The following is a 72,089-nucleotide window of genomic DNA, read 5'->3' on the forward strand; positions in this document are numbered from 1 at the left end:
CGCTCACATGATTAGGAAAAAGTGGTAGGGGGGACTATTTATTTAAATGAGAAACAGGCCTCTTGCCGTGCTCTATAATTTACACACATTCTTTGAAGATTTGTATTTATCCCAGCTGTGAATGGAGGTCCCAGTGATTTGTTTTTCCATATCATTTTATTCACTAAACAATAAAAAAGCTTTAAATCGGGAGCATCTCCTTTGACCCCCTGTTGTCCCACTTAATATTAACTCAGTACCACTGTGAGAAAATGGCAGTTTTATATAGATGCTGATTATTAAAATGCTGCCATCTCACCTAAAAAAAATAAAGAGTTTAACATAGCCAAAGTGCTGCATAATCCATTCAAAGACCATAAGGATTGAAGGAGGCAAAAATATCATATTATTAATCATGAAGAATTGGTCTTTTGTGGTACTCACTTGGCATTTCAAAAGGAAGAGAGGTGAAGGTTCTTTCAACTCCAGTTTTGTGAAATATTTTCTCATAGAAATCTTGCTCCATCTTTGTCTTACTTTCCAGAAATTACTGAAGACATAAATTTTTAAATTTCTTTACTTAGTCAGAAATGTCTAAAAAGCATTGCAGGATGTTTTGTTGTTGCATCTTTATCTTGATTTTATCTTATTCTCTTTATTTCATTATTAGCATTAGTGATTTGAATAGTATATGTTATTCATTTATTTCTATTTTATATTTCATTCCAGTTGTTTTAATTTTGATCTTGTTCTTTGGCTGCTTTTATTGTCAATTGTTCCTATAAATTGCTGTGTATAATTCATGACAAACTTTTTTTAAATGGTTATTATAACAAGTATCTTAACTTCCTGGAACATTTTTTTTTTTTTAAAGAAAATCATTATTACCCTTTACAAATATCATGTAGATACATGCATCCTGCAGTCCTATGATATATTTTTTTCCAAGTTGGCCTCCTCCTAATATATTAGACTTCAACTTTCAAAAGCTATGCTAGTTAGCAATCATGGGAGTTGAAATCCAATATATCTAGAGGCTTCAGATTTGGAAAGCCCATCTATAAAAAAATAAATATCTGATAATCAACTGGAGGAGATCTATACAATTAGCTAAGCTTTATTGATTGATCATATTTTATATGTTGTTGAATAAGAACAGTTTCAATTTCCTCAATCAATATTACCATCAGTAAATTATGATTTTAAGGATTGATAGAAAAGAAAATATAGAATTTTGGAACTTTTTATAATAGATATATCAGTCTTCTCTGTCGAGGCCTTCTTTTGCCTTTTGCCCTGTTGAAAGAGTTTGTGAATCTGTTTGGGGAAGTGTTATCATTGTATCACCACCATAAAACTCTCAAGTTATAACCAGGACTACTGCAAATATTATGTCTTCATCATTAGATGTTCTTGTCTTTTTTTTTTTTTATTTTATTGACTTATTCCAGTTGACTATCCTTTTCATTTTGGCTTTCAATTTGGTTACAAACTCATTTTTTTTTCTCTTCAGAGTCTCTTCTTGCTTCATTTCCCTTTGAGATGGCCACTTCCCATGACAACAGAAGTAATAGCTTTGAACTCCTGCTGTTAATATAATCAAATGCTTTCAAACTAGTTTATAACAAAATTGTGTCTTGCCAACCGGGAAGATTCTAAGTAAATTTGAAAATTAATTAGCTCTTTCTAAAACAAACTCCATATATGAAATGCCATATATTTGTAATCAAGGATTTGACTGGCTAGTACAATTGAATATGTGATTTTTCCTGGATCTTATATTGTGTTCCATTAGCCATTGCAGAAATCCCAAAGTCTTTCTGGGGTAGAGTTGGAGACTTATTCTAGAATTATGAGTATCCCCCACTTATCAACCTAGAACAATTATCAAAATCTATTCAGTACCAACACTTTGAATTGAGCCAGAAAACAGACTGGTTAGTGCTGGAATCATGCAATTGTTTCATGCAACCAATTAGTAACTCAGATACTATACTGTTGGTTTACTGATATTTCTGAGTTGTTTTAAAAGGAAGTCTCATTTACAATGTGTTGTAATGATCCATCCAGAGTACAACATGTTACATGGTGTTGGTATTTTTTTTAGCAATTTTGAGCTGAGGCAAGTTGTTTTGTTTTTGTTTTTTAAAAAGGAAAGACAAAATGTCCTCCACCAAAGGAGAGAAACACAGAAACAGAGAGACAGAAACAGAAAGCAAAATTGCACATATGAAATTAAAGTGTGCAGATGGCCTCTGACCCCTTTCTATCTCACCTCACAATAGCCCATTACTGTATCTTGATTGAAGGAAGCAGGCCACTGGCCGGCTTCATGATTTCACCCTCCTTCTAAGATCTGGACCAACCTATACTGGCATTTATGTACATGGCAAGCATATAATGATATCAAGAAACATAAATCCATGTTGATTGAAAATAGTAGGACATCTTTTAGATAATGGAAAATCTTATGGTGAGATTTAAGAGCTTTCTATCAAAAACTAAGTCTGATGGTATCTAAACAAATACTAAAAGCTTTGATGTCAGGATACCAGTATCTCTTGGGTGTGAAGATAGCAGAAATAAATGTCAAAGCATTCAAGGCCTTAAATAAGAATTCATCCAAAAAATATCTGAACTATTGCTGATCTAGTTGCAGTAGGATTTTCTTCCTTGAATATTCTCTTTTTCAAACAATAGAAGGTATTATTATATAGATATTTTATGGCTTACAGTAGGAATATATATTAACCTTTGTAATATGCCTGAATCTCTCTTTTGTATATTTCCTATCGGTGCTGGCTTGCCATCAATTTTTTTTAAAGATAAAAGGATGAATTATTGCTGCAGGGAGACTCTGTTACTCTTCGCCCAAAACAACTTCAGACATCAGCAGGCAACTAGTTTGTAGTCGGTAAAATCACAATCACTAATATCTAATAAATGCCAACAATGCTTTGGCATTTAGATGTGATACAAGAATTCTATGCTCTTGGGAGGACCAAGTGTAATGTAATACTCATGCGAATCATGCTAAAAGCATCCTCAGTCACAGAAGCCTATTAAGTGGCTTTGGGTCAGTCTCTGTTTAGTGTTTCATGAAGAAATGTTGCATGGATAAATTTGTAAGAGGAAATATTTCTATCACCAAGAACTCCTAGAGGAAAGACAAGCTATAACTCCATAACAACATCACTTGCTATCATTGGTATTTAATAGGCTATGAAGAGGACAATCCTGTTTTCCTAACCATTAAACTTTGCATCATACTAGAATCAAACATTAGCCTGGTAAGCAATGGCTGGATTTTGGAGTGACTTACAATTCTGCATTTCTTGTTCTTTAAAACTTTTATCTAAAAAAGAAATCCCCAAAACATATCAAATCTGCATGGTAAAGATGGCCTGTTCCTGTTTACACAAAAGGGAAATGTAATGAGGTGATTGAAGCAGGATTGTCTCATTTCTTCCCTTTTTTTCTTTTTTTTCAAATTCATTTGAGATCCCTGAAAACCAGGGGTGAAATCCAGCAGGTTCTGACAGGTTCTGGAGAATCGGTAGCGGAAATTTTGAGTAGTTAGGAGAACTGGCAAATACCACCTCTGGCTGGCCCCAGAGTGGGGTGGGAATGGAGATTTTGCAATATCCTTCCGCCAGGAGTGAGGAGGGAATGGGGATTTTGCAGTATCCTTCCCCTGGAGTGTGGTGGGAATGGAGATTTTGCAATATCCTTCTCCAGGAGTGGGAAGGGAATAGGGATTTTGCAGTATCCTTCCCCTGGAGTGTGGTGGGAATGGAGACTTTGCAGTATCCTTCCCCTGCCACACCCACCAAGCCATGCCCATAGAACCGGTAGTAAAAAAAAATGGATTTCAACACTGCTGAAAACCATTGAAATAGCTAGTTATAATGGGCTCCAGACTGTTCTATAGTTTATCCTTGTTTTGAATATTGTTCTTCTCCTACATTTTCTAATAAGTTGCTAGACATAGTTTTTTATCAAGATCTTCCCAGATGATGGGTGGGAGGGAGGAATGAGTGTAAGACAGTGCTGTGGAGTTTTCAGCTGTGAGTTGCACATAGATTTCCATGTCTGGTATCTTTCCAGCACAACTGAATGGCATAAGCAAAAGCATAGTTGATTACACAGTTTCCGTCTTTTCTTTACCGATGTCCCATGGCAATAGAAAAACAGTAGTATAAAAGAAAACAACTGTAAGATTTTAAATAGCCCCAAGATGCTACAGTTATGTATCTAAGGGAACAACTCTATATAAAACAACGTGGAATCTTCGCTTTTGATTGCGGCTTCATGTAACTCAAGAGAGCAGAATACTAGAAAATACTTCAGGAACTGTTCCTCATGGTTTTTTCTTTTCTAAAAAAACACAGAGTGCCAACAGTGAATTCATTTCATAAGATCAAGGACATAAAAGGAACACTGTGTCATTTTTACTGGGTATGTGTATAGTAAGACATGTAGAATAAGACCTGCACTTAAAAAAGGATAGTTTCATTTAGAGGAAATTCATAATTGGTAGACTTCATAAGGATTTGTGCGCACTTACTCTTTGCTGTCTCTAAGTAACAAGAGCATCTTTGGCATCAGCTGTAAAAGCCATTCTTCAACCCCTTTAGGGCTTTTCATTTCATTTTTGACATTTCCAGCTGTCTGGAGAAAAATAACACTTTTGAATCAAGTCTTAGGAAATTGCCAGGCTTGGTGATTCTGAGCTTGTATGTTGTTAGATCTTGTATGTTGAAAAAGTGAGTCAATTTTTTTCTGATGTTCATAAGCCTTCTGAGAATGGATAGGTAGACAGACACAGATAGATGGATGCCCAAATAACTCACTTCATGAAAGTAGAAAAAAGAATGATATAGCAGAATTTTAAAAGTATATTTTCTATAACATCAACCATCTTTTTCCAAGAATTAAATATATTAGTGACTACATAAACCACACAACTGATAGTAAACCTATATCAAATATCTTCACTGTTGTAGTCTACATGACATTGAAATGCATTTCTGACTATTCTACCAGTAGGTAAATATAAATAAAACAGATTGAAACTCCAAACTATACGTAGCTTCATATTTTCTTTATATTAATTTTTCATTTATCTGACCAAAAAAGAACAAAAACATGCAATTTAAATCATGAATAAAATTGGTATCAAGGTTATCTTAATAACTGAAGCATTTACATTTAGTAGCATTGATTTAATCATTGCATTATAATGGTTGCTTGAAAAATGTAAGAATTTTAAGAGAATCATTGCTAAAACCAGAACCATGTGATACTAAATCCAGGGGATTTATTTTTTAAACTTTTACGAATCTTGATCTGTTCATGAGGAGCATACAATCTAGTCCTGTGACTGCAATATTATATTAATTGAAATAATGGCTGCTAGATATTGTAGGAAAAGAGAAATGGTGAAAAGATAAGAGAAACAGTGGTGGCACAGTGGTTAGAATGCAATATTGTAGGCTAGCTCTGCATTCCATTTCCAGGAGTTTAATCCTGACAGGCTCAAGGTTGACTCCGCCTTCTATCCATCCGAGGTCAGTAAAATAAGACACAGATTGTTGGGGGCAATATGCTGACTCTGTAAACTGCTTAGAGAGTGCCGTAAAACACTATGAAGCAGTATATAAGTCTAAGTGCTATTTGTCTATGGAGATTCTCGGTCACCCAGGTCATGGAGTGTCTCAAAAGTGCTTTTTCAAAAGTCAACTGGACTTTGTTTTTCCTTGAAGATGTTTTGCTTCTCATCCAAGAAGCGAATCTGAAGAAGGTTCTTGGATGAGAAGTGAAACATCTTCAAAGAAAAACAAAGTCCAGTTGAAAAAGCACCTTTGGGTCTAAGTGCTATTGCTATTGCTAACAGTGTGATTCTGAAGTAGATTGTTTTTAAAAATGCAATTTATCTTTTAACACTCCTTCTTAACACTGCTAAATTGAGATGAGAAAAACAGCTTGAGTTTTAGTGCTTAAAGGCATCCAGACAGAAATTGTGAACTTCATTTCACTGAATGGTGCAGTGGAACAGAAGTATTGCAGAAAGCTATTGTCATGTTGAAGAGAGACAGGTATAAGGTTCTACAGCATACACTTATTTACTTGCTTGCTTGCTGTTTAGATATCGGGATAGTCTAATTTTAACAGGAGAACTGCAGCCTACACCTACTTTTCCTTGTACTTGATATAAATGCATTCTTGAGGATCACATGTAAGATGGTAATAAAAGCTTGTCAAAAATAAGAAAAGAAGTCACATGGTGACTTGTGAGCTTAATATTCAAAAGTTGGAGAAAGTCTGAGTTTATTAAAATTGGTAAACATTGAATTTTTTTCTCTTTCACTGTTAATTGAGATCTGTAGATGTATGCCATGTATGCCTGCCTTCCCCACGTGTTCTTAGATTTTATTGGTTGAGTTTAATTTATTTGTTTTAATACAAATTATGTTTTAATTTATTTATGTTTAATGTATTAATATTTATTTATGTTTTAATATCACTATAAGCCACCCAGAATTCCCTTATGATAAAATGAGTGGCCAATAAATGTTATAAATAAATAAATGTTATATATAAATAAATAGGGGGGGATCAGATTTGTCTGTTGCTGTTGGGGAGTTCCCTGCAATTGAAGTGGTATCAGAGGCTTCTACTTTTCTCCTGGTTTAGTCCCCTTTTAGTAACATTTTAGGGCTGCTGTTAAAAATAAATTGCATCAGCTACACCTTGTCTTATAGCATGTTCACGATTTGACCATATCCTGGAATTTGTCTCATTACTGCTGGCACTACTATACAGATATTATTATCTATTTTCTGCCATTTTCTCTATTTTGGTGTCCTGTTTTACTGGAGGTCTTGCAGAAATAGAGCCAAACTAAGTCGTTTTAGGCTTAAGGCTTCTTTTTAGACATGGACACTGTGAAAGGCAATTAGAATAAGGTGTATACATTATGTTATAACATTATGTAATACTGTATGGTATGTCTGTTTTTAAAGTCTTTTGCACACCGACTGAAGAAAGCTTCCCCTATTTAGTATTCTTGGATATATTGTACTATAATTTCTAGCTGTAGTATTAATTGTATTGATATAATGAATCTCAAGAGTTGTCATATCTCTGTCCACTCTGCCCAGTCCTTTCAAGTGTTGCTTAACCTACTCAAATACAACCCAAAATGCTGATGTCGTTACTGATCTAGGGCATTCCATGGAATCAAAGGGGACCTGGAACCTACTGGTATTTGATGAAACTCATCCATGTTGTTGTTGTTGTTGTTGTTGTTGTTACAAGATGAAAGAAACAAAACTTCCAACTCTAGTAGCAGTATTAAGCATATCCTCTTCAGGGAGCTCTTCATATTCAAATCAGTCACCTTTTTATTTGTGTGGCTTGCAAATTGGGGCAGTAAAAATAGCTAAGTAGATATTTTGAAATGGTTTTTGTAAAAGCTGCACAGATAGATAAAGAAATGCTGGAGAGAAATATTTTGCATGTACAGCAGGAATCGGAAGCATTCTTTTGTGAAGAAGAAATAAATATGTTTTGGTCGGCTGTAAAATGGAAGAAGCTTAAGGAATTGTGGCAGCAACCTCAGCTAGGGCTGGATCTGAGTTATCTATATGCATACTAACCTTAGCCCCCATGGGGCTAAGCAGTATTTTATGTAATTCAAAACAGCATAATTGAGTTGTTAGCTATATATTAGTAACACTTCAGGTGTTGTAATGGCACTGACTCTTTAGCCCTACATGACCTATTGACCACTCAGGACAGTAAAGTCTAAGTAGAGAGATAAGAATTTGCTCTGTGTCTCCTCTTTTCCTATCACTTGTTTTATATTTAAGAGGTAGCTAAACTGAGATCACTCCCTTCTGCTAAGCTAAGGCATGTGAATATAGTGAGCACATCTTTTTTTTTTAAACTCTTCTCTTAGTAAGAGTTGGTTGCTATAGATGAGACTTTTTCAATCCCTATAATGTATTTCCTGCAAATAAACATGTTCATAAAACCGTGTTTCACTAATGTTTATTCAGGTTATAGACCAGCTTTCAGGGACATTCATACACAGACAATGTTTCAGTCTCCAGCACCAAGAAGAGAAATACTTTTTTCAGCTCAAAATAACTTCTTTTCTTGCTTTTGAATGATTCAATTTTTTAATGTTGATTTGATATCCAGAATCTTCTGGATTGGGTGGTTATATTAAATGAAATAAATTAAATTGGCTTGTTGATTTCAAGGATACTACTAGTGCTTTAGTGCAAAATATAATATCTGGTTGAGGAGTGGGATGGAATGTTAGAGAAGACTTTTTTCCTATCTAGCACTCTGGCCATCACATTTTGCACCAGTTGTAATCCTGTTTAGAACACATTACAATTTTCTAGTTTTGTGGTAATCAAGGCATGAGTCACTGCCACCAAGACATCTTGGTAGGATGTAGCTGACACCTTAGATGGGCAAGACTACCCTACTTACAACCTCCACCTGTTGCTGAAGCAGGAGCTATGAATCCAGGAGAATATCTTCCACCCATATCACAGACCAGCCTTTACTAGGGGACCTTAACCCCAATTAACAATTACTGAAGCCAATTGTATGGCTGTGGCCATAAGCTGTGACACAACTGTGATTTTTTTTTCATTCATACAGTTAAGTCTATCTTTGTAGGATTTAATCTGAGTTTGTTTCTTTCCATCCAGTTCCTAACAGCTTCCGAATACTGGTTCAAGATGTCTAAAGCATCTCCAGGTCCAGCTGTGTCACAATGCACATCTGCTTGTTATCAGCATATTGATGTGATCTAACCTTAAGCTAATGGATAACTGTCCCAGGACTTTCTTGATATCAGGAGCAGAACAAACTCTGTGGTACCCCACATTGGAACAATCAAGAGCTTAAATGCTTTTTCTTCATAATACCAGATTGGGGTCTTTGCTATTATTTGTTGACATTGCTCTACTTGAAAGATTTCAGCAATTGGCTTCAAGTGATATATAGGATTATATTCTTAATGAAAGTCTGGCTAATAATAATAACTTGGTTCTGCCACTGATTTCCCTTCCCCATAAGTGCTAAGTACATGATTATTGGCTTTTCTCAAGTTTTCCAGTGTGATCAGGGGCATCCACTGAAAAATTTTCTGTTTGCCAGAATGATGAAAATGCAGCAAAGCAGTACTGCAATACAATACTCCATTACTTTGGACATGCATGTGACATAGTAACGTATGTAGGAAAGCAGTGGGGAAATACTACTGATGTTAGTCTGCTCCCCATTCCTCTACAGATGTTATTCCAACTGATTAAAATAATTGCAATTCCAAATAATTATTTCTAGAAGGACAAAAATCAAATCTAAGTATAACTGTGCCACTCATCCAATATGGGTGAATGATACCAGAAGATTAGGCGGTACACTCACAAATGTGCATTAGTGCAATGCTGGTTGAACTGTGTCTATGATAAGTATTTAAAATCATAAATTCTGTGAATAGCACGCCAGGTTTACTGACGTAAAATCGGAAGCACAAACATACCTGCATTTACAGAAGTTGATAGCTGTTCCACAAAGTTTCCTGGGTATTTATATATATATTTAGCGGTGTTACAGTCAATGTATCAATCTGTCAATCAGTTTATTATTATTATTATTATTAAATTTAGTAGCTGCCCATCTTATAGTTCAAGACGAGAGTGTATTACAGCCGGAGAGCCATGAAAATAGATTTATAAATCATGACCATAAAATGTATGGACAAAATATAATGCCAGACACAAATAATACTGTCTGAAAAAGATACAGTATCTAAACATATTGTAATGTTTTACTGTATAGATTTAAGTCAATCTACACATTTGAATTGATCCAGTTCTATCAATCTGTATATTTCTACAGATTCATTACAATATGGGGACTGGTGGAGGCATATGCTGTTTTGTGTATCATTTTGTAGATTTTATTATGTAAAATATTGTAATGACACTACTCTTGAATCTGGATGGAGATACTTTAATCAAGAGCAAAACAATTAGTATGCCATACTCAATAGTGTGCTGCACATGTTTTTATTCATGCTTGAGATTATTTTCTGAATTTCACCAAACAACTGTGAGCATGTTGTTGTATCATCCATTACTTCAATTAGGAATAGAGACATGGTTTATTCTGTAATTACCATATTAACATTTCTGCCTGAGATTATTTTGTTATTCACTATATGAGTATCCACAGTGGAACGTGGTCATTACATTTGACAAATTGTGCACAATTTTACTTCCTATTTCCATGCTCCGATATGTTGCATAGGAGCATACTGAGTTTTGTTTTCTTTATAAACTTATATAACATTATCTCAGTAGAGAGCAAAGAACATTTTAAAGATTGGCTTTATATGTCAAAGAACAAAGACATTGCTTAAAATTTATTTAGCTTCGTATTTTTATTGAGATCGGAAAAAGATGACATTCGAGGAAAAATATTAATAGAGTAGATACAGTATCTGTTCTTTGACAAAATACTGGGCACATCCATAAAAGATTTTTTTTTATTTCCAATAATGTAGATGTCATATAAAGTGTTAAGGAATTTCAGTTCTAGTTCTTGTTATCATCATCATCATCATCATTTTAGTCATTGTCTATCCACTGAAGGATAAAGGTCTCTTCCACATGTTTCCAATGGTTCTGAGCTTTTTTTTTTTTTTTTTTGCAAATTGGGCTTGCAATACTTGCTGATGTCATCAATCCATCTTGTTTTAGGTCTCTTTCGTGGATATGAATCACTAAAACTAAGCAATCCTATTATCTAATTAGAACAGATAACTCCTGAATAAGACATATATTAATGACAGTAGAATGCTCATTTATTTTTCTCTATACTTCCTTTCATGTGATCATGCAATCATAGCTGTTCATTAATTAGTGGTGTATTTAATATGTGAAATTGGTTTAGAGACATTTATAATGACATGAATAATCATTTCATTGAGATCCAGGCCTGTCCTGGATCACAGTAATATGCAAAACAAAACAAAAAAGGAAATAGAATTATCTTGAATGTATTGCAAGTTTATGACCCAATGAATCTATTCATTATTAATAAACATGCGTTGATGAAGATTGATCAACTTATCAAGAGTCAGACAATAGATCAAATAATCAATTAAAACAATACTATATCTGCAACTTTAACATTTGCATGCAGTAATAGTATGCAAATATGAGAGAAAAATTCCATTATCAGCCAACTGATTTTCATTAGCTTCATTTAATTATAAATCTTGACAACCATTAATTGGCTGTAGTAGTAAGTAGCAAAAATGGGCAGCAGCTGTGCTTGGATTTAAAATGTGAAAATTATGGCAACACTCAGAATTTGTGCTCCCAGCTATCTCTTTTCATTTTCATGATTGCAAAGCTGAGAGTCTACAGTCTGCAGAGGAGGTTCTTCTTTAATTACAATTTCCCAGGACAGATTATACATCTGGAATAGTTCAACCATTCTCCAGTTTTGTATTTAATATTGGCTAAAGTAGATGCTAACCTCTTTTTTGGGGGGGGGAAATGAAGTTTATGTATTCGTGCTTACATATGATTTTGCAATGCAAACTCCCCTCCTTACTTACTTGCATGCAGTATCATCACACTGGTATAAACTACCCTAAGGTAAATTGTGATGCTACAAAGAAAGTTTTGTCATTTGGGCATCACTGTGGCTAGCTGCAGATGTCCCTGTTGACACAGAAATAAGCCTAAAGTTGCCTCAAAGCAAGATGGGTCGCAAACAAATCTAAATTAAATAAATTAATTAATTAATTAAATAAATAAATAAATAAAGTTTATTTTATTATTTTTATAATAAAAGTTTTAATAAAAAATAAAAAGTAAGTAAGTAAGTAAGTAAGTAAGTAAGTAAGTAAGTAAGTAAGTAAGTAAATAAAGAATGAATGAATGAAGACGTAACATCTATTTTGTGCAGGATTTTAGCCTCAGATTGTTACAGCCAGAATTCTTTCAATAATCCTGTGGAATACAGAAATGTTAACTTTTAAGTGAAAACGCACTGATCAGTTAAGTGAATTGGGGGTGCCACATCCCTCAGACCTAATGAGCTTTAGACTATAATTAGATAGAAACATATGAGAGAGCAAAGCCTCATCCATAAACAAGGCTGGTGGTATTGACCTTGTGGGGATTCTGGAAGTCGTTGCCTACCAAATTGATTACCGAGTTTCAGGATTTGTTTTAGCTTTTCATGTCAATCAGGTGGATCTCACACTTTGCTGCCAGTTCAGCTTGTTGAGAATATCAATTACTGATTCGGATTTGTAATGCAAGCCTTGTTCAAGCATATGCATATCCTACAAACAACAAGAAGAGCTAAACAAGACTTGTGCATGTGTGTGTGTATGTGTATTGTGTATGTGTGTGTATATATATATATATATATATATATATATATATATATATATATATACACATACAAACACACACACACACACACACACACACAAATGGTTGAATTTTATAAGCATTTGTTGCAATACAAAAAGTGAACATCATTTTTCAATCTGCAAATAATTTTTGTTTTCAGCTGCTAAAATGGTGAAATAGAAATAGAAATGCAACTTATTAAGAGCTTTTTGAGAGTTCCATTTTAATTAAGTCATAAACTGGTATAGCAAGTTAATGAACAGAAGAATTAGAGGCTCTCTTTTCTCACCATTAAATATTTATGCTTTTTCCACATCTGCGTCATTCATTTTTGTGGTGCTCAACAATGTTCCATGAGGTCTTCCACTCCCTGAGATGAAGAGTTCTCTCTCTCCAAATAATATCCTGTCCTTTTGTTCTTTACCCACCATGCTGACATTTTGCAAAATAAAAACAGGTCCCAAGGGACAGAACCGGTAGTAAAAAATTTGAATCCCACCACTGATACTTTTGATATATTTGATATTTTTGAATCCCACCACCACATGATCCTGAAGATGAAACTCAAATATTTTGGCCACCTAATGAGAAGGAAGGACTCACTGGAGATGAGCCTAATGCTGCGAAAGATTGAGGGCAAAAGGAGAAGGAGACAGCAGAGAATGAGGTGCTTGGATGGAATCACTGAAGCAGTAGGTGTGACCTTAAATGGGCATATAAAACTTGTATCCTGTTAGGCGACTGGAATGGTGTTTTGGATGTTAAAAAAGACAAGATGGGGCCTAAACAAAATGTGTCAACAAGAGCAAAATTGCCCAAAGCGTTTTGGGAAATGATGGATGACTGGGAGTTGAGAGATATCTGGCGTGAAAGAAACCTGGAAGAAAAAGATTTTACTTTTTTTTCAGATAGACATCAATCCTTTTCAAGGATTGATTTTATATTAATTACTAGCGATCTTTTATCCAGGATGAAAAATACAAAGATTTGCTCAAGAACATTGACAGACCATAGTCCAGTTTGGCTGGAATTGGAGTATGAGAAAGGGCCTAGGAGGTCCTGGAGGTTAAATGATAATTTGTTTAGGTATGAAGAAAATGTAAAAGAGTGTAAAAAATTTATGAAAGAATTTTTTGTTATGAATATGCAAAAGGGCACATCGATGGAAATGGTATGGGATGCAAGTAAGGCATATATGCGAGGAATTTTGATATATTTGAATAATAAATATAGAAAGAAACAGGGGACAAAAAGAAAAGAATTAGAAGATGAGATTAGTAAACAGGAACGGGCTTTAGTAGCTAATCCAACAGATAAGAAAATTAAAGAGGCAATCAATTTATTGAAAGGTCAATTTAATATGTTAATAGCAGATCAAGTGGCAACTAATTTAAGATATGCAAAACATAATACTTTTTACAATGCCAATAAACCAGGCAGGTGGTTAGCATATTTGTTAAGGAAAAAGCAAAAATCAAGGACAATAGAGAGAATAAAATATAAGGGTAAAGAGGTTTATGAGCAACAATTGATTAAAAAATCTTTTTTAGAGTTTTATTCGAAGCTGTATACTGGTGATAAAATTAAAGATATAGATATAGATAGATATTTGCAGAAAGAGAATATTTATACAATTTCAAATGAGCAGAGGGATAGTTTAAATCAATCGATAACTTCTGAGGAAATTGCGTTAGCAATTAAGCAGTTGAAAGTGGGTAAAGCTCCTGGGACGGACGGTTTGACGGCTATTTACTATAAAACCTTACAGGAGGAAATGATAGAACCGCTGAAAGAATTATTTAACAATATACAACAGGGAGGAGAGGTACCTCCAACTTGGAAGACAGCATTTATTTCGTTGATCCCAAAAGAAGGGCATGACGATACAGATCCTAAAAATTATAGGCCAATTTCATTATTAAATACAGACTATAAGATATTTGCAAAAATTTTGGCAAATAGATTAATGACAGTCATGCAGCAAATGATTCACCATGATCAAACTGGTTTTATAAATGGTAGACAAATGAAGGGTAATGTAAGGCAAATTGTTAACTTATTAGAGTATTTGGGAAGGAACAACCAGTGCTTGTGTTCTTGGATGCTGAGAAAGCCTTTGATAGATTGAATTGGCAATTTTTACTTAAACTAATAGAAAGGATGCAATTTGGAGAACAATTTGTACAATCTATTAAGGCAATATATCAAAAACAAACAGCGCAAATAATAGTTAATGGTGGTTTAACAGATGTTTTTAATATAGAAAAAGGAACAAGGCAAGGCTGTCCCTTGTCCCCGTTATTATTTATTTTGACGCTGGGAATTTTATTAAACAAGATACGCGAGATGAATACAATTAAGGGAATTAAAATTAGACAGTATGAATACAAGGTACGAGCATTTGCGGATGACCTGGTTGTTACCTTAACCCAACCGGTACAATCGATTACAGCCTTGATGGATATAACCTGCTTATACGGACAAGTATCTGGTTTTAAAATAAATGCAGCTAAAACAAAAATAATAGCTAAAAATATGGTTAGGAGCCAAAAAGAAGAGATAGAAAGGTTAACAGGATTTGAAGTAGTTAAGAAAGTTAAATATCTGGGGGTCTATATTATGACTGCAAATACGAAATTATATCAGAATAACTATGAACCATTATGGCACAAAATACAGAAAGAGTTGGACAACTGGAAAAAACTACAACTGTCTTTGCTGGGAAGGATAGCTGCTGTAAAAATGAATATTTTACCAAAATTCCTATTTCTTTTTCAAATGATACCAATACTTAAAAAAGATGAGAATTTGAAGGAATGGCAGAAGGGCATAAATAAGTTTGTGTGGGCAGGGAAGAAACCACGAGTCAAACAAAAGATATTGCAAGATACTAGAGAAAGAGGTGGTCTTAAGATGCCCAATTTAAGATTGTATTATGAAGCTGCTGCCCTCTCAGCAATCACAGATTGGATAAACTTAACGGAGGAAAAGATATTGAATATTGAAGGATATGGTTTGGTTTATGGCTGGCATGCTTACTTAGTGTATGATAAGAAAGTAGATAAGACTTTTAAAAGTCATATATTAAGAAATGCTCTATTGCGTGTCTGGAAAAAGTATAAATATAAACTAAATGATAGGTTACCAATATGGACAGTACCCAGACACGCGATAGAGAACATAAATTTAGAGCAAAAGCAAGATAAGATTACATATAAGGAACTCCTTTATAAGGAAGGAGTCAGACTACAGTTAAAATCCATGGAACAATTACCTCTACCCCTTGGAGGGTAGAGCCGAGGATTTTGTTCAGTATCTGTATGACAAAATCACTCAGATTCGGGAAGATTTGGACTCCGACTGGGTAGTCTCAGGGGGAGAGACAGGGGCAGGTCTTGAGAATGTTATCTGGGATGGGTTTGATCCTGTGACCCCTGAGGACGTGGACAGGATTCTGGGTAGACTGAACGCGACCACTTGTTTATTGGACCCGTGTCCTTCCTGGTTAGTACTGGCTTCCCGGGAAGTGACACGAGGCTGGCTCCAGGGGATTATAAACGCTTCGCTGAGTGAGGGTGACTTTCCCGCCGCCTTGAAAGAGGCGGTGGTGAGGCCTCTCCTCAAGAAGCCTTCCCTGGACCCGGCAATGTTGGTAAATTATCGTCCGGTCTCCAATCTTCGCTTTGTTGCGAAGGTTGTTGAGAGTGTGGTCGCGCAACAGCTCCCCCAGCACCTGGATGAAACGACGTATCTGGATCCGTTCCAGTCGGGCTTCAGGCCCGGGTACAGCACGGAAACAGCATTGGTCGCGTTGGTTGATGATCTCTGGAGGGCTCGGGACAGGGGGTGCTCCTCTGTCCTGGTCCTGTTAGATCTCTCAGCGGCTTTTGATACCATCGACCATGGTATCATGCTGCACCGGTTGGAAGAGTTGGGGGTGGGAGGCACTGTGTTGCGGTGGTTCTCCTCCTTTCTCTCTGACCGGTCGCAGTCTGTGTTGACAGCGGGACAGAGGTCGGCCCCGAGGCCCCTCATATGTGGGGTGCCGCAAGGGTCGGTCCTCTCGCCTCTCCTGTTCAACATTTATGTGAAGCCGCTGGGCGAGATCATCCGTGGTTTCGGGGTGGAGTACCATCAGTACGCTGACGACACCCAGCTGTACATCTCCACCCCGGATCACCCCAACGATGCCCTTGAAGTGATGTCCCGATGCCTGGAGGCCGTACGGATCTGGATGGGGAGGAACAGGCTCAGGCTCAACCCATCCAAGACTGAGTGGCTGTGGTTTCCGACGTCCCGATATAGTCAGTTGACGCCATCACTGACTATTGGGGGCGAATCATTGGCCCCCACGGAGAGGGCTCGCAACTTGGGCGTCCTCCTGGATTCACAGCTGTCTTTAGAAGAGCACTTGACGGCCATGACCGGGAGGATTTTTCATCAGGTTCGCCTGATTCGCCAGTTGCGTCCCTTTCTGGATCGGGACTCTTTATGCACGGTCACTCATGCCCTTGTCACCTCCCGCCTGGACTATTGCAACGCTCTCTACATGGGGCCGGGGCCAAAATTATTTAATTTGATTTTATTCTATTTTTTAAATTTTGTATTGTATGTGTTTTTATTGTTTGGCTGTGCACCGCCCTGAGTCCTTCGGGAGTAGGGCGGTATAGAAATCTAATAAATAAAATAAAATAAAATAAAATAAAATAAAAGAAGAAGGGATTATTAAGACTTGGTTTCAATATGGACAGCTGCTGGCCAGATGGAGAGAAGATCAAAAAATTGGTATTTTGCAGCAGGATGAGAATTTGATAAAGCAAATAAGAGATGAAGGTCAAATGCACATAAAAAGGTTGTACAATGCATTATTGGAAATAGATTCAGAAACAGACTTAGTCAAGGATTGTATGATAAAATGGGCACAAAATGTAGGTGAACCAATAATGATGGAAACATGGGAAAAGATATGGGTTAGAAATGTAAGATTTACACAAGCACAAAATTTAAGGGAGAATTTTTACAAAATGTTTTATAGATGGCATTTAGACCCAAAAAAACTAGCTTGTATGTATCCAAATTTACAACCCAAGTGTTGGCGATGTGAGTGTGAAGATGCTACATATTTTCATATATGGTGGACATGTAAAAAGATTAAGGCTTTTTGGATAAAAATATGGTGGATTATTCAAAATATTTTGAAGAAAAAAATTAAATTTACACCACAGTTTTTTCTGTTGGGAATAGTTATGGATTGTACTGTGATAGAGACTAAGCTGGTTTTGAACTTAATAACAGCTGCCAGATTACTGGTGGCACAGTACTGGAAGAAGGAAGATCCACCTACTATTGAGGAATGGACATTAAAAGTTGTGCATTTGGCAGAAATGGCAAAAATTTCATCATACCTTAAAGACCATTCAAATGAGAGATATATATCGGAATGGAGAAAATGGATTGATTACATACAGAAGAAGTATCCGAATAAGAAGATTCATATAGCTTATGAATGAAATAATATTAAGTAGTTTATGTTTGTTTTTTCTGAGTTATAAGGAGTTAAGGACCTAGGGAGAATATGAAATGTAATAATTTGTTAGCACATTTTAGTTCTTGGTTTGTGAATGCTATACCCTGTGCTCGTTCTGGGAAGTCTAGGGAGGGGGGTGGGGGGAGGGAGGGGAAGGGAGGGTGGGAAGGGGAGGGGGGTTGAGGGGGGAAGGGTGGGGGGGTGAAAATGTTTGTATTTTTCATAAAACTTTTCAATAAAAAAAAAAAGAAAAAAAATGAACTTCAGAGGATGGTAGAGGACAGGAACATTGTCCATGGGGTCACGATGGGATATATATATATATATATATATATATATATATATATATATATATATATATATATATATATATATATATATTTTGAGGCCTCCTGGATTGCAGCTGAAAGGTGAAAGGGAAGCAGTATGCTTCCCTTTCACCTTCCCATATTGGGGTAGACCAGGTGGTTCAATAGAAAAAAACACTTAATTTGGAGAGCATATTGCATTTAGAACAAAGCCACTCAACAAGCACTTCTAATTTTAAAGGAAATTTCTAATTCCTCCTGTTTGTAAAGATTCATCAGTGTGAAATTACTGAAAAGGTGGTATTTGGTAATGGAAAAAATAGTTATTAGCCACAAGGAAAGCATATGCTTATACTCGGTTTATATTTTTATCTAAGAAAACAGGATATCAGGAAGAAATTGTACAACTGAATAATGATGGATATTTTCATATTATAATATCTCCTGTCCCATGCCCCCACATCCCCATTCTTAAGAAATATAAGAAAGAGGTGAATGGAGATTGGAGGAGAGTAGAAACCTAATACAGTGACTTGGAAAACTAGGAATCTTTCCCAGTGAGATGAAATTAGTTGACTTCCAATTGTTCAGCTTCTTCTATACCTTCAAGAATAACAGACTTGAAAAGGATCTTGGAAGTCTTGGAGTCCAACCCCTGCTCAAGCAGGAAATCCTATACCATTTCAGATAAATGGTTGACCAATCACTTCTTACTTCAAACTTCCAGTGTTGGAGTACTTGCAATGTTTGGAGTCAGGTCATTCCACTGATTAATCATTCCAACTGTCAGGAAATTTCTCCTTAGTTTTAAGTTGGTTTTCTCCTTGATTAGCTTCCATTCATTGCTTCTTGTACTGCCTTCAGGTGCTTTGGAGAATAGAACATGGTGAATAGAATGATAATACAAGGCAAGAAAACTATGAATGCGCATTCTCAAATAGTACCTCCCTCATGCCAACTAGCCTATTTTTAAAAAAAAAAAAAAAAAAGGAGTGAAAACTATAAATTCAGAAGCAGATTGATATGGCATTGGATTGAGATGACATTGGGTTTTAAAAAATCAGGTATTTTTTCTAACCCTGTCTAATTATTTAGAACTCATCTACAAGAATATCTTATTATCTACTTTGCCAGGTAATGAACATGCTAGAAACAATTAATGAAAAACAAATTATGCAAATATTTCAAACCATCAAATTCAGTCATGTCTTACGTGTACTGGTGGTTGCATGACATTATTTTTAAAAGGCAGAGTTGGTTGCTTTTCCTTTTTAAAGTTATCAATAGAAACTGATTGCCTTGGATCCATTCATAGCAATCTGAAATAAGAACGAATAGAATAAACTTCACCTTAAATCACATCAAATATGTTCCAGTCCCTGCCACATTCTGTTCACTTCTCACACTTTCCCAGAATGAACAGGTGTGAACTTTAAGGTCCTTTTGTAACCATGTAGCTCAGTGATTTCTTAGACAATTGCCAGGAATGTCTTTTCTCAGCTTTGGTTAATATACCAATAGGTGATCTTCCTGGAAGAAAATGACATTAGAAATTGACAAGTACCTGGTAACCTTCAGGCTTACTATAAGGTGCTGTATATGATGCTGCCATTATGTATGATACAATCTTTACTGGCAAAGGTAATGTCTGAAATAATTCAGAAAGTATTTCTCACCAAAAGCATTATACTGACTGCTAATTAGTTTCTGGATAAAATATGAGAGACATTTTGTATGACAAAGGATGGGAAAAGGCTCAGCAGAAGTTAATTGGAAAAAAGCAGCAAGGCAGACAGCCACCTTGACTCTCTGCAGAGGATGGGGAGATCTTAGGGATCAAGAGGAGGAGTGGGAATTCCTACCAATGGAAAACCACGTGCACAAGATGAAATCCTACAATATGTACAGTGTTTTTCTTGATCAGCAGTTGAACTGCAAAGAAATTAGCTCAGCTGCTGAAGTGTTCGCAAAGACCAACACATTCAGAGGGCAAGAGGGACTGGCAAATATCACAGATGGCATAATTCCTACATTTAGCTTAGGCCAATATGCCACTTATAAACATTTTTATTTATGGTCAAAAGTCAAACAAAAGACAAAATCATAAAATACTCTTACGCTCTAATGGGAGTCTGTTTTATCCAAGGAATTGTCTTGAATAATCTGTTGCTGCGTTTTCACAGTAAGCTACACAGACATTGGCTACCTAAGAGGTATGTCATAACTCAAATCCAAACGGAATAGAGTGATATCAAGTTCACCAGATGTGCCCGAGTATTTTAGCAATAGAGAGCTAATGTAGTTTAAATGTTAGTCCTAATAGAAAAAACAATGTAATAAAATGTGATTTATTGTTTCAATTTCCCCACAATCACATAGGCACATTTTCCCATCCAGGCAAATTTTAAAGTATTTACCTTGTTAAAATGCAGAAAATATTGTAGCTGATCCTAAGAACTCTCTTCATAGCTTTCAAAACCCCACAAAGTAATAGATTCTTACCAATTTTTTTACTTTCTACCTTAATATCCTCTTGGGTCCTGGATACTAAAGAGAACATCTCTTGGAGGTTATTTGAGGTTTGTGGGATTATCATGAAAAATAAGGAATAAATGCAAATAATGCCCACACTCAATAATTATTGAGCTGTTCTGATTTTTTTATAGGCAGAAACATTAATTTTTGTTTGCTTTTGAATCATCTTGTCAGAAAAAGTGATGAGCAATTGACTTCTAAGACTACAGAGTCCTAGACATTTGACTTATAAATCTTCAACGTAAAATTTATTATAAATATTTACCAATTATATGATGGGCTGTTATTTATTATGGGGAGATAACTCAAAATTGTAAATCAATGGAAATGAAAGGATCTGTACATCCTTTTAGTTAACCAAAAAATGCTCAAGAGAGTTTATGAATAAGAAGTTACTGTATTTTTTAGACACATTTAAGGAACTAGATGCTTGCAAATTCTAATTCTGATCCATGCTATAAAAATAACTTGAGGCTGCAGTTTACTTATCTGCACTTTTCTCAAAGCTTCTTATGAGGTACTCCATTTTTTAAAAAAAACCATATGAAAAAAGTTTTGTACTCTGAAGGATAATATTGATTGCATACTTCCCAGGTCAAATTTTAGAAAGAAAAGAATCTGGACATTTCCTAATAGGATGATCTCTAGCACTTCATTTCCATTTAATGGAAGTCCCAGATGCAATTTGTGCAGCATTTCACCACATGAATCGCCACAAGATAGGGTTTAATAGCAGCTGTTACCTATGTTCAATTGAGTTCATTCTTCTAGATCAGGGGTATCATACTCAAGGCTCAGGGGCCAGATCTGGTCCCCGGAGTGCTTAGATCTGGTCCATGGGGCCGCCCTGGAAATAGCAAAGGACCAGCCCGCGGTGCCTCTGCCAGCAAATATGGAGCCTGAAAGGGCCTCACGTGCCCCACCCACCCACCCAAAGTTCCATTTTCACTGTCAGATGGTTGCAGGAAGCCATCACAGCCAAAAATGGAGCTTGGGAGCCCGTTTTCACTGGCAGAGTGCTCGGGCCACCACATCCCCCTGACACAAGTAGTGTCATTCTGGCCACACCCACCCCAGCCCCCCAAGGTCAAACATAATCCCGATGCAGCCCTCAATGAAATTGAGTTTGACACCCCTGTTCTAGATGTCTCTTAATCTGTTTCATCTTTCTCTGTTCCTCCAGATACCATGGGGGAAAATGAGATTCATGGCTCAGGTTATGTCACTTGGGTGCAATCATATCTAAAACAAAGATTTCCCTCCTATTCTACATGGGGTCTAGAGTCTCCAAAGGATTATGCAACAGATCTTCAATTATAACCACAGATTCCTTTGAAACCTATTGCGGTCTACTATTACAGGGGCAGACCAATCCAATAGGCCACTCACAGCAAATGATGCAGCCCTAGAGAAGCTCAGAGCCACCAACTACTAGGAGACCATTTATAGATCCAATTCAGGGGTGGCATTCACTTAACTTCACTACCGGTTCACAAATGTGAGTGCACGCGCCACCTCCGTGCATGCACAGGCCCTACCATGCATGCACAGATCATCAAAAATAGGACATGATGATGTCCGGGCGGGTGGGCAGAGCCTCCTGCAGCCGCCACTACCAGTTTGCCCAAACCGGATAGAACTGGCTGAACCACTGATCCAATTCCAGATCACAACAAGAGCACCAAACTTGACATATAACTATTTTTCCTAGTTGGGCCATGGCTGACTTGGGCCCTGGAAGTCATGGTTTCCATGAAACCCTGATCTACCTATAACCCCGTCCACAGGGAAGTAGCTTTATCTCCACAAAGACCATCAGCCTGGAAAACCCTACTTCCAATCCCACTGCCAGAACTATTGAAATTATGACAGTGCTGAAAAAATGACTTACAACTGGTCCTCACACTCACTTATGACTGTCGCAGTATCCCCACGGTTAAATGATCAAATTTGGGTGTTTGGCAATCAGGATGTATTTACCATAGTGACACTGTCCTGGGGTCACATGATCGCCATTTGCGATTTTTCCAAGAGACTTCTGATAAGCAATGTCAATAGGAAAAACCAAATTTGCTTAATGATCATGGCGAAAAAGCTTATAAAATCAGGCACAACTCTTCACATTCTTTAAAAATAGAAGTTCTGATCCCAATTGTGGTCATAAACTGAGGACTGTATCTGTATATGCCTATATATAAAAACACACATTCAGTTAAACTATATAGCAATAGATAGTATTTGGGTCAATCTTGTGTGTACCACAGGGACTATTTCAACAGTTCCAAGAAGGCTCCACACCAATTTGCACCACTCAGATGACCCTGATGACACAGATAAACCTCCAGGTGACCTTAATGATCCACTTAAAGAATGCAAATGTCTAGCTGTCTGCAAGGAGTATAAATTCTTCCATTCCCATCAGAGCTGAAGAAGCTTCTTGGATGAGAAGTGAACATCTTCAAAGAAAAAATGGAAAGTCCAGTTGTCTCTTGAAAAAAGCACCTTTGGGACAACCATGACCTGGATGACTGAGAATCTCCATAGACACAGGGACTATATTTTAGTTGCAATGACTGAATTTATTGGAGAACTAGTTCAAGGCATTATAAAATTCTAAAGAACTGGTATTCCATGGACTAGAAAATCTATATAGTTCCATAAGGTTTCGCTCATATTTTATTATCTTATTTGAGTCTCAGTCATTGCCAAATGTAACTAGATTAAATGTGGCATGATTTAATTTGTCAATTTCTATTGTTTCTTTGGTTGCTCTTGGGAAGACAATGAAGATTTTACTATATTTTCTGCATCCAGTGCTGGTACATAAGAAGCCAATTTTGTGTGTATGTGTGTGTGTGTGTAATAAGTATATACATTGAGAATCATATCTCAAGATGAACGAAAGAGAGCTTTCTCTTGGAATGTCTATAGAGATTCTCAATCATTCAGGTTGATTGTCCCAAAGATGCTTTTCCAAAGAGCTACTGGATTTTTTGAAGGGAAGGGAAGGGAAGGGAAGTCCAGTTGCCTTTTGGAAGATCAACTTTGGGTTTCTCTTGGAATCCTCTCTTGAGTTTTAACTGGTATGTTAACTGTTAAGCAGGCATAAAACATCAGAGAGATGATCAGACAATAAAAGTCAAGTCATTTACATATTTATGCTATTAGAAAGATACTAATTATGTTAGCAATTAGGGTAAATGCCAAACTACATATCTGATCCAGAAAAACTTCCTCATTTTTTCTTCTTCTTTGAAACAATTTCTATCACATTTGTTTCTTTGAAACATTTTTATCACATTTAATGCAAATTGATAGAGGAGAAAAACACTAAATTTCTCCATCCACAAGCAGTTTTTATCCAATCTTAGTAAAACATTATTTGAAATTGTTTGAAGAAATCACAATTTAAAATTATCAGAATGAGCAATTCAAATGATGTGACACATTATGAATGCCTGACTATTACCAGTTGTTAGCATCAAAAAGGGCCGTCTACACTATAAATGAATATTGTCCTCATTTAATAAATTGTTAGGTTAGACCTTCCCGTAAGATAACATCCAAAGTTTAATGAGCTCTTTCACAGATCCCACTGAATTTTATTAGCAAAGTGGTTGCATACTAATGCAGCTGTATATGAATAAATCACAAAAGTGTTACATAATTAACTTTTTTGTTATGTTTTGAGCTAATCATGGAGTATTTCTCACTAATTTACAGCTCAGTATTCATCAAATCATATGTTAATTACAGAAGCACTCAGAATGTGAAAGAGATTTGGCACATTAAGCTTTAACCATAGTGATGGTAGAACATATGATGAAATCTCTGGTTTCTTTTCAGATAATAGAAAGTATTATGAAATAAATTCTTATAACTAATACTTGACAATATAAAAGTTTCTGTAACTGTAAAATGTATCTAGACTTTAGTTACTGGTAATTTAGAAATCAAGTAGATTGACATCAGTTCTTCAAGGAAGACCAGACTTGGACACCAAATTCATGCATATTAATACTACTTTTATTACAAGGTTATAGTAACAGAATCTTGAAAGTCTGAATGCACTACAATCCTCCCTCACTGTATCCTCATAAAAACTAGGAAGAACTTTATAAAATGCCCTTGCTTCATAAGAACTAGGCTGAGATGCTTTCACAGGTCATAATTTTGGCCCATACTAAGATTTCCTTTATCTCAGAATTGGTTGGGTTGTTCCTTGTGCTCCTCAAGATCATTCCTTCTGCCATTACAATAACTAGATGAATTGACAGGTTTTACATTTCAGTACTTAGAGAGCTCACTAAACAGTCAGCACACTTTATTGAAAAGAATGTTTTTCTCCATGACTTCATTAAACTCAGTGTTGGAAATTGGACTTCTTTTGTTCTAAGTCTAAAACAGATTATAGCCAAATTGATGGAAATTTTCTTGAAATAAACATCAATTTCCTTGTCTGGACTTCAAGGATTTGATGTGGGAGAAATTTGGGACCAAACTAAGAAATCATCTATATTGTTGAAAAAAAACAGCAGCTGCTAATCCCTTTCAATAGACAGAATTTTCTCTACTGCCTGAAGGACTCCTGAAGTCCTTGACAAAGAACAAGAAACGTAACAGTCAGATTGAGAAGATTTGAAGCACTTCTCACCATCACCAGCTCTGAGTTAGAAAGAAACTAGAAAGATTCAAATATGAATATTTGCAAACATATGCACATGTACACATGTATCCATTGTTGAACCACAATGGACATTCACAATTCTAAAATATTGTAGTTAGAATCCACCTATAAAGGATAAAAGAAGAACAGAAAAGAGTCATAGAGCTGGAAGAGACCGTGAGTTCTTCTAGTCCAATACCCTGCCCAAGGCAGGATGTCTTATATCTTATCCTTCTCACTTTCCCAAAATCCTCTGTGTTAAATAAATAGTCCCAATAACACAGTCCACAGATTATACCTTGAGTCACTGAACTAAGCCTCAATTTTGTAGCTCATGGTGAACTCCTCTTTTCTCTACCAGAAGACTCTAGGTAAAGGTAAAGGTTCCCCTCACACATATGTGCTAGTCGTTCCCAACTCTAGGGGGTGGTGCTCATCTCCGTTTCAAAGCTGAAGAGCCAGCACTGTCTGAAGACATCTCCATGGTCCTGTGGCCGGCATGACTAAATGCCAAAAGTGCATGGAATGCTGTTACCTTCCCACCAAAGGTGGTCCCTATTTTTCTACTTGCATTTTTTACGTGTTTTCAAACTACTGGGTTGGCAGGAGATGGGACAAGTAACAGGAGCTCACCCCATTATGTGGCACTAGGGATTTGAACCCTGAACTGCCGACCTTTCAATCGACAAGCTCAGCGTCTTAGCCACTGAGCCACCATGTCCCTACCAGAAGACTCTAGTGTTGTAGATATATATCCAATGACTCAGTCCCCAGGCTGCTAGCTTGATCTACTGGATGAAGTCCCACTTCAATTTATTTTATTTTTTATTACTAGACTTCTGTGCTGTCCATCTCACCAAGGCAACAGTGAGCTCTTCTAGCTCTCACAGAATCCTCTGGTGCTATGCAAATATTCCCACCGACTCCTGGTGTGAAAATGTGTTATTTAAAACAATATGTATTGCATCAAACATGACCCAAGCACAAGGAAATGTCCTGTTCCTCTCAATAACGTGTTTACACTGTACTATTCTTGTGGAAGTTTTTTAAAAAAATGGTAACCAAGCTTGTTTGGAGAATGGGTTACAACACATAATATCCTACTTTTCTTAATTCCAGTTTCTCAATTTCTCAGAAATAAAAACCAATTTAGAAATAGTGACATAAATCTCACTATGCTACTGAATGATGTCCCAATTAAAGTTGGCTTCTGTTCCAGCTGATTCAACAACTTTAATGAGCACATGAAGCCCCTATTAGCATTAATTGAAGTTCTGTCCATGGACTGAGGGCAGAATAAATCCCTGCAGAGTTTAAAACTGTGGATGTATATAACACACAGCATGGATGAAATAAAGAAAAACGAGGCCAAATATATTAGTACAAATGGGGGCTGATTTAGGAGAATGTCCTAAAGTCAATCTCTGCTGACCTCAAACTGAGACAGACTATAATTTTAATATAATTCAGCCAGAGTTTGAGCACCTGTAAACAGTAGGAAACTTCTTCTGCTTAATTATAATGAAATATCCAAAGAGATGATAAAAGTTTACTGCACTGAATGCTGCTGACAGGAATCAGATATTAAGTTTGCATGGCATGTTTGGTCTTCCAATTACACAGCGTAAATAAACTTTGTATTGTGGTGAATTTGAAAAGTGTGGTTCTGAGCCCTTGGGCACTGACTCTGGACATCATGGTGCCTTCTCCATTCATTTGCATTAGATAGGCTATTTTTCCTTTCAATTTGAAGACAAAGATGAAAAATGGATAAAGCTATAGTTCTTGTGAAAGGGAAAGAGAAGAAGGTTCTGATTTCTGCCCTACACTCCACACACCCAGAGATGCTTTTAAAGCCACCCACAGTCATCATGTATGAGTTGAGCAGCCGTATAAAAGTGTGTAATAGCTATTTTTTTAAAAAAAAATTAAAAAACCTACTAGACTTATATTACTGTTCTTCCTGTAGGGAGAGAAAAATGAGTTTTTGTGGCTCCCTGTGCTCCTAGTACAGATCAGAAGATATTAACTCAAGTATGTCCCTCTTTCTTGAAAAAAAAAAAAGCCAAAAGGAAGTCATATGAGTCACGGTGGCGCAGTGGTTAGAGTGCAGTGTTAGGATATGGTTTGAGCCTAACAGGTTGTCCAGGCAATATATGTGTTCTGTGACTTTACCATGAATATGTATTGTGTGACTTTAAAGTTTTACTGCTGATTCATTGTAATGCTGAGTCATGCTGTAATTAGATAATCACTAGTTGTAAATGTATTTAAGAAAGGTACTGTAACATATTCAGTTGATGATATGCTACCATTGTGTGTGGAGTTGCTACTATTGTGCTATCATCGGTGGATGGATCTGCTACCATCGTGGTTTGTTACCAGAGTGAACTTGTTATTCTAACCAACCACTGTTCGTATGGTAAGAAGATTTTTGTATCACTGGACTGATTTAACTGGCAAAGACTTGGATTGTTTAAAGACTATGAGATTGTTTTTTCACTATAAAGTAAACTTTTGATAAACCAGTTTGCACATCTCTTATTCATTGCTCTCAGCAATGTTTCTCTGTGCTCTACACTCTGCTGGTTGGTAACACAACAACAATATCCTTAACATGCAGTATTGCAGGCTACTTCTGCTGATCACCGGCTACCAGCAGTTTGGCAGATCGAATCTCACCGGGCTCAAGGTTGACTCAGCCTTCCATCCTTCTGAGGTCGGTAAAATGAGGACCTGGATTGTTGAGGGCAATATGCTGACTCTGTAAACCGCTTAGAGCACTATGAAGCGGTATATAAGTCTAAGTGCTATTGCTATTGCTAAAGTGAGCAATAGAGTAGTGGGACTTTATCCAGTGGATCAAGTTAGTACCATGGGGGCTGACTCATTAGGAATGTTTGCACAGCAGTATAGAATTTTGGGAGAGTAAGAATACTTAGACTTTTTGGGAGGTCTCAGGACTCGTACCTTGAGCATGTGGTTAGACTAGAAGGCTTCCAATGTCCTTTCCACCTTTACTGCTCTGTTCTAGAAAGCAAGGAGGTATTGTGTTCTAGTTCCACCTTAGCTGCTGGGTGATCTGCTTGGGCCATTTACTCTCTCAGTCCAGGTCACTTCACAGGTTGTGTTTGTGGGGAAAATAGGAGGAGAGGGAATGTGTGTCGGATGTGTTTGCTGCCTTGAATTATTTGTAAAAATAATAAAAGGGAACATATAAACAGTGTAGAGAATATATAAATTTATATAGATATTTATATAAATAAATAGCAATATGCTAGTTTGCAAAAGATGAATTCATAAATGATTTATTTTTCAAAGATGCCTTTTAATATGGTCATTTTTTTAAAAAAAACAATCTGTTATGACACCAGCTAAGGCACCTCCATGAAAGTGGAGATCTCAAATGGCCCTTTATTTTTATCCTGAAGAACATCTGGAGTATGGTGTTAGTGGTGGCCTGGTTAGAGGCACAGCTTAGCTTTTTGAACACTTTAAGAATAAGTTTAATGTGAAAAGGAATTCATGTCAATTTTGCTAAAGAATATAAGAGGATTTCATATAGAGCATAGTTCTATTTTCACATGTTGTTATTATGCACCATATATCTTTGCAGGATTTTGAGTAAGGGAAAGAAACTTAATTCTAATTTTACATAAATGTAAATGATTGCTAGAAGAACTGGTTCATTTAATTTAATTTTGGACTTTAAATCAACACTGATGTGCCAGCTTTCTCGGTATGTAATAAATAGTATTGATAATTTGCAAGTGTAGACTTTAGTAGAATCATATGATTATAACCGGAGCTCATGGTCACACACACACACACATACCATATCTAGGTGCATTATTTTCTACCTCTTACAAATTTAAGAAGAGTTGTGGGATCTTTTCCTCTACCTATCCTTAGATGTGACACAGTAAGAAATATCTAAAAACTATCTAAAAGACTTAGAAAAATCTAAAAGTCCACTTACTTGAAGGTGTCTTACTAACCATCTTAAGGGTTGTGTCATCATAATTTATTTATTATTAAATGTATAAGGCTGCCCAACTCCATAATGCCTCTCAGTGGCATACAATTAATAAGTAATTACTTTAAAAAATGCTAGTAACAAATATTACCTCCATCTCAACCCCAACCTACTTGGAGGCAGCTTTGAATCTTCTTCAGTTGTTCTGATGTGGAAGTAAAGTTTTCTCTTTTCTTCTTGACGCCAGATTTACTATATTGACAATGTAGGGTGCCTTGAGGAAAGTCTGAGGTGGCATGGTCAGGACAGTGATTAACTTAGCTCTTACTAGCTGTCTAATTGTGCTGTGTACATGTCTTCATCCTAAGCACTGCTACTCTGGTCTTGCCTGCAAAAGATCCCACACCTGGCTTCTACAGCCTATTACTCTGGATACTAATCTCCAGTGTGATTATTTCTTCAGAACAGAAGTCAATATACCCGTAACACCTTGGACTGTTGAAACACTTTGTGTGGTGCAAAATGATTTGACAGAGTTCCTGTGCATTTTTTCACTATTGTCTTCCCAGCTGTCTGGTTATTTTCTATTTTCATTTGAATAGCACTAATCCATAGGGATCATAGGAGATTGATAGTGCTATCAGAATTTTTCCCCTCCCAGGTTGATGTAAGTGGAAGATTTTAGCTGAGTATGCCTCTGTCCTTTAAAAACTACTTGTTTCTAGATTATTTGTTGTTTGCAAATTTTTAATTAGATTGGTTAGGGATAACTTGAAGCAATTTTAGATTTCTTTCATACCTATTCAATCTCTCACTCTCTCACACACAGAGACATTCAGATTTCCCTTCATTCCTTTGATGTTTTGCTCACTCTGTGAGTCATATGTGGGCAATTGACATCCATATTAGTTTTTTAGTCTATTGTATTCTCAGAGGGAAAAAAAACAATTCTAAGTTAGAAGGATAAAACGATGTGCAAGAGATAGAAGGACAAAAACCAGTTTCACCTGATCTGGTCAGATAATGAAAAAGTTCCAAATAAAAAAGGAAGCTGAATGGAAACAATTTGGAGAAAGACGCCCCAAGCGTATCTGCACTAATTCAATGACATCCAGTGAAACAAACTCTCTCTCTCTTTTTTTGTTCATGCTTGTTTTTGCTGTAGGCCGAACCATTCTCTGTGTGCAGGAGTGGTCCTGACAGCAGGAATCAGATCTGAGAAACAATCCATGAAACAGGTTTTATAACTAGAACTGAAGGTGATGTATGTACAGGAAATACATTATAAGGACCGGCAAAAGCTAACATCTAGCCAACTACGTTTTAACAGAAGAAGTTTCAAAGGAGTATAACACTTCAAAGGAGATTTGACTGAATTACCCCTTTAACATGGATCAATTAAAACTCCACATTGATTCAAACTGTTAAACTGAATTAGGTTCCTTTGAATGGCTTTGAAAAGAGTCAAAGGTGATTTAACGGCTCAGTGAATGCCTTAACTTTGCAGATTTCTGATAATGACATGAGTAATGTCAAGTGGGTTTATCACCTCTTCAAATCTGCCTTTTAGTGTGTTTGGGATATATGTGCCCTATCCAGTCTACATCTCTTCAGCAGTCCCTTTTCATTTGTCTTTTTTTAAAAAATTCATATTTATCTCTTTTGTACTTGGAGAATTAGTCCTCACTGTATAAGTGGGTCTGAGCTAACATGCTTGCTATTAAACTATTGTATATTAATAGGGACTATTTCTTTATATGGTAGCTTATTACATATAGTTTAATATAGTTTAATGAAAAGAATGACTACGGGAGACATGATAGCAGTGTTCCAATATCTCAGGGGTTGCCACAAAGAAGGAGTCAAGCTATTCTCCAAAACACTTGAGGATAAAACAAGAAGCAATGGGTGGAAACTAATCAAAGAGAGAACTAAGGAGAAATTTCCTGACAGTTAGAACAATTAATCAGTGGAACAACTTGCCTGCAGAAGTTGTGAGTGCTCCAACAATGGAAGTTTTTAAGAAGATGTTGGATAACCATTTGTCTGAAGTGGCCTGGGCAGGGGGTTGGACTAGAAGACCTTCAAGGTCCCTTCCAACTCTTCTATTCTATTCTATTCTATTCTATTCTATTCTATTCTATTCTATTCTATTCTATTCTATTCTACATACAGAACTATAGTAACTTACACATTTCTCAGACTTTTAAAAGCAAACACATGAATGCACAAGCAGCATGTCATTTGTCATCCCCCAAAGAGATTAGCATTGCCAATGAGTCCTGCCAAAAAGCCTATCAGCCTAGAAATGCAAACGATTGAGAAATGGTGAACATCATCAATAGTTAGTACAACTTACTTTTTAGGCAGTTTTCAAAATATTTTCAATGCTGTACAAAGCCAGGCAGAGGTTTCTAGACAGCACTCTTAGATGCGTGAGATCTGAGAGTAGCAACTCTGCAACCTGTACTGTTTGGAATCTCGAATTACCAATCTACATTGGTATCTTATCATTTTTGAATCTCAGATTTGCACAAATAAGTAAACACTTGATTTTCCATTAAGGCATGAAATTTCTGAAGTCTGAATCCTTGATAAGAATCCCACTCTGTTATACTTCTATCCTGTATACTGTATTATTTCATCACTAGTTTACTTGACTGTTTCTAAATTCTGGAGCTAGTTAAGTGATATCTCAAGGCTGTAAGTTCATCAGGCAAAGGCCTGAACATCAGTATAGTCTGAATTCAGTGTGGGTTCAAATTCCTACTAGTACTGATCTTCAAGGAAAAATCATCATCAGAGATTCTGAAAAAAATGTGCCAGTAAGAGCTAGCTATGAAGCTATGAACAGGCCTGCCACAAAATGCTTCTCCCTTGCTGGGCTGCACTCAAAGGGGATGTTAAATATAGAAAGTCCTATCTTCTGCCAGTAGTAATCAATCCTGATTTATATGCCTAGACTGTTTCTGAGTACACCTGCTTGAACTGGCATTTCTGTGTGTTGCTGAGCCATCTTGATCTCTGATTGCCTGCCTAGAATGGACAGTATATCAGAATACAGAATAGCAAAGTTGGAAGGGACCTTGGTCTTTTAGTCCACCAACCCCCTGCCCAAGCAGGAGATCCTATACTATTCCAGATAAATGGCTGTCCAATCTCTTCTTAAAAACCTGCAGTGATGGTGCACCCACAACTTCTGAAGGCAAGCCATTCCATTATTAATTGTTCTCACTTTCAGTAAATTTCTCCTTAATTCTGGTTGGAGCTCTCTTTGATAAGTTTCCATCCATTGTTTAGGGTCCTGCCTGCAGGTGCTTTGCAGAATAGGTTGTCGTCCTCTTCTTTGTGATATGCTGGGCTGGCGTATTGACAATCTGATTCAAAATCTTAATAACAAGGGCCAGAGTCTGCAAGGATAGCTTTGATACTGTTTCTCCATTATTGTTTGGGCTCTACCACTTCCCTCGTCTTGGTCCTGCACTAGATGCCTGTCTCAGTTCAGACATATGGAAATTCAGATAGAACTTTTAGAAGCAGAGCTCTTTTTTACCTAAATCTATGGATGGCAACTGTAATGTAATCAGGGCTTAGTATCAGTCAAGACCAGGAATACAATAAACAAAGAAGAGACAAGAGATGTGGTGAGGTACAATCCAGAGTTCAAAGTATGGCATAACAAGACAGAGCTGAGACTTGAAAAGTAATTCTCAGTATTTTCTCTGAGGAAGTGAGGCCAATAAATAAGCCAGGCTGAGCCACTCCTGATATGTATAGCTGAGGTACATTACTCATTACAGCAATGTTTCTTAACCTTGGCATTTTAAGATATGGGGATATGAACTCCCAGAATTCCCCAGCCAGTTGCCATATTAGATTAGCAAATTTAAGAAACACTGCATAGGAACCTGTTCCCCTACTAGTCTGTTTCTTCACCTGCAGGGTTTAGCCTCTGCTGTTGTGTCTTTAAAACACACCTCTAATTGGAACTAGGTACATGAATATCAGAATCCTACAAACTGTTACTGGGTTCAGGCAAGGAGTTCTGAGAGTGTGCTATATCTGCCTCAGGAAGACTGGAGTTACTGGCTTCAATAATGCTAGAATCATTTCCTCCAGGACTATGATTCCTAGAAGCCCCTGTCTCTATTTCATCCTCTTCTTATCAGTAGACCCAACCTTCTCATCTGAGATGATTCTATAGTCAAAGCTATAGCATCAGTGCAACTCAAATTACTAATATATAGGCCAAGGAGAGAATGGTAGATGTATAAATAGCTGGACAAAGAAGTTATCATTTCTCTGGAAATTTGTATTCTGTGGAAATTAGAAAGAAGACCCTAAGGAGCTTCTTGCTTTAAAATTAATTTTGTAATTAGCATTAATAAGTTTCAGCATCAAAATCAACTCCCTTTTCCTCAATGGCAGACAACAAATGCATTCCATGTACCCTGGCAGATTGCTGTGAATCTGTCAACAGATTTTATTTTAAAAGGGAATTATAAATTTTTAAACCCATTACAAAACTGATGAACTCTTCCTTTGTACAAGCATAAAGTGAGTGGGATTTATACAATGCCATCAAGAAGGCCAATATCAATAGGCATAAAGAGATTAGGTGCAAAAAATCTTATAAGTGCTATAATGAGATAGGGTGTTGATTTGTAAAGCAGTTATGCTAATGGGAAGAAATCCAAGCAACTACAGGGCTATTGTTTTGCAGTGGAGGGTAAAGACTACCTGTCTAGTAAGTATTTCTATTTATTAACAAGATGGTTGAGATTTGCAGTTTCTATCTACCTTTCTTACAGGTGCCTACCTACCTTTAAGTTGGACCATAAGAAAGGCTGAGCACCAAAGAATTGAGGCTTTTGAACTATGGTGCTGGAGAAGACTCCTGCGAGTCCCTTGGACTGCAAGGTGATCCAACTGGTCAGTCCTAGAGGAGATCAATCATGACTGCTCTTTAGAAGGCCAGATCCAGAAGATGAAACTCAAATACTTTGGCTACCTAATGAGAAGGAAGGACTCACTGGAGAAGAGCCTAATGCTGGGAAAGATTGAGGGCAAAAGAAGGTGATGACAGAGAATGAGGTGGATGGATGGAGTCACTGAAGCAGTAGGTGTGAGCTTAAATGGACTCTCGGGGATGGTAGAGGAGAGGAAGGCCTGGAGGAACCTTGTCCATGGGGTTGTGATGGGTCGGACATGACTTCGCAGCTAACAAGAACAACCTACCTTTAAAGCAAAACTGGTCTAGCACACACAAAAACTTGTAGTTTACATTTCTGAAGTGGGAATGCATGAAGAACAAGTAACCTTTTTAATGTGTTTAAACAAAAGAGAGTCAAAACACATTTCCATGTATGGATTCCATCATAACATGGCAGCAAAAAAAAAAAAAAAAAAAGGAAAAAAGCCCACTTAACTACACATATTGTTATGGACACAGTATCTCGTTAATCTATCATCCTTCAAAGTAGCAATTTATTCACAGCAAGAGAAAAAGACTGAAAACACAAGGTCCTTTATTTTAAAGGCAATCTTCCTCAAAAACATGTCTGAGAGAAGAGTTCAACAAAGGAATGAAATCCCTTCTGTTTACATGCTACCATCCTGAACAGAATCATCTCCCTCCAATGTATGCTTTTAAAAAAAGATTTTTTTTAAAAAAAATGATGCTTTAGTGACATGTGCAATTTAGCCAACTGCACTCTGTTATCAATGTTATTCTGAGACAGAAAAATTGTTCAAATAAGACTTCATGCTTGCTCACTTTTTTAGGGTGAACATCATCCCAAATAATGCTAGGCCAAATATTTCTTTGTTTTTCAATATTACCCAAGAGGATTTGATGGGAGAAAAAATGCTTTTATAACCATTTTCAAGGGAAAATTTAAAATATGAAATTAAAATGGACTGAGAGTGGTTCTGAAACTTATAACAGTTAATATATTGAAAAAAACATCCTGATTTTTGGTACAGATAGGAAGACAGCAAGAAAGATTTTCAAAGATTGAAAATATGGAGAGCTACAGTGAATGATGGCATAAACTAACTTTACTTAGATTTTTTCACCCACCTTCAATTACTTTTGTTAATTGTTTTCCTTCCTGTCTTTTGCATTATAGCGATAGCATGTAGATTTATAAAGCGCTTCATAGTGCTTTAGAGCCCTCTGTAAGTGGTTTACGGAGTCAACATATTGCTTCGAACAATCTGGGTCCTCATTTTAACAACTTTGGAAAGATGGAAGGCTTAGTCAACTTTGAGCTGGTCAGGATCGAACTCCAAGCACTCGGCAGAATTCGCTTGCAATACTGCATTCTAACCACTGTGCCACCATGGCTCAATAATATTTCTTGACCTAAAAGATACAGTAATAGTGTAATGGTTATTTATGTGTATATCCTATAAAGCCCTTCATGGCCTAGGCCCAGGATATCTGTCGGACCCTCTGCAGCCACCGACAATCCCCAATCGCCCAGTGCATTCCCACAGACAGGGCCTCCTCAGGGTGCCGTTGGCCAGACAATGTTGGCTGGTGACCCCCAGGGGGATAGCTTTCTCTGTGGGCGCACCCACCCTCTGGAACCAACTTCCTTTGGAGCTCCGGATGGCCCCTGACCTTTGCTCGTTCCGCCGCGAGTTGAAGACCTGGTTGTTCTGTAGCCTGGACTGATGGGGGGGGTGTTAATGAATTTTAAACTGTTTTAAATTGGATTTTAATTTTATATCATTTTAATAAGGAACTATGCATTTTACCATTGTGAGCTGCCCTGAGTCCGCGGAGATAGGGCGGCATATAAATTGCATAAAATAAATAAATAAATATCATATCTCCTGTGACCAGCAATTGCCTTGGCTTTGAATATACCAACTAATGCCCAACGGAAGATATTATTGGCAAACTTCTCCTTTTTCTTTCTTTCTTTCTTTCTTTTTTTCAAATCAGGAAATCTGACAGCCAGGTAGGTTGCAAAACAACAGTAGGATGTAACTGGGGGAAAAATAAGAAAAAAATAAACCAAACCATCAGCTTTAGCTATCCTGCAATAGGATAGTAAAACTCCAGAAAGACCTTCAAAAGAAATTCTAAAGTATACTGAAACTGCAGTAGAAAAACAGTAGCATTAGAAATCTTTCAGATAACTGACAGTTTTCTCTACAGTATTTGTCCCAAATGAACATTTCATAAAGGATTGTCAGAGTGCAACTCAGAAAAGACCCCTTGAAAATAATAAGGCAAAGAAGGTCTCCAGGGAAATGCAAATGAAACAATAACAAAATATCACACTTTGATAATAGAGAAAGAGAGGTAATGAGGATGACGAACAAGAGGAAGAATGATAGTTGTCTGGGCTGATGAGTCTATGTATGACAGTAAGGCAGGTTTCAGCCTATTTGGAAGCAAAAAGAAACTATAAAAAATGCACCATGCTCTTGAGAATAGGGAGATGATACTTGTTATTTTTTGTTAATGACATATTGGATTTTGGTGTGCAGGGATGAAAACTATTCTTGCAGGAACCATATCTCACACCCAGTTAATGTGTGCCACAGTTAGAAGCATCACTCATCTCCATCCAAGGGAACATTTGTTTATGAGGCAAAGGAGAGCGTTTGTCAAATATTGCTTGTTTATGTGTTAAGCTTCTTTCATGAAGACAAAAGCTGTGAGAGAACTGAGCATTATTCAATTAGATCAGCATTATATACTTTGCATTCCTGAACTTTGAAGGGACTTATAAAATGGGATAGTTTCAATGACCAATGACACAGCAGCGTAACACTTAAGGCCTTTCCCTGGTTTTAAACAGTGAAAAATCAGCTTTTCCTCTTGGAAATAATATCAAACTTTTGTTCGTTTTGTTTGTGGCAGGGCATACAAACGTGGCATACAACAGTAAAACAAAGCAAATGTAGCAATGACTGCACTTGAACATAAATGAACAATTCTCATATACTATTCATGTAAAAAAATAACTTATTATAATACAATGGAAAAGCAGGGTCTAGATTATTAACTAGTGCTAAGAGAAGAAATGTTTTATTCTTTTTAATATATATATATATATATATATATATATATATATATATATATATATATATATATAATACAGTGCAATTTATATTTTCATATAAATATATTGAATACAGTGCAATTGTCCTTGTATTCCACTTGCCATGAAACAAACTAACACATATACTATTGTAAACAGTGCTAGTGCTGTAATTATTTCTGGCCATCATATTCTAGAATATCAATTTATCTTTCATTCTAATACCTACATTCCAGTGGTGGGATTCAAGTAATTTAACAACCGGTTCTCTACCCTAATGATTTCTTCCAACAACCAGTTTGCCAAACTGCTCAGAAAGTTAACAACCGGTTCTCCTGAAGTGGTGCGAAATGGCTGAATCCCACCACTGCTACATTCTAATACATACATACTATCTTTTTCCATTTCCACCTAATCTGATTCTTTGGAATTCTACCCTCCATCTTGTGTTTCTAACCATTGGTAGAATCTATTCCATATAGCAAAGTATTCTGTATCTCCTTTATCTTTTATTTTTAACGTTAGTCTGTCCATTTCCACACAGATCAGTATCTTCCTTACTGTCTCCTCTTCCGAAGGAGTCTTGCTGCAGTCAAGATGTGTAATCTTAGGTATATTGTCCCTTTATCATAACCGTCTGATATAATGCCTAATAAAAATAATTCTGGCTTAAACTCTATACAGTATGTTGTCTAGTCGTTTTTTCTAACCACATATCAATTTGTATCCAAAATTTCCTTGCCTTTATACAGGTCCACCACATGTGGTAATATGTGCCAGGTATTTGTTTACATTTCCAACAGTTTGGGGACATATTGTTAAACAGAAATGTTTTATTCTTGTCATCAGTTGCATTGAGCGAAGCCAGCTCTGTGGCATAGCACCAGTATTTTATAATTCTATTTTGATTGGTTGATTGGTTGATTGATTGATTGGATTTTTTATTCCACCTTTATTATTTTATAAGTAACTCAAGGCAGCAAACATAGCTAATACACCTTCTTCCTATTTTCCCCATAACAACAAACTCTATGAGGTGTTGGGTTGAGAATGAGTGACATGCCCAAAGTCATCCAGCTGGCTTTCATGGCTATGACGGGACTAGAATTCACAGTCTTCTGATGTCTAGGCTAGCACCTTTGTCATTTCTTTACAAAATATTAAATCAACCTTTCCCAACCTTCCCAATGATTTATTTGGGATTTCTGGATTTACATTTTCTACCATAGTTGGAAAGGCTCAGACTAAAGAAAGCTGCTTTAGGTGCAATCCATCAAGTATATTTAATAACTTTTAAAGTTTGGAAACTTGCTTACTGCCTTTTGTTATTTTGACATTTTAAATGTAAGGCTTTTTTTCTTGTTGATGCTAGTTAGATTTAGCATGCTACACATGTTTTCTTTATTGTTTGCTTTGATGCTATTATATAGTTTTATTTTTAATTTGTGATGCAAGTTGTATTGCGGCTATAGGTGATAAAGCAAGAAAAATAATTATAAATAAAATAACAGTTCAATGAATTAATAATGTAAGAACATTCCTGGGCATGCTTGAACCTAATAATACAGATTCTGTTCTTCTTTAAGTGTTTTTTTCTAAATTTAATTTGTAGAAATAAAACCCAATGTTGTATGAACCAGTGAGACTTCCTTTCTCTCCACAAGATCTACACCCAATTTGTTTCAAAAATTTGTTCCAAAGGTGCACCAAACCTCTAAAGATGGTTGTGTGAAGAATGCAAGAGCTGCAGGAATATAAGAATGCAGGAATATCCTTCCCTATTTTCCAAAATGAAGTAATTCATCATTGGAAGAGGTCAATTGGACCAAATGCCGGTGATTCTATTACTTTCCTTCCTTCTTCCATATTACTTCTGCTCAATTCTTTGCAAGAGACCTGAGACAATACAAAATAATGTTAAAGCCAGTGCCTTCTGTGACTGCAGAACTAGGGACAAGTTGAAATAAGTCAAATGAATATAAGCATACAGGCCCAGACACAGAGACACAGTATTTTTTAATGCTTTTAAACTGAGAAATGGAATGTTGTTTCTAGGAACTGTGACTTCATCATAAATAACTGTCTCGCTTTAAAATGTTCTGAAATATATTACAGTATTTGTATTTGTGTTTGCATTTAGTATTTTCTTTACTTTGTTACTCTTTATATGTATTTTTGTCTACAAGTAGAAGGATAAACAAAGTGAAGTGTAGCTGAACAAATCAATTTCCTACATCTATACACACTCAGGATCACTTGCTTCACCTTAAATCAACTTGTTCCACTGAACTTCCACTGATTGCCAACACAATTTTTATTGTATCAAAGTCCTTTAACTTCTTCATTTTGGAGGTCTTCAAGTTTACTTTGACTTCTATAAATAAACAGGTTAGTCATGTCAGAAGTCCAACCAAGTTTGCCTTGTACCTGGACAATGTAGATATTTTCATACAGTGATAGATTTTCTGGACACAATCTCCAAAGAATATTTATTCAGCAGTATCTCTCATGAAATTCACTTTTGTGTTTGTGATTATATGCCTCAAGTGGATTGTTGTCTCTTCTTGGCTCCGTGATTGAAAAGGGAAATAAAAATGATTGCCAATTTTGAATTATGAATGTTCTAAACTTGTTCTTAACCCTGAAGCAAAACACCAAGAACATCTGCTGGTGTTTTCTGATGAACATAAAGAGGAGAGCTGAGCAAGGAGAAAATAAGGTAAGAAAACTCCATTGTCACACATGCGTACAGGTAGAATAAGAAATGACAGTGTTCTTTTGGGAGAAGGGGGAGGCAATCCCACAGCAAACATCCAAGTAAGAGGTCTTCTAAGCAACAGTTTGAGAACCACTTCACTGAAATGCTTAAAGGCACTAGATGCTGAATTCTAATCCTGTATAAAGCTAGGTAGATAACTTTGGGTCACTCACTCTCAGCTCTAGCAAGAGACAATGTCAGATCTCTTCCAAAATGTCACCATACTGGAGAGAGAGGGTAAGAGTGAACTTTTGCTGATATTCTTAAAGTTCTCAATAAAATATTCTTTTAGAGTGTTTGGATCATCTAGGAGCTGAGAGCACTACTTTGAAGACAACCTATTCTTAACGCTTTGGGTGCTATTGCAAATAAAAACTGAAAGACACGGCTCATATACTTAAGCATTGCAGGTTGAGGTGAAAGATCAGTGCAGGTTGTATGTGCAAAAACTCTTGATTTGTAAACCCACGCTAGCCTATGTGAATAAGACCTTTGCACTTTAAAATGCTCAAGAAAGATCTTATTCTCCAATCTGCTCACATTGTGAATCACTGTTGTATGGCATTGAAATGTGATTAAGAATAAAAACTGTTAACCTGAAAAATGCATCTGAAGGTATTTTACAATTTCATCTTCAGGTTGCCCTTTTAAACACCTGAATAGTAATATGTAGCCGTACTTCAAATTCTGTTTGTAAGCTGTGCTTTGGAATAGATAGAAGAATAGATTAAAGCAACTACATCTTTCCCATAAATTTGCAAAGAAACTGTTATTCATCCTGTACTATCTTGGAAACATATACAGTTGCTTTAATGAGCAATGAACAGGACCTAAAGTCATGCTTCCTACATTCCATAGCATCTCTTTTGAATCAAGTCTGAAGCATTGCACAGGCTTAATATATAAAAACTGTTCTTCTTAGTTTTAATTAAAAAAAAATCAATTATTTCTAGAACTTGAAACCATTAACTTGAGAAAATCCAACATTTAGATAAAGGGAACCTGATATTTGATTGTTATGACTAACTGCACCTCATCTATCTAGTTTATAGGGCTACATCGAACAAATAGAAGGATGGAAAGAAATATATAGAGGTCGTCCTTGACTTACGACCACAACTGAGCCCAAAATTTATGTTGTTAAATGAGACATTTGTTAAGTGAGTTTTGCCCCATTTTATGACCTTTCTTGCCAGAGTTGTTAAGTGAAACACTGCAGATGATAAGTTAGTAACCTGGTTATTAAGTGAATCTGGCTTCCCCATTGACTTGGCTTGTCAGAAAGGTCCCCAAAAGGGCTCTTATGTTATTGAGACACAGCAACAGTCATAAGTATGAACCAATTGCCAAGAATCTGAAATTTGATCCCATGATCATGGGAATGCTGCATAGGTCGTAACTATGAAAAACGGTCAAAAGATACTTTTTTCATTGCCGTTGTACCCAGGGGTGGGTTCTACTTTACTACCGGTTCACAGCGGGGCCGCCTGCATGCACTTGCTTCGCTTGCACGCACACACAGTCTTCTGCACAAGCAGAGAATTTTCTGCGCAAGCGCAGAAGCGTTTTCATGACGTCAGGGTTGGTGGGTGGAGCTTCCCACCGGTTTTACTACCGATTCTATAGAACTGGTGCAAACCAGGGGCAACCCACCACTGGTTGTACCTTTGAATGATCACTAAGTGAACTGTTGTAAGTCAAGGACTGCCTGTACATATACAGTCATGTAAGGTGGGAAAAGTAAGCACAGTTTGGGATTGCATGCCATTAACTATCTCTCTTTGGGTTACATTTTTTTTCTTTTCATTCAGTATGCTTTTCATTTTTTAAGGAACCAGAGATGTTTTCAACTCAAAGAAAATTGGACAGAGCTTTCTCAGTGGTGGTGAATGCAAGTTAGTGGATATAATGCTTCACTTATGGAGCAATATTTTCATGCATTGCTTGTCAGCTACTCTTGAGGAGACATCTGTTATTTTTAGCCTCTAAACACGAGAGAAAATAAATTTATTTAGCTTTTCAGTTGACTGCACAATAAAGTTAGTATCCTCCTAATAATATTTCCAATTTCTTCATAGGAAGAAACTCGTTATTACCCTGATGTCATGCATTCTCCCAATGGTATCTGATGGGTCTGTTTCCATATTTAAATTAAAAACAAGTGAATGTTTGTTATGTCTCCCATTTGAATAAATGAGTTTGTACTAACACTGGATAAAAATGAAGTTTGGTATGAGCATCAATCAATCTATTAATTATGCAATAAAGATTTATCTGCATAATACACTGGGCTATTTTAAGATGATTTGACTTGAGATGTAAATTATATGCAAAAAAGGCTCGAATGCTGTGAAAAAGAAAATCAACATCTACACAATTTGTATGACACTTAAAGGTTAATAGAATAACTTCTCACATCGAGATCCTGTTATCAGCCTTTAATGAGGAGAAAGATGAACCCAATAATAATAAATTCAAGAGACGATGAAACTTTCATTCTGATATTTTGTGTCATACAAATTATATATGGAGGAGAATAAAGGATACAATGTGCATTATTTTTAAGAAAAACAAAAAATATTTAAAAAGTATGGCACAGGATAGTTTTCCTTGTTATACAAAAGAGGTGTGGGCTTTGGCTGTTGGCTCCCTAGTTCACAAGCAGTAAACAATAATATTATATATTACCATATAAAATTACCATTTTATTATAAAATGACTAATATTTTTTATTGATAAAATGCAGATGCCAAATGCAACCTAGCTTTTAACAACCCCCCCAAAAAAACAAAAAAAAAAAACAACCCTCAACTACCTATTTTAAAAATGAAAACAACTTAAAAACCCAGAACAAAAGACATTAACCTTATCAACATAATTATTTATATTCAGAGAGATCATAATCTAAAGGACTGAGAGACAGGTACCAGCCTTGGAGGATGCACAAGGTTAGCTAAAACAAGAGTCACCTGAATAAACTAAACCTATGAGAATAGTGACTCAGTGGCTAAGAAGCTGAGCTTGTCAATCAAAAGGTCAGCAGTTCAGCGGCTCAAATCCCTAGTGCCACGTAATGGAGTGAGCTCCTGTTACTTGTCCTAGCTTCTGCCAACCTAGCAGTTTGAAAGCACATAAAAAATGCAAGTAGAAAAATAGGGTCCAACTTTGGTGGGAAGGTAACAGCGTTCCATGCGCCTTTGGCATTTAGTCATGCTGGCCACATGACCATGGACACATCTTCGGAGAGCGCTGGCTCTTTGGCTTTAAAACAGAGATGAGCACCACCCCCTAGAGTCGGGAACCACTAGCACATATATGCAAGGGGAACCTTTATCTTTTTATGAGAGGAGTAACTGTGGGGACCTAAAAATACTTTAGCTTACTTTTAATGTCAGTTTGTATTGAATAATACAACTGAAATGATACATTTAAATTAAACAAAATACCACAAGTTCAAACTTCTGAAAAAGCTTAAACAATAATAATTGGATATATTAGGTCATCATCATTTGGCAAATTATATTAATTTTATTTTCCATAAGCTTTTATGAATAAATTTGAAAGTTAAGAAGGTGACAGAGAAGCAGACTAAGGAAGGATTTGAATTTAGTGCTTTCGGCTCTCCGCCCAATCTTTTATCAAGCCTACCCTGCTAATTCTGTATATTGCAACCAATTTGTAGGAAAGAGTAAGTGTCAATGATATCACTTAAGGGAATAGTGAGAAAGTTTATATTGATTTTAATAAATCATTTAACCTTTGAAAGTCCCTTTAAAATATTGAGTGTTGTCAGTTAATTGCATAATCTCCTTAGTGTTAATATGCCAGGTACTTTGATAAAAAAAGAGTAAAAAGTTCAATCTTACTCTCCCATCTAATTTTATGTTTCGGTTAATATTTCATAACGTTTTAAAAGCAAACTTATTTAGCCATTTGTTCTTATGTATCTAAAAGAACAATATCCTAGGAAATAGGATTCAACTGGTTACAAGACCGACTTTCATACATCTGCAAAAGCAACTAAATAATAAAGATCGCATCAATAATAAAGCATCCAATATCATTTCTGCATGAAAGGATTCTAAAAAATGGTATCTTCAGAATTACCTTGCACTGATAAGCATTGCCTGATCTTTTTTCATTAGTCCTTTCAAAGGAAGGCTGTAAAAAAAAGACTAAAGGTGTAACAAAGCTGATGATTAAAAAAAAAGAAACCTTTCTTGCACAGTGTCAATTAATGTGTGTCATAGTATGAATGTTCCATTTTCAAGGCCATCTTGCTGCTATTGTTACAGCATTAAGGCCACACTGCGATAGATATTCTAGTCTCAAGGCCATGCCGCTTATACATTACAATTGCAAAGCACAGTGCCATTTGAAGGTGATGGCTGTGCGTTAGCAACAGGCAGACTATTTCCAGTCTTCATTTGTGCATTTTCACGCTTCGGTCACTTCTATCTGACTTTTGCGTTTACCAGAGTCTTCCCTTTTAAAAGAGCATTAAATTGAGGGCTGCTTTAAAACAGCATGTAAACTACGCTACTTGTAAAATAAAGTTTAAAAATACATTTGATACGTTTTGAGCAAAGAAGTGCATTGGGACATTTGGGAGGTACCAAAACTATTAGACAACTAAATTCAAACCATGTATGATTCCTATTGAAATTGCCCAATATCAACTTCTGCAATTCTTCCCAGATTATTAAAAAAACACACATAATTTTCCTATGGTCATGGAACAAATGACTACCACATGCCATCATGCCTACTTTCAACAAACCATAGAAAGAGAATCTTCAAACACCACAGTTTCTCTGAAGTCTCCGATACAATCTCAGAGTTTTGGGGATTTCTATGCTATTGCTTGTGCACATCAGAGTGCCTATCAACTTCTCCCTTAAAGCCTACTGAGCTATTTGCCTCATATTTCATCTTTTAAAAAGATTCCCATAAATGTGTGACTTTCTGCAGTCAGGACCATTATTCACAGGTATTTCTGTATGCCAGTGGTGGGATTCAAAATTTTTTACTACTGGTTCTGTGGGTGTGGCTTGGTGGGCATGGCTTGGTGGGCGTGGCAGGGGAAGGATATGGTAAAATCTCCATTCCCTCCCCACTCCAGGAGAAGGTTACTGCAAAATCTCCATTTTCTCCCAATCAGCTGGGACTCAGGAGGCAGAGAATAGATGGGGGTAAGGCCAGCCAGAGGTGGTTTTTACCAGTTCTCCAAACTACTCAAAATTTCCACTACCAGTTCTTCAGAACTGGTTAAAACCCACCTCGGCTGTATGCCCAGAAAAAGATAAAAATATACTGGGAGGGAGTAACTAGGGAGCATTCTGGAAAGTAAGGGAATATTGGAATAAACAAGATTTTGGGGGTTGGCCATCCCCACTATGGCAATGTTCAAATGAAAGTCCATCTTCCTTTGGAGCATTCTTATGAAAGCATCCCCAACATCAAAAGTCTAAATGCACCTATTACAGGTAATCTTTTACTGATGACCACAATTGAGCCCAACATTTCTGTTGTTAAGTGAGACATTTGTTAAATAAGTTTTGTCCCATTTTATGACCTTTCTTGCCACAGTTGTTAAGTGAACCATTGCAGTTGTTAAGTTAGCAACACGGTTGTTAAGTGAATCTGGCTTCCCCATTGACTTGGTTTGTCAGAAAGGTCCCAAAAGGGGATCTCATGACCTCAGAACACTGCAACCGTCATAAATATGAGTCAGTTGAGAAGCATCTGAATTTTGATCACGTGACCATGGGGATGCTGCAACAGCCATGAAAAGTGAACATAAGTCACTTTTTTCAGTGCTGTTGTAACTTTGAACGGTCACTAAATGGACTGTTGTATGTCGAGGACTACCTTTATCTATAATGATTGGAGAATCCACAATACATATACTAATCCTTAGCCCAACTTAACATTGAAATACTTTCCCTTAACTATCCTTTCTTGGGAAAAATTGAATTTGGTTAAGAGTAGAGGTTAGGATGAAGGGTAATAAAAAATAGAGAGAATAAATATTATGGCAAAAACGGAATATATAAATTGTAAATTTAGTTGAAATGATTAAAAACTGTTTAAATTTGTGAAAAAATACATTGTGTGTTTGTTCGTTTGTTTGTTTGTTCATTTGTGTAAAAAATAAAACCCTATCCTACCCTATCCTTTTTTTACTCCCATTCTTCCATTTTATTCTTTTTTTTCAAGATTAGTGACACATACCAGATAGTGCTACATTACATTGTGCTAATGTTTCCTGTTTTCATTATTATATTTTTAAAAACGTTATGTATATTTCCATGATATTCATTCTTAATTTTCTCAGTTTATAGACAGCATAAAAGAAGTATAGGCTTTTCATAAAACCCTTTCACAATTATGAAAGTTGTACCCTGTTGCCAAGGAACATAAATAGGAACATATGGATAGAATGGCACTGTACAGTGTAGGGAAAGATTTGCATATACCAAACAGTTGGTGAATACAAATAACGTATTTCTTGATCATTTGGAAAATTATAGTAAATATTTCCTAGTGCATGGATTTAATGATCAATGTCATCTTCTTTTATGTTAATCCAAGGAAAAGGCAGCAACAAACTTTCAGAGTAACACTGTGCTAATATATAGAATATGAAACTCTTGAAAATTCTTACAACTGCTCCAACGGCAGCTGCAGAATAGGCCTAAAGTGTACAATAATCAGTTCTTTATTTTCATCTTTAGCCTTTTTTTTCCAGAGTCTGCATTATTTAGCTTTTTTAATGTATTCGGCCTTTTAGAAAAGTTTAGAATGGAATCGTTATGTTTCGTTTCCAAATGGTATCATAAGTACTTTTTGAAAACTCAATAAAAATTATAGTATTAAGAAGCGGGGATGGGGGCATTATAATGTAGCCTTGGCAGTGTTTTTGATGGGAGAGAAATAACATTTCTCAACAACATTCAACATTTCATTGTAAAGATTATAGAAATATTTGCTCATCAAAAACAATATCTAGCAAAATTGCTTTATAAATAACAGTGGCCTACTATATTCAGAAGATTATAAAGCAACTGCTGTGAATGACCTTTCAACTTTCAATCTTTGAACCCTAAGCATAAGGTTATGTTGCAACATCCTTGGATTTGAAATCTGACAAATTCAGTTTGCTATGGCAAAGCTTCAACTTATTTCTACAAGTGAAATAAGACCTAGAATTAGAGCAAAAGAATATTAATCTCCTAGATTAATAGCACATCTAGATATTTAAATATGCACTGCATGGAGAAGTGCACATAGTGATTACCCCGAAATATACACTAAAAATTAAACAAGTGATCACAACTGATGCTCACTGTATACATGCAAAAATGGGTTGTTCCCAGTTTGGCTTTTGTTGTTGGGCTTATTCAGTCTTACATCCAACATTTCAGAATATTGTTTGTTTTTTTTAAGAAAATGAATAGATGCCAGTCAAACCAATATTACCTTCAGCTGCACTTCCTTCTTATACCAGGAACTTTCCAGATTATATAAGTAAACAATCAAAGTAATTCTTTACTCAGCATTAAGATGATTTATAAATTCAGACAGTTTGTGGACTAACCCCGATGTATCTATTGTTGCATAAAACAGGAATGCATGAATATTTTTCAGCTAAGAAATATAATTAGAAAGTCACAGTAGCAAAAACTTTATTAAAATAAGAAAATGAAGTCAATTAGAATATCTTGTTTAAAGAATATGCAGAAAAAAGGCTACAGTTACTTCAACTGCAAATTGCTTTCCATTTTAACAATCAGAATCTAAGGTGTTGTATTTATGTTGCACTTGTTAGCTTGCCTACAACCTTGTGTCAGATAAACATAATTCTCTCTGTCTTTGTCTCTCTCTCTCTCCCTCCGTCCCTCCCCCCCTCTCTCCATCTGCATCTGCATCTCCTAACCAATCCATTGCCACATGAAGACTTTCATTGAATGTTATAGAGTATAATCCATCATGTTGGTCAACTGCAGATTACTGAAAGATGTTTTGATGTCCCGGGAAAAAATTGCTAGTAAGCGATTGACCTAAAGTCACCAAGCCATCTTCTGGGCCTTAGGAAGGATAAGAAATTGGGTATCTCCAGTCCTAGTCCAGCTTCTTTCCTATTATACCAATTGGATCTCTCCTACAAAAATACCAAGCTGGAGGATGGGAAACGAAGGGGGAGAGAGAGGTTGACAATTAAGGCCTATTCAGTTAAATTAATTGATAAATATTATAAGTTACGGTAATGTCTGGAATAGGGATATTCTTATGTGAAACCTTTTGAACTCAACACATTGTATTTCTGAATAGAAATAAAAACAACATTATTGATCCCATAGTATTTTTTTTTCAAATACAGGTACATCAGCAGATAAAAAGCTAAAATATGATTCACTCTTGACCATAAGATATTCGGATGTCTAGGAGAATTAAAAAAAAAAACATAATTGTAATTGTTTACACCCAAAATCACAACAAAGGCATAAAAATCAACAGAATAAATAAATAAATATAAATATAAGATGCTTAAATAATAAACATCACCATCAGTCAAAAAAGTAGCTTTACTCAGAACAGTTTATATCTTGCAACAATACTTATAACACCATCAAAGAACAATATCGGTCTAGCCCAGGTCTTTGGGAAGGACTGGATAGGTGGATAAAAATAGCAAAAATCAATCTAAACATCTGGCATACTGTGGAACAAACCATAATATCAACTAACTAAATAAATAATGTTTATCAGCCTTCCAGTGTACAAAGAATGAAATGATTACCAATAAAATACAAATATTTTAATTTGTTTATGTATAACCTTAATTTAGTTTTAAATTACAGGAACGCAAATCAAATCAAAAATGTTATGCCACAGAGGATGGTATGAAATATCAAACATTTAAACACTCTCTCTGTCATTACTGGTTTCACAGTTAACCTCCTGTTGTTCTTGGCTGACTTTGGTGCCAATTGAGAAGTAATCAAAAGAGTCTAAAATGTTATCAGTCATTATAACTTCCTTGCTTTTGCATCTTCTGAATTTCTCTTTTTTTTCCCTTAGTGACATGAGTATGATGAATGCCAATTTCATTCAAATTGCAGAAAAATACTACAGGAAACCAGGGAATAACAAGCAAAGTACTCCCATAAGACTTTCCATAGTAACTTGTGTTTCTGCTAAAATGATGAAGGTTTCTAAGAGACAAATGTCCTGGAAGATTATGCAACCCTTTTTCATTCAATTAAGCTTAAATTTAGAACTCTTGAAAACTTATTGGAAGAGACAGCCTTGCCTTTAGATAGAGCAAAAGATTAAAACTGATAATTAGTCTTTGAACAAAAAGGAAAAATGGATGAGTTGCTACTTTTTACAAAGTTTAAATTAAATGAAAAGAAATCAGATGAAGCTACATCAGATAAACTTTTTTATATTTTCTGTAGATGATTTAGGAATTTCTTCAAAATAAGAAAATGGCTACCTCATCGGTAGTCCATTCAAGGTAGTTCTAAAGTTATAATTCTTTGGCCAGAACTACTGATGCTTTCATGTTTGGATGGTAGCTAATGCCTTCATGTTTGGATGGTAGCTAGAGAAATTCTATCCCATCTTCTTCCTGACAATTCTCTGATACATAAACATGAACAACTATAATATGTTAAACATTATAATCAGTGCATATGTTGAATACATAAATCAGTTTGCACCATAGTTCCTCCAACCAGGACATAGCATATAAACCAGAAGTGGTATTCAGCTGGTTTGGACTGGTTTGCTCGAACCAGTAGCGGAGATCAATAGCCCATCGCCCCGGCTCAAAGTCATACAATTTAAGCCATTTTCGAGGCTGGGCGCATGCATGGAAGGCACGCAAATGAGCAAAGTGCATGCGTGGAAGGCTGGGCATATGCGCTGACAGCACATGCGCGAAGAGAGCGTGCATGTGCATGGTGAAGCAGTGGTAAAGGTAAGTGAAACCCATCCCTGATATAAGCAATGCTTGGGGAGGCTCTGCCCACCGACCCCGACGTCATCAAAACATGCTTACGCAGAAGAGAGCGTTCACGAGTGAGCGAAGCGAGTGTGCGCACACGGCCCCACTGCAAACCAGTAGTAAAGGTAAGTAGAACCCACCCCTGACACACATATATATATACATATATACATATACTGTATATGTGTGCTATGTATGTGTATGGGTAAATGCATACTTTCTTTTGAGAGCAGGCAACAGAATTTCATTTTTAATGTCAGCCAGTGTGCTCACCAAAAAAAATGACAATAAAGGTGATCTTACCTTACGTCTATCTTATATCTTACTTCTGGAAATCATCCAGAATATGCTTTTGTGTTAAGAGGATCATGTTGTAAAAAAAAAAAATCAGAACTCCAAAACTAAGTCCTGCCATATAGTAGAATTCTGTGAATCTGAACTTGTTAATTTAAATTTACTTCTGCATTTCCTTCGATCACTGAAGAATTTAGAGCAGGAGTGTCCAAACTTTGAACTTGCCTGGACCATATTGACTGTAATACATTGAGTGCATTGTCTTGAGCTGCATATAAAATATATAATTTAGTTGATATATGTCGCTCTACTATGTAATGTTAAAATATGATCTTGTGGGGCTGCATTACTAGCTGTCCATGGTCCTATGCAGCCTGTAAGCTGCTGGTTGGACATGTCAGTTTTAGAGTATAATGCTTATTATGCTAGCATGTTGTTTACCCTCCCCCTCATCTTTATTATCAATAGGGGTATACTGAATAGATTCAAATAAATTACTGTGTCTTAATAGATACTTGGCAAATATGAAATCATTCCCACTATTTGCATATTGGCAGAGTATCCAAACAAATTCTGGAAAGACCAATCTGTCAAAATGAAGTTATGGGCAATTTATCTTCTTGTCAAGTTGAAATTATGGCATGTGAGCAAATGCAACTTGAACAAAACCTCCCTTTCCAGGAAGGTTGCAAGTTTGTCAAACTCCCTCCCTCATCATTTACTATACTTTGTAAACAATCCAATATATGCCACTACTATACATGAGTAGAGGAAAACTTTTAAGAGTTTGTACTAAAATTGCCATAACAGTACAGTTGAACAATTAGTTTTAGGTTACATAGTTTTACTTCACAAGTTTATAGAGCTACAAGAAATAAAACCAAATTTGTGCCACTAAAAACATCACTGGCATAGATAATGACGTCACTCTTTTTTTTTTTTATTTCCAATTTATATACCGCCCTTCTCCCTGGGGACTCAGGGCAGTGTACAGCCAGAATTAAGAACATGAAATACAAATATTAAAAAACAATTAAAATATATATAAATTTGGCCCAAAAATTAAAAATCACAAACCAATTAAAACATTTAAAAATTTCTTCTTAAGCCAGCCCAGCTTGTTGGAAAAAATGGGTTTTAAGGGCACAGTGGAAGGCATTGAGGTCTTGGATTCTCCTTATCTCTGGGGGCAACTGATTCCAGAGGGTAGGTGCCCCCACAGAGAAGGCCCTCCCCCTGGGGATCACCAGCCTACATTGTTTGACTGACGGCACCCTGAGGAGGCCCTCTCTGTGGGAGTGCACGGGTCGATGGGAGGTCGTCAGTAGCAGCAGGCGGTCTCGAAGATAGCTAGGCCCTATGCCATGGAGCGCTTTAAAGGTGATGACCAACACCTTGAAGCGCACCTGGAAGACCACTGGGAGCCAGTGCAGCTCGTGCAGGAGCGGTGTTACATGGGAGCGTCATGTTGCTCCCGTCACTACCCGCACTGCTGTGTTCTGGACCAGTTGGAGCCTCCGGGTGCTCTTCAAGGGGAGCCCCATGTAGAGAGCGTTGCAGTAGTCAAGGCGAGAGGTGACGAGGGCATGAGTGACTGTGCACAGGGAATCCCGATCAAGAAAGGGCCGCAACTGGCGAATCAGGCGAACCTAACAAAAGGTCCCCCTGGTTACAGCCGTCAGATGTTCCTCCAAGGACAGCTGCATATCCAGGAGGACTCCCAGATTGCGAGCCCTCTCAGTGGGGCCAAAGACTCACCCCCAATAGTCAGTGATGGAGTCAATTGACTATATCAGGATGCCGGGAGCCACAGCCACTCAGTTTTGGAAGGGTTGAGCTTGAGCCTGTTCCTCCCCATCCAGATCCGCACAGCCTCCAGGCACTGGGACATCACTTCAAGGGCATCATTGGGGTGGCCTGAAGTGGAGATGTACAGCTGGGTGTCATCAGCGTACTGATGGCATCTCACCCAAAAGCCACAGATGATCTCGCCCAGCGGCTTCACATAAATGTTGAACAAAAGGGGCGAGAGGACCGATCCCTGCGGCACTCCACAGATGAGAGGCCTCAAGGTCGACCTCTGCCCCCCTGCCAACACAAACTGTGACCGGTCGGAGAGAAAGAAGAGAACCACTGCAACACGGTGCCTCCCACCCCCAACTCTTCCAGCCGGTGCAGCATGATACCATGGTCGATGGTATCAAAAGCCACTGAGAGATCTAACAGAGGAGCAACCCCTGTCCCGACCCCTCCAGAGATCATCAACCAACGCGACCAATGCCGTTTCCGTGCTGTGCCCAGACCTGAAACCCAACTGGAACGGATCTAGATAAGATGTTTCCTCCAGGAATTGCGGAAACTGTCGCGCGACCACAGTCTCAACAACCTTCGCCATGAAGCGAAGGTTGGAGACAGGACAGTAGTTGGCCAATACTGCCGTGTCCAGGGACGGCTTCTTGAGGAGAGGCCTCACCACTGCCTCTTTCAAGGCAGTGGGGAAGTGACCCTCACTCAACGAAGCGTTGATAACATCCTGGAGCCAGCCTCGTGTAACCTCCCGGGAAGCCAGTACCAACCAGGAGGGACACAGGTCCAGTAAGCATGTGGCCGCACTAAGTCTCCCCAAAATCCTGTCCACATCATCGGGAGTCACAGCATCAAACTCCTCCCAGCTAACATTCTCAAGACTATTCCTCGTCACCCTGCCTTGATCTACCCAGTCAGAGTCCAAATCCCCCCTCATGATACAGATCATCGCTTTCCATGCTGGGGCATGTTTTTTCTGCTTTAATGTGGTTTTTAGTAGCTCAATTTGTCCTCTCTGAGTCTTCTCACCTTAGATGAAATATAGTTGAAATGAGTTGTAGTTATTGTTGTCCCAACTATACACACACTAAACAATTACATAAACTGAGAAAACTTTTGGACACTTATATATATTATACGTACACTATAAAGTGCACTTTAACAAAGGGGAAAGAGTTTCTAAAGTGGGAAAAGAAACCTAGCTCAGACCAAAATACACACACACACAACAGAGGTGGGGGGGAGAGGAAGAGAGAGAGGGAGAGAAACTGAGACTTAAAATGTGCCTGAATAGTTATTCTGGCTCAGGGATTTTGGTGGCAGCTTCCCAAATAAATTCCTAGCTTTATCACTCATCATTCAAATGGATGTTGCAAGCCTCTTGTGAGATATCAAAAATTGAAAAAGTGGGTGGATGGGGGAGAAAACCCTCCAACTAACCTTGCACACAATGGGCACTTTTCCAGAGATTAATACTTCCTCTTTGGATGTACAAGATAAACTGGTCTCTCTGAGCAAAAGGAGCAATAAAATCATGTTTGCTTTTCTTTTTTTTATAAGTGAATTCTGGCCTTGGATGCATGAACTAGACATCAAAGTGAAAAATAGACAGGATTATTTAGAAAGGTTTGGAAGATTAAGCAACCCTTGGGATTAATTCTAGAACTAAAATCAGTGTGCATGCTGTGTACTGAGGCAAAAAGGAAGAACAACTGGAGTCTGGAGGCACAGACTATTACACATTTCAATACAAAGAACCTATTCAATCACTCTGAAGCTATATCTGGATGGGCAAGACTCAGAATGAAAAGAAACCTTGGGGATTAAAGTGAAACAGATTGACCATTCCTTCTGAATGTCTTCATCTTTAAGCAGGTCATTGGTATCGCTCTGAGGAATTAAACTACACACTGTTTTTAATATGGTTTAGAGCCCTATTAAAATTATTAGCCACAATGCTGATTCTATTCTGAGGTCTCTTTATCCATGGACTGGATTGGATTCTTTCTCCCAATACCACAGGGCAAATATACCAATTCTTCTCATTCTAAACATGAAAAATCAAGAATTTTTGAGAGTGGATTATGTTGGATATACATCTGTTAATAGCGCAGTCCTAAATATTCGTTTCAAGGAACTTACTTTCCAAGTAGCATGTATTAAATCATTGGGAGGGTGGGGGTGGGGATGATATGGTCCCTTTAGCAATTACTTTATTCTTTGAATCTATCTTGGTTTTCATAAGTATTCACTAGTATTCAAGGACACAAGAAGTCAACATGTGCTCTGAATTATGGCTAAAGATTGCAGGTAATACATAACTTATTTACTCACTAGAAAGCATCATGTGACATTTTCAACTCATCATTCAGGTCATATTTTTTTGGATGTCATTCTAATAATCCATGTGTTTTATTAAAAGAAGAATCGATCAGGATTCTAGACCAGAAAAGTCAAGATATTTCATTGGGTTTGTTGGTGGAGATATTGCTATCACTTTCTTGAAGATGAAAGCAAGGGTAGGATTCTACCAGTTCAGGTGAACAGGTAGTTCCAACGATCCAGTCAGCCCACCCACCCGCCCCTGTGCTTTACTTACCTTTATCTATATCGAAGTGCGTGATCATCGTACCTGTTGTTAAACCAGTAGCATCCCACTACTAGATGAAAGCATGTGATGTCCATTCTGTTGTATGGACCAAACCACTATGTGGACATATAAAAACATTTAGCATTTAATATTTAAGCTTTTATCCCAAAGTGACACACTGGTCTTGTACAGAAGTCAAAATATACATTATCACAAACAAACATGGAGTTGAAGGACCTCACTTCATTTTTAAAGACAGATGCATCTCCCTATGGACAGTGGTGGGTTGCTCCCGGTTCACAACAGTTCACAAGAACCGGTCCCCAAACTGGTCCCCGGCCCAGTCGCCACTCACTTACCCCACCCACCTCATTAGAGGCTTTTTTTTTTTTTTTTTACTTTTAAAAGCATTTTTTCTACAACCTTTTCGGCCGAAAAAATGCTTTTAAAAGTAAAAAAAAAAAAAAAAGCCTCTGATGATCATGCGGCTCAGCTTGGATCATCAGAGGCTTTAAAAGCATTTTTTCTACAGCCTCTTTGGCCGAAGAGGTTGTAGAAAAAAAAATGCCCTTAAAAGCCTCTGGCGATCCCAGCTGAGTTGCCTGATTGTCAGAGACTTTTAAAAGCATTTTTTTTCTGCAACCTCTTAAGGTTGTAGAAAAAAATGCTTTTAAAAGTAAAAAAAAAAAAAGTTGGCCACGCCCACCCAGTCACTTTACCCCCACTAAGCCACGCCCACAAAATAAGCCACACCCACATAACCAGTAGTAAAAAAATGTTAGAACCCACCCCTGCCTATGGATGCTGTATTTCATTATGAATAATCATCAGTGGGAAGCTGTGCATTTTATTTGTAATTAGATTATAAGGGTTGAATTAAGGAAAAAGGAAAATCTCTTCCCAGGTCAGGCATTATGTCCTTTTTCAAACCAGATGTTCTAATGCTAGAAAACAAATAGTTGATCACATGTTATCCTCTTAGTGAAGCTCTTACATTGGCTGGATTATTCAGCATCATTACCAATTTATTTTCCACAGTTTTTCATTAAGCATCCAAATGTAAGCTTCACTACTTGGTTTCCACAGAAATTCTATATTCAATCAATAATATTCAGTAGTCCAGCTATATAATGAAAGCAAATGTAATGGTTACTTCCATTAAAAAGCTTGTGCTTAAAATGTAACAAGATCTTTCAAATAAGTTGGTCAGAGGGAAAGCTCTATTTCATTAAAGGAAAAGGGGAATATAATGCCAATTGATGGTAAATAAGGAAGAAATCTGAGTGCCTTCACAGAGTATTTGAGAGGGAGTGGGGGGAAAGAACATGAATTTATTGAGAAATAGAGATTTAAGAAGGAATGCAAAATGTGAAGACTGCCCCAAAGACTGGAGGGGAAAAAGAACAGTAAAATAAGATCTCTGTCCACCCTGAAGTCTGTATATCTGTGGAAGCTGTGTGGAATTGATCTGTGCAAGTACAGGAAGCAGGCTAATAAACTTGACCAGATTTTTTTTTTTTAAAAAAAATAGTCTTGTGGATAAAGCCTGGTCACAAGTCAAAAACAGTTTCCAACAGCTACGAAGGGGGCGCTTTCTGGTGGTGACAGGCAGCAGGCAACAGAATACATAAGGAGGTCTTGGTATGATTTAGTTGCCTCTTCAGGAAATAATGTTCAGCTTATATTTATTGGGAAAAAAACAAGGGTTCAAAAATGAGAGATGGGTGGGAAGTATTTGGCAACCAGTGGCAATGGTAGTTGTAAGTAGCTTGGAAAGTTGACATCTGAGTAGAAACATAGAATCATAGGGCTTCCTGCTGAAGACAGGCCATTCCAGCCAAATAGGAAGAATTATTAGTTATTATGACTTACCTAAGTTAAAGGTGACATAGCAGGAGAGCCCTCGCTCCAAGGAAGCATTAGTCTTCTCAGTTTCATGACTGGACTCTGGATGGTACATACAGGAGAGATAAAGTTTAAGATCTATCAGTATGAAAAAGTCCTTCTTAAAAATGCTGTGAACTAGAGATCTTTGAGATGATTAGACAGACATCACTACAGGAGAATATGGAGAATATACAGATAGAATATCTCAGGAAGGAAGTGAAGGAAGGAAGGAAAACCATGATGGAAGCAAATGAACTATTTTTAGGGGAAAGGACAACTACAACCAGAATGCCATCCAAGCTCTTGACAACTTTGATATCTCCCCCATAAGAAGGGGAATCCCAGGATGAAAGGACTCTTTGAAGGTCTTTCATCAAATCATGCATACATGGGTTTTGGTCTCTGAAAACAAATCCTGTTACTTGGACAAAGAGTCTCCCATTAATCCCCTCCCCAAAGTCTTCAATGTCAAATTGGGTGGTAAGAGTGTACATGGTAAGAGTGGGTTCATAATTATAAAATATTCATGCTTAGAGCATACATTTGTTAGTCTGCATTAGGAGTATAGAAGATGTAAAGTTTGAAGCAACAGGAAAGTTGTGTCTACCTGATGCTTGATAACTTGAAAGTAGTCTGCAAGTGTCTCATTACAATTTTATTTTTAACAGTTATGTGATTTTATAGCTTGTTTTACTCTGATCGACTGTGACTCTTATTTTGTTCTGTTGGTCGTACTCTTGTGGTCCATTCCACCTTCCAAAAGTATTTGGCTTCTTTGAAGAAACATAACTAATGTTGTCCCAAAGGTGCTTTTTCAAGAGGCAACTGGATTTTCTGGTTTTTCTTTGAATACATTTCACTTCTCTCCAAGAAGCTTCTTCAGTTCTGGCTGGATAGTGGAAAAGGGAAGGATTTATACTCCTTGCAGATAGTGGGTCATTTGTATTCTTTTAGCAGGGTTAAAGCCACCTAGAGGTTCATCTGTGTCATCAGGGTCACCTGAATGGTGCAAATGGGTATGGAGCTTTCTTAGAACTGTTGAAAGGATTGTGTTGTAAACTGGAGATAGATGATGCCATATCCCTCCCCCTCTGTTGAGAGAGGGCTGTTCAATTTTGACATAGATGGCCTCTTTGACTCCTCTTTCAAACCAGCGAGCCTCTGTGTACAAAATGTGGACTTTGCTGTCTTCAAAAGAGTGGCCTTTGTTTTTTAAATGCAGCTGGATTGCTGAATCCTTCCATTCTCCACCATCCAGCCAGAGCTGAAAAAGCTTCTTGGATAAAAAGTGAAACATCTTCAAAGAACAACCAGAAAGTCCAGTTGCCTCTTGAAATAGCACCTTTAGGACAACCATGACCTAGATGACTGATAATCTCCATAGACATAACTAATGTTGATTTTGTTACAATGCCACTTGGTTCTGAAACATGTGTATGCTTTGGTAAGCAGTTTAAATGCTGTTATTGATTTTTATTCCTTGTTCATTTGCTCATATTTTAAGGGGCTTAATAATTTTGCCACATGTTTTACTCTTAACAATTTCAGCTAAATGGAGACATACATATGAAATAAATTTGCACTAAGCAAAAAGAAACAATGATCACAAGCTAAGGCTGATTTCTGTAAACTTGTTTTTTTTTTAATATTCCAAAATGTATTCATCAGATATATATATATATTATCTGAAGGAAAAACATGTCTTTCCTGAGTCAGTAGGAGGAATTATTCTTACTGTTTTTGGGTTCTTTATAGATATTGAAAAAAATAAGATAAACATGCACTGGTTTCTCACTGAAATATAAATATTTAGGTTCTTTATTTGTAGCAGGTTAAATGTAGGATTTTCATGTCTTTTGGTCTCCTTGCCTCCAGATATGTTAACTGCCATTAAAATTCTGCACTGCTGTCTGCATAAATGGGCATTTACTCTCACAGATTTGAAGATGAAATATATAAAAGACAAAAAAAAAAAACGATCAAAACTTTAGTAACCCAGCATATCTTGGAGGCCAGGAAAATCATCTCCAACATTTCCCAAGAGTCCTTGTCCAACATTAATTGAGACTTCTAATCCATCCCTTTGTCTCAGTATCCTTGCCTTTTGTATGACTCATACATAGAATAAGCAAGACTTGAAAATTAATTATGAAGACCTGTTAAGAAAGAAAAATGAACATTCTTAGTGTTGAATTCACTAAAGTGAATTGTATTCCTGTCCCTTAAACACTACAAAATACTGCATAACAGAAATAGGCAATTTGAAATCCCCTAGGTTTTGGGATGTGGACATTCAAGAAAACATTTTTCAACCCAACCTCCATAGCAAATTGCAAGAGTTGGGGGAGCTCAAAACAACTGGGAGACACCAGCCTATCCAGACTAGTTATACTGTACCTCTATAAAATAAACTCTGAAGAACACATGTATTAACATAAACCAATCATCATCATCATCACACACACACACACACACACACACACACACATATATATATATATATATATATATATATGTTTTCTCAGGTTTTCGCGGGTGTTTGTATGTAGGTCTTTGGTTATTCGGGTCTTCTCCCACGTAAAATTGGAAGTGTCTTGGCGACGTTTCGACGAAGTCTCATTCGTCATCTTCAGGCTGGTGTTCTCGGCTTCGTGCTTCCAGGAGCAAATATATATATAACCAACATCATAATTTCAAATTAATCCAGCATTATTGGTTCAAACTATCCCATAGCAACTTTGCTCCATGATGTACCAGTAATCATTTTTTTAAATATAATAATAAGATAAAATACTCTCTTCCTGATTATAAATTAATCTGACTGGAATGTGACCATTTCAAATATAAATCCATTGGATTCCAGCAGTATCTATGAGAAAGATGTTTGAAAAGGAACACAAGACACTATTCTGGTTGTATCTACAGTGACATTTGCATTTAGTAGACTTTTATATAATAAACATTGCTTTAAACTGAACAAATTTCCACAGTGATTAATGTCATTGTGCAATTACATAATTATGCAAATAATCCAGTTTGTGTACTGATATCAGTATGCAAATGATGCAAATCATTTGCAGCCTTTCCACACCACCACGCAAAGCAAGAAGTGAATCTATGATGCCAAATCTGTTTCTATGCCAAGTCACTGAAAGGCCTGGGGTAGAACTGTGCAGGTTTAATAGAAAGATGCTCTCATCTGGTGATGGAAATCGCAGGGGGACTCACTGTTGTCCACTCCAATCTTCCACAGCACAGACTGATATTCTCAACTTCACAAACAACTAGAGCCCAATCACTGACATAACTAGTCTTGGCACCATGAGACAGATGATAGATAGATAGATAGATAGATAGATAGATAGATAGATAGATAGATAGATAGATAGGAAGGAAGGAAGGAAGGAAGGAAGGAAGGAAGGAAGGAAGGAAGGAAGGAAGGAAGGAAGTTTCTTAGTGTTTTCTCTCAACTCTGTGTGTGTGAGGGGGGGGAGAGAAAGAGACAGAGAGAAAGAGAAAGAGACAGAGACAGAGACAGAAAACACAAACATCCCCTAAGTCACAAGTAGATATTAGGGATTTTATATGCATTAATCTTTCTAACTTAATATCTTCAAATCTTTACTTTACTTCAACCCAAAGTAAATGGCATTCAGATTACCTTTCCTTGCATTAAGTGCTCTAATTTTATTCATGATCACAGAAGCCAAAATTTTAGCTAGCAAGTCATTTATAAACAAACTCCTTCTTCCCTAACCCTCACTGCATATCCCACACGCTATTTCCATAAACAGTGCAATCTTGATAGGATTAGTAGATTTCTTAAAATATGGTCAGTGGAAATTACCTGAGGAAAAAGAATAGGCAAGATTGCTATTAAATCAATGCACTATAAATAAACAGGACAATTAGAAAGAAAGATATATTGGACAGCTTTGCTCTGAAAAAGAACATCATTGTGGATTCTAGCCTGGAGTAATAAAAACAATAATGAAGTGTCATAATTCTTGCTGTGAAAAAGGCATAATGGCATATTGGTTGAGACTAATAAGAAGATTAAAGAAATATTTGTTTCCTACTGCCATTCACTGTATGCCTGTCAGTGTCCAGATAATAAGCATTAGAAAAAAAGCTAAGCTGTTCTACATTATATTCAGAGTAATGCTGGGTCGGCTATAAAAATGAAAGTAGATATGACAAAATAAGTAAGATAATAATACTATTGGATTTTTAGCAAAATTTTCTGCCTCAATTTGCCCCCGTATTTTATAGAATTGAGTACATTACAGAAACAAAAAATCTGATCACTAAAAACACTTAAAATATTATAATTTCTGTTACATAAAAAATGGCAGAAGGTGAATTGAATTTTCTCAGGAATCCTACCTTTAGCATAACAATTTCTGTAGTTTTCAGTCTTAATCAACCACTGTGTAAATCACTAGAATTGCCTTTAGTTTCCAATACCAATCCAACAAAATCTGTTATTGCAAAAAACAATTTATAGGTACATTAATGAACTTCATTCACACAATGCAACAAAATAAGCAATACTTTTAACGTCCATTTTATCCCTACTTGCAAAATACCACCATATATGTCAGAATAATCAAATGCAATAACCTATATCATCCATCTAGATGACTTTTCTAATCTTTGGACACATCTGTGTTCATTTGTTTATTCCATCTAATTATAGATTAAATGCCAATTATAAAATATTTACATTTTGCTGGCTCCAGTGACATCTAAGTAAATCTATTTAGTAAAATCAGGTCAAATTTTTGCATTCCCAAAGAAAACCTACAAGACATATCTTCCAATGCTCAAATTATTGGAAGGGAATGAATTAATTCATTGTGAGATAACATGGGGGCTTCTGATAGTCCTTGCTCCTTTGGGCCTGATGGATTAAATGGTCCTTAGGGAAACCAGATTAAATAGACATTTATCAGCCTTTATCACTATTATAAGCTTCCCTCCTGAATTTCAGAAAGTCTTAAAAGCTTTGGAGGTTCCATTATACCTTGAGGCAGAATTATAATAATTATTTCTATATACAATGATTTGGTTCTTTGATTTGGAATTTCTATTTATCTAGTAGGACTTTAAGTTAGTATTGATTCCTGGCAACCCTCAGGACATGTTTACGTGGCAAGATTTTGGAAGGAGAAAGAGGGAGGGAGGGAGAGGGAGGGGGAGGGGAGGGGAGGGAGAGAGAGAGAGAGAAAGAGAGAGAGAGAGAGAGAAAGAGAGAGAGAGATTGACCCAACATCAGCTAGTTTTGTGGCTAAAACAGGATTAGAGCCCACAGTCCCCCAGTTTCAGGCCTGGTGCCTTAACCACTATACCAATCTGTTTTTTCTTTGAATGTGTAGCTTTGTTTATATATACTGTAATTGTATTGAATTATAGTTTAGATTTTGACTGATATTTATCTTGCATTGTTTTCAATCCAATTTTTGAATTTGAGCATTTATTTATCACAAATTATCCACTTAATTTGACTGGAACAGCTTATACATCAAGTAAATAAATAAACAGATTGAAGAAGTCCACAGTAGAATATTCAAAGTGATCCAATGGCCACCAGACATTGAGAACAGAACAATAAAACCAAATCACAACCTTTTTGATTCCCAGTCAGTAACTACCTATTTTTTTATGGAAGACTACAATAAGTCAGACAGGTGTTTTGCTAAGAAAAGCAAGGTTGTATCATAGAGAAAAAAATAGTGGTTTTTGCCTCTATCCAGATCAGAACGTAATCTATTATTATAACCAAATATTTCAGTTCATTGAAAGCCTCTGAGGTTTGGTGTTAAAAAAGACTCCTGAGTATACTATGGACAGTTAAGAAAACAAACCTTATCATTAAACAAATGAACCAAGAGTTCTGAAGGCACTCAAGGCATAAATGTCTAGACTCCAATTATCTTACTTCAGACACATCATGTGAAGACTTAGATCTCTGGAAAAGATTCTGAGAAAGGTGAAAGGAAAGAAGATGACCAACAGTAAATTTGATGGACTGAATTACAGTATTACACCGTTGGACACCTGAAAAACCAAGTTAGAGACAGATCATTGTCAAGAAAATCTATGTGGTTGACAGGAATCAAAAATTACTTAATGGCACATAATCAACCCTTCAGATGTAGAACTTAAATTTGGTTGCCTTAAAAACAAAGGAGCAGATAGCTTCTTTCACAGATATATATTTCCAGGACAACAGTTGATCTAGTATCAAAACACATTTCTCTCTCTCTCTTTCTCTCTCTCTCTCACACAATGTACTTCCTAACTGCTGTTAGATTAACAGCTATGGTTTCAGAAGTCATGCTTAGTTAAATCTAACCAGAGATTGGAATCTGATTTCTCCTTACCAACAAAACTAATAAGGAACTTGTCAATAACTCAGTTTCACAAGCAAGCCTTGTCAGAGAATTAGGCAGGATGAAAAACGTTCTAAACAAATCTTAAAACATGGTATGGGTCTTTTTACGAAGGATACCAATGAAAAGGCAGTGGTTTGGGAGTCTGGTATAATAGAATATCAATTTGATAAATCTCTATCCACTTTTTAATAAATTTACCCCCCTACAAACATTATAGTATTTAAGAACAATGAACCTTAAACTGATCATCCTGGGGGTAGGAAGTGGGGAGAACCCTTACTGAAAATTTATGAAACAATCACATTCTTGCTGTAAATGACTGTTTGCACTGAGAATGAATCACTGATATATTTCAACAATTTAGACCATCCCATATTCTCTCTTCCTGATTTACCTATATGCTTCTTTTTCAAATCATATTTTAGATGACACTTTAGACCCTTTTCTAGGTTATAAAACATTGGTTTCCATTCGTTCATTCAATGAAATCTGTATGCAACTATTGCTCCAACAGTCAGCAACCAAGGTAATTATTATATGATTATGCTTTCTAGAAACTGGCACCACTCTTGTTTGGGTGAGTAATAAGACTTATAATGCTGTGCGTGTATTGAGTCCACATGAAAATGAAATGTTCGAACAATGAAACTGATTTAAAGATATTTTTTTATGCATTCAATTATGGATGCAGGGAGATTATTCTTTGTTTTGTTAATGAGCTGCCAACAAACAATGGGTTGGGGTGTCAGTAATAGCTAATAATTGCAGATTTCTCCTGATCAGTGAACATTTTTCACCTGCTTTTGCCATCTAATAGCCTCTGATGTTTGGAAGCAAGCCGATCCTTTAACTAAACGGATTGGGGCAAAAGAAAGTTTTTGAAACTTGAATGTGATTAATTTATTTTGAGGATTTAATGTCCTCACTTCGTACAGCAGCTTATAAAGAATTAAATCATATCATAATCATAAGTTTATTTGTCAAGCATATATAAGATAACAGGTAAAAGTATAAACATAATTTAAATTTAAATTTAATTATACTTTACATTTAATTTAAAGATTACACTTGACACACAGTGCTTTCAAAAAAAATCAGACAAAGACAGAAAATATTATTTCTTTCTACTGAAGTTAAGTGAAACACGTGAGTACTTTGCAGCCTCCAAAACTTGATTGGTAAACTTTTTTGCCTTTTGAAAGATTGTTTCTTTGACTCCAGGTTGATTCATATAGCTATAAATAAGCAAGTATTATTCATCAACATTTCCAATATTAGCAATAGCACTTAGACTTATATACCACTTCACAGTGCTTTACAGCCCTCTCTAAGCAGTTTACAGATTCAGCATATGGCCCTAGACAATCTGGATCCTCATTTTATCTAACCCAAAGAAGCTAAACCTGGCAGGTCAATATTCATAGAAGTATGGACCATAGGAACTACTTGAGGCAGTAAAACATTTAGCAAAATATAGCATTTTGGTTGAAATGGATCACCTTTTTTCTATTTTCCTCAACTCATATACAAACCCATTTGAAATACCATCTGCCAGGGATGATAAATGAAGCCAAGCTGTATTATGCATGGCCATTATCACTGTCTGTCAGTTATATGCAATTACTGCTTATCTGTGCACAATGGCTTATTCTGCTATTCAAAAGCATTCCAAACAAGAAGCTTCTTTTTTTAAAATAAATAAATAAATAAATAAATAAATAAATAAATAAATAATAATAATAATAATAATAATAATAATAATAGTTATAGAAAACACAGTTGAAGTGATAACTTCTCCACCGAAAGGTGACTTTATATCATGTTGTGAAGAAAACAAATACTAATGCTTCATCAAAGCAATAATAAGTCAATGGAATTAAAATACATAAACTTTCAGCCTGTGTGAACAGCTTCTAGTCTGACAGCTCACAATTCTCTTCATCAATTGTTGTTTTAACTTGTGACCTATCCAGTGTCACATAATTAAGATGAGTGGCTACATAAATTGAAGTAAATAAATAAGATTCAAGGGACGCGGTGGCTCAGTGGCTAGGACACTGAGCTTGTCGATGGAAAGGTTGGCAGTTCAGTGGTTTGAATCCCTAGTGCCGCATAACAGGGTGAGCTGCCATTATTTGTCCCAGCTTCTGCCAACCTAGCAGTTCAAAAGCACGTAAAAAATGCAAGTAGAAAAATAGGGACCATCTTTGGTGGGAAGGTAACAGCGTTCTGTGCACCTTCGGCGTTTAGTCATGCTGGCCACATGACCACAGAGACGCCTTTGGACAGCACTGGCTCTTCAGCTTTAAAACGGAGATGAGCACCGCCCCCTAGAGTCGACAGCGACTAGCACATATGTGTGAGGGGAACCTTTACCTTTTTAAATAAATAAGAAAGTGATATAGATTTTTCCTGATGAAAGTTGCTTTGCATCACATGTGTAAAAAAAGTAAAAAAAAAAGATACAAATAAATACACTTTCAACAAATTTTAAAGGCTAACTAGATAACCCATGGCCCATCATTCTTTCAGAGATATTTCCTTACCTAAATAGACAAACAGAACAATTCAAGGGTAGGTAAAAAAAATCAGTGGGAGCAGGAGTCATAATTTCCTTGGGTTCCCCATTAAGTTTCCTTGTGAGAAGCTGACAGGGAGTATCAGAAATAATATCCCGTCTTCATCTCCATCCATCCATTCCCTTCCCTTCCCACAGGTAACAGGGACAGGGACAGAGCAAAGGAGAGGGTGTGTGAGTGGCCAGTGCAGCATGAGTGCAGAGAGGCTGGGGAAGTTACACAGGTAGGAGAGAATTATCAAAATAACCACCGATCTTCCCTGCCAGTTTCCTCATTGCCAATGCCTGTTGCCAGCTTTCTACAAGTAAAGACTTTGGCAGGCAACGCTGGCAATCACTATCAATACAATTCCTGCCAGCATCCCCTTTGCCTTGCAGGAAGTTGTCATGGAACATTAGCAATGAAGCTCACAATCAAACGGCATCTGACTGTGGCAACACAGCGAGGGCAGTAGCAGCACCAAATTTCATTCCTGTAGGAGTCATGGATCCCTTCGTTCTGTATGTTAGCCCATTGTAGTTACCTTGCTTGCCCTATAATTGTAGTAATCATTATCAACTTATACTTTCCAATTTCATCCAATGGAAGGCTCAATAACAACAACAACAAAAATCCCACAGGAGTTTTAGTAGTATATAGATGTGCAACTGAAATCGGAGTCTTTTCTTTTGGGATTAATGAACAGCCAGCTAGAAAAAAAGCCATGGAACTTTGTTATATATGACAACTGCGGGGAGATTACTTCATGCTCAAAAGTGGAAAGGTTTGACTTTACCCACAAGAGAAGAACGGTTGATGAAGATTATGGGAATTGTAGAGATGACTATGGACATCATAGAATCATAGAATTATATGGAAATGTAGAGGTCTTCTATTCCAATTCCTTCTCCAGAGTTTCCTGATACTATCACTGATCAGTGGTGGGTTGCCCCCGGTTCAGAACGGTTCTATAAAACCGGTAGTAAAACCAGAGGGAGGACTCCGCCCACTGGCCATCAGAATGCTGCGCATGTGCAGAAGAGCGTGCGCGTGCAAGCGAAGCAAGCAAGTGCACATGGCCCCATTGCAAACTGGTAGTAGAGTTAACTAAAACCCACCCCTGTCACAGATAACCTTAAAAACCTCCAGTAATGGGACCCTCACAACTTCAAGGTGCAGGCTTTTCCATTGCTCAACAGTTATCTGAGTCAGGAATTTTTTTCCTTTCTTCAAGTTGGGATCTCTGTTTGTAAAGCTTCCACCCATTGGTTCTTGTTCTACCCTTCGACATTATGGAGAACAAATCCACACCTTTTTTGTGATAGGTTTTCAAATATCCAAAGATTGCTATTTATGTCTCCCATTTAGTTTTCTCTTCTTTAAGCTAAACTTACCCAGATCCTTTAACCTTTCTTCATAACAATTAATCTCCAAGCCCTCATCACCTTTATACGTATCACCATAGATTTTCAGTGAGAGAGACAAAGTTTCTTCAGCAACAAAGATACAATACAAAGACCAATTATGATTTGGGGGTCACGAAACTACACTGTTAGAGGTTAGTTTCTAGGCCATCTCATTTAATGCTAAATGCTGTAGACCTAAAATTGTGATGTTCCATAATACAGAGTGTGCAAGTTGCATCCACTCCTCATAGAGAGAATGGAATGGGTTAGGACAAAATGTTTGGAAAGCTGAATAGAATAGAATAGAATAGAATAGAATAGAATAGAATAGAATAGAATAGAGTAGAGTAGAGTAGAGTAGAGTAGAGTAGAGTAGAGTAGAGTAGAGTAGAGTAGAGTAGAGTAGAATAGAATAGAATAGAATAGAATAGAATAGAATAGAATAGAATAGAATAGAATAGAATAGAATTCTTTATTGGCCAAGTGTGATTTGACACACAAGGAATTAGTCTTTGGTGTATATGCTCTCAGTGTACATAAGGAGAATAAAATACATTCATCAAGAATAAAAAGATACAATACTTAGTGATAGCCAAGGTTACTAATAAGCTATCAAATCGAACTAGGAAATCCACTTAATGTCTCCTTAATGAATCCATCCTTAAAGACACTCAAGCCCTTTGAAATTATCCTTTCCCACCCCAAGCAGATATAAATGGGAACATAATATAAGTTATATTATTTTACATTATTTTATTCAGGTTTCAACCATATTTAAAAGTATTCTAATCTGTAGTCATACTGTTGCAAGAGGAAAGGCAGCGGAGTGCATTTTAGTTCTGACCAGCTCAACTTATCATCAGTTATGAAGGAGAAAGTAGTGACGAGATCTATTGTTCAAATACACTAAAGAATGCAGATTAATATTATGAATTCTAAATTAGTAATGAAATGTTTACCTTTAAATATTGACATACTTGGAGAAATCCAGACTGCTAAAATTGAAATAATTATCTTATTAATCAAAAAGAAAAAGAAACACAAGCACAAGAGAGGTGAATATCCCATTTCCTATCTGACTGAAAGAAAAAAGAAATCCAAACAGACTTAATTCTTTTAAATTATGCTGCCTTGAACCTGTTGCCTGACAGTTCTTGAAGCATTTTAGGGCAGTGGTGAAATCCAAAATTTTATTACCGGTTCTGTGGACGTGGCTTGGTGAGGCATGGCAGGGGAAGAATATGGCAAAATCTCCATTCCCACCCCACTCCAAGGGAAGGATATTGCAAAATCTCCATTACCACCCCACTCTGGGGCCAGCCAGAGGTGGTATTTGCCTCTTCTCTGAACTGCTCAAAATTTCCGCTACCAGTTCTCCAGAACCTGTCAGAACTTTCTGAATTTCACCCCTGCTTTAGGTGCATTAGAAGTAATGACAGTGAGCAAGGGATGATCTCCTTGTTTCTCTCTTTCTCTCTGCTCTGTGTTCTTCCATGGTATCATGCTGCAGCGGTTGAGGGGATTAGGAATAGGGGGCACCATACTGCGGTGGTTCTCCTCCTTCCTCTCTGACCATTCGCAGTTTGTGTTGGCAGGGGGCCAGAAGTCGACCTTGAGGCGCATCGCATGGGGAGTGCCGCAAGGGTCGGTTCTCTCGCCCCTTCTGTTCAACATTTATGTGAAGCCGCTGGGTGAGATCATCCATGGTTTTGGAGTGAGAGTCTATCAGTACGCTGATGACACTCAGCTGTACATCTCCACCCCAGACCACCCCAACGATGCCCTTGATGTGATGTCTCGCTGCCTGGAGGCCGTGCGGATCTGGATGGGGAGAAATAGGCTCAGACTCAACTCTTCCAAGACCGAGTGGCTGTGGCTGCCAGCATCCCGATATAATCAGCTGGTGCCATTGCTGACTATTGGGGGTGAATCTTTGCCCCCCACAGAGAGGGCTCACAATCTGGCCATCCTCCTGGATGCACGGCTGTCTTTAGAAGAGCATATGATGGCCGTGGCCAGGGGGGCTTTTTATCAGGTTCGCCTGATTCGCCAGTTGCAGCACTTTCTGGACCGGGATGCCTTGCGCACGGTCACTCATGCCCTTGTCACCTCCCGGCTGGACTATTGTAATGCTCTCTACATGGGGCTCCCTTGAAGAGCACTCGGAGGCTCCAGCTGGTCCAGAATGCAGCCACGCGGGTGGTTATGGGCGCAACCTGTTGTGCCCACATGACACCCCTCCTGCGCGAGCTGCACTGGCTCCCAGTGGTCTTCCAGGTGCGATTCAAGGTGTTGGTCACCACCTTTAAAGCACTCCATGGCATAGCACCCGGGTACCTTCGAGACCGACTTTTGCCACAAACAGCTCCCACCGGCCAGTTCGCTCCCATAGAGAGGGTCTCCTCAGGGTGCCATCTGCCAAGTTATGTCGGCTGGCGACACCCAGGGGGAGGGCCTTCTCTGTGGGAGCCCCTGCCCTGTGGAATGAACTGCCCCTAGAAATGCGCAAGATTTCCGACCTCCGTGTATTTTGCTGTGCCCTCAAGACCCTGCTGTTCCGCCAAGCCGGGCTCTCAATTTAATGATTTTTAAATTGGGTTTTAAATTTTGGGGGTTTTAAATTTCAGCCGAATTATGTAATAATTTTAATTATTTTTAACTGATGTTTGTTTTTGTGTTTTTAATAGGCTGTACACCACCCTGAGTCCTTCGGGAGAAGGGCGGTATAGAAATAAAATTATTTATTTATTTATTTATTTATTCTAATTGAACTCAGAGAAGGCTCTGCTCTTCAGCTGGCTTTCTGCAGGAATGATACTTGCATTTTTCTTCCCTTTTTCCCATCATGAGAATTAAAAACTTCTTGAAGCAGGTATTCTGACAGAAGATGTAATTTCCTTTAAAAACTTTACTTGTCCCTCAGAGCCTTGGAGTAAAGAATCATGAAGATGGAAGGAACATTTGGGTTACCGAGTCAATCCCCTGTTCGGTGCAGAAATCTAAATTAAAGCATCCCAGAAAAGATTGCTGTCTAGCGTCTGCTGGAAAACATCTCATGAAGGGAAGCACACCATCTCAATGGGATACAGTTCCCACTGTCGAACTCTTTTACTGTTAAGAAGTTTCTTTCTAACACTGAATCATAATTTGCCTTCTTTTTAATTTAAATTGATTGTTCTGTGTCTTATAGTCTGAAACAAGAGAAGAAAGAAATGCCATCCTTCGGGTCTTTTAAGAGTGCTATCATCTTCTCTTTTAGTTGACTTTTCTCAAAGCTGAACATTCTCAACTTTTTCTATCTGTCTTTATATGATTCTATTCCCCTGAACCAGGGGTGAAATCCAGCAGGTTCTGACAGGTTCTGGAGAACTGGTAGCGGAAATTTTGAGTAGTTCAGAGAACCGGCAAATACCACCTCTGGCTGGCCCCAGAGTGGGGAAGGAATGGGGATTTTGCAGTATCCTTCCCTTGGAGCGGGGAGGGAATGGAGATTTTGTAGTATCCTTCCCCTGCCATGCCCACCAAGCCATGCCCACCAAGCCACACCACACCCACCAAGCCACGCCCACAGAACTGATAGTAAAAAAAAAATTGGATTTCACCACTGCCCTGAACATCTTGGTTTCCCTAATTTTCAAGCCAGTTATGTATCTTCATAATTGTCATGCCATTCAGCCAGCCTTCTCTCATTAGCTAATCAGCATACCATGGAATATTTTGCCAAATACTTTGTTTCGGCTTGTCTCTCCCTCCCCCATCGTACATGTCCACATGTGGCGAGTCCCGGACAGGGCTCGACACTTTGTCAATACAACGTTCTTCTCACACTCTATTAAGGAAGTTACTCAATCAAAAAAATGAAGCAACACTAGTCTGGCTAGATTTATTCTTTATAAATCCATGCTGATTTATTGCAATTATTGAATTGCCTTCAGGATGCTTGGTTCTCTTTATGATCTAGTCTACAGTCTTGCCAGATAAGAAGTCTATAGTTTGCAGGGTATTCTTCTTCAACCTTTCTGAAGATAGGAATCTTATTTGCTTCCCTTCAGTCATCTGACACTTCACCCACTCACCAGGACTTTTCAAAGACAATACATAAGCAACATCAGCTGAAGCAAATCACAATTATGCCAAAATGGTAATATATTAGTATACACTATGATGCCATAACACAGATGCTGTCATACCTGCATCCTGATGTCTCCTTCAAGTAGCTAAGTCACTGCATGATAATATCACACACATCTTGTAATTTGAATCCAATAACTAATTAGTTCCTTTAGTATCTAAGGTTGCAATTCATCTGGAGATTTAAACTTATTTTAAAAAAGGATATTCCCTAAGAATGTTTTTTATCAGTTTTGAGTTTCAATACTGTCCCTTCTTCTTCATCTTCACAATGCCATGTCATATTCCCTCCAAAAATGGAAATCACCAAACACCAAATCACCATACCTTAATGGCTTTGGTTCTACTCATACACACATACACTATATTCAGCAAAATATTGAACTTAGTGACTAAGCTGGATAATTTTGGTCAGGTTAATTCAACATTTTCCCTACATCATACACAGCCAATTAAGTCTGTTTACTGTTAGTATGAATATATTTCCCCATTATGGATGTTTCCAGTAGAAAACAAGACAATTTTCATCAAACTGTAGCCATAATTAATTGATAGAACTATTACTTCTTCAGAATGTTTTCTATCTTGAGTAACTGAAGTAGCTAAACTATTAATTACTTAAATTGAGCCTTTAGCCACCAAAAATCTTGGTAAGGTTTAAATTTCCACTTACATTTACTTATTATGCAGTGACACAGTGAAGCACCTCTTGACAGGGAACTCCTGAT

At 37.1% G+C, this 72,089-nt stretch overlaps 1 long non-coding RNA gene across 1 annotated transcript; it reads left to right on the forward strand.

Moving 5' to 3' along the window:
• Positions 1-39,229: 39,229 nt before the first annotated feature.
• Positions 39,230-42,560, forward strand: LOC117661956 (uncharacterized). Its single transcript, XR_004590182.3, has 3 exons — positions 39,230-39,353; positions 40,166-40,237; positions 42,108-42,560. It is a non-coding gene; the product is annotated as an uncharacterized LOC117661956 (long non-coding RNA).
• The last annotated feature ends 29,529 nt before the right edge of the window (positions 42,561-72,089 follow it).

The sequence above is a fragment of the Pantherophis guttatus genome, chromosome 2, assembly GCF_059756535.1.
Source record: "Pantherophis guttatus breed Tessera chromosome 2, ASM5975653v1, whole genome shotgun sequence".
NCBI lineage: Eukaryota > Metazoa > Chordata > Lepidosauria > Squamata > Colubridae > Pantherophis > Pantherophis guttatus.